The following is a 72,089-nucleotide window of genomic DNA, read 5'->3' as shown; positions in this document are numbered from 1 at the left end:
TGCATGAGCAGATGCCACTATGAAGCAATTAAACTTAGATTTTGAAGCAGATCTTTATTTTTCTTCATAGCTTGCTTTATGGGCTTGGGAAAGCAATGGTTTCTTTCTGCAGAAACACTTAGTCCTGTGTGCTGATAAAGTAAAAAAGCACTTCAGTTTACAAAGTTTTAAACGCCAAATACAAAAGCATTTCACCAAACCTACCTGTTCATTGTGAAGCCTGAACGAATGGTGAAAAATAATCTCATCTAGACTGCAAATCCATGGGAACTATAAATCATCTGAATTATTATCTGACAGTATTAAACGATAGTCAGGTTATCATTAGCTGATCTTGGTTGTTGTATTAACCCTTAAAGTGGATGAATACACTACAATTAGTTATTGATTTAGTTTAACTTCTATACAGCATTTTCACCTTTCATCATAATAAGTGAGCTATTCTTTTTTCCAAAACAATATACAAGTTGGTTTAAATCCTAAAATTATTGATGTCTTGACCTACACAACATATTCTATAGGACTGAATGTCTTATCCTAGAGTCCTTCAGTGAAAACCTGGATAAAAGAAGTAACTATTTAAAGGCTGATAAAATGGAGTCCCTAAAATTAGATAACAAGGCACATTGGAGAAATTAAGTTCTCTCTTAACTTGCAACCATTTGTAATAGTTTATTTATTCAAGGTATTTCTTCTATAGGCAAACTATCTAATCCTGGGAATACCGATCTTTGGAGAAGTCTAGAGTGCAGTACTTTCAAATGTAAGTGAAACAAATATTAGATACATAGTGAATAACTGTTATACTGAACCACATTCTTGAGGTCTTACTGAAGTCTTCAGACAATCACCTTTACAGTAATAAAACAAGTTATGGTAGGGAGCCATAAAGGTATTGTTTCAAGACTCCAAAATAAAGACCCATATCTTGGCACAGTGGGAATAAGATGAGAACTGGACTTAGTTCAGTATCTTAACACTATTGTAATGTACACTTTTTAATGACTGTAAATCTCTTTTTCAAAGTACCTAATGCTACCTAGAATTTTTCCTGTTGTGATGATTGTACTCCTCTGAATTAATTGCTGTTTCAACTACATTATATGTTTAAAAAAATCTTGATTTAAAAATTGTCAGTAATGAAGAATGCTCAGCAATCCTTGGTAAATCATCCCAGAGGTTGACTGCCCTCACTGTTAAATTTTTGCACATTCTTTCTAATCTGAATTTGTCTAGCTTCAACTTCCAAGCATTGTTATACCTTTGCCTGCTAGAATGAAGAATGCATTATCAATTTTTTGTTCCCCATGTATGTACCTACAGACTGATCAAGTCACCGCTTAACCGTCTCTTTGTTAAGGTAAAAAGATTGAGTTCCTTGAGTCTTCCACTGTTTTGCTATCCTTTAATCATTCTCATGGATCTTGTCTGAACCCTTTCAACAGTCCAAGAAGGCTGTTGATAAACTGGATACCAGAACTGGACACAGTATTCCAACAATGGTTGCAACAGTGCCAATATAGAGATAATATAATCTCCTTATTCCTACTCTCTATTCCCCTGTTAATACATCTAAGAATCACATTAGCTCTTTTGACCACAGCATCTCACTGGGAATTCATGCTCAGCTGATTATTAACCATGACCACCAACTCCTTTTCAGACTTGCTGCTTCCCAGTCCCTCATCCTATAAGTATAGCCTTCATTCTTCGTTCCTAGATGCATACATTTACATTTTTCCATATTGAAAGGCACATTGTTTGTTTGTGTTCTGCTTGCAAAGTGATCTGGATAGCTCTTTTGACTGAAAATATAGTCTTTTTTGAGTGGAATGGCTTCTCCACTTGCTTGCTTGTGTCTGTGTAAGTTACTTTTACAACTGTTACATCATTTTAACAGCATATTTCTATCTTTTTTTTTTTGCCTTCTCCTGTAAGAAAAGTAATAGAACATTCCTAATCAAAGTAGTAACAGTGCATAAAACACGTTGTTACTGACATAAAAGCTGTGGTCCTACTTGTATTATATCAATCTATTCTTGTCTCCAGGTACATTTTTACGTTTTCCAGTCATTTTACACTTCATTGCTGTAATTATGTCACCTTGTCCTAGCGAGATTAAACATTCCCCCATGAGTATAATCTCATTTTGCTGAAAGAGAAATGTGCATTCCATCTTTTCATTAATTATGTTGGAGCAGCTGGTGACTACTTATTTTTTATGTATTACTAGCCTATTGCATGAACTCTGCCTTTGTCATTTCTTCCTCTAATGTGAAAGGTCTAAGTGATTCATAAGCTAAATGGTGCTGGTAGTTTATCATAACAAAATCTAATTGCATGGTGCTATTATTTTAAATGATGTTTTCACAACAAATTAGCATTAACTTCCTCTATTGCCCTTATTATATATATTTCTAGAAACAGAAAATTCAAATTGCACATCTCTCTCCTAGGCAGACTGACACTGAAAATAAGCAGGCAATTTTTTTCTGATGCTTGACATGTTATAATAGAAATAATTCTCAGCTGTCAGTAGTTCTAATAAATAGATATCTAGATGAAGTGCTAAGGAATGGCCTTGATAGAGTGTTAGGCCAACAAGATTACGTGTTTTTTAATTCCATCAATATGCTGCTTATGGGTTTGATATCACAATACTGAGCATACAGGACTAACTTTTTGTAATATAACAACTGCCTTGATTTAATATAAATGGAATTTTAAAGATCAGGATAAGACTTTAAGATTATCATCCAGAACTCATGGAGGTAGGGTGAGGTCCCAGAGGACTAGAGAAGAGCAAACATAGTACTCATGTTTAAAAAGTGTGCAGGGGGGAAAGAGGACTTAGGGACTTATAGACTAACTAGTCTAACTTATTACCTGGAAAGATACTGTGACGTTCCCTACACTTGTGGCAGGGTACAGTGAAAAGCAGGATGTGTCCACACTCACTAGGGTGTGGTATTTACAGTTGGCAGTGAAAAGCAGTGGGGAGCAGAAGAGATCTCTTGATTTTTAGTAAGGCTTTTGACAGAGTCCCTGGTGACATTCTCATAAGCAAACTAGAGAAAGATTGTTTAGTTTAAATTACTGTAAGGTGGGTGTACAGCTCATTGAAAAACCATACTTAAAGAGTGGTTATCAATAGTTCGCTGCCAAACTTGGAGGACATATCAAGTAGGGTCCTGCAGGGGTCTGTCCTGGGTCTGGTAGTAGTAAATATTTTTCTCTAATGACTGGAATAATGGTGTGGAGAGTGTGCTTATAAAATGTGCAGATGCCACTAATCTGGAGGGAGAGGGATTGCAAGCCTTTTGAAGATAGAATTATAAATTAAAAGGACCTTGATAAATTGGAGAATTGGTCTGAAATCAATAAGATGAAATTTATTAAGGATAAGAGCAAAAGTACTACACTTTGTGAGGAAAAATCAAATGCACAGCTACCACATGTGGAATAACTGGACTTTCAAAATGAGATTGACCAAGATTCAAACCCACAACATTCAAGATTGTGGTTGAATGCCTTAACTACTGAGCCACTGCACCTTCTTTGAGATGAAAATGAGAGTGCCTCCAATCAAGGCTGTTCAAAAATTAATAAGACAACTACTGTTGGTTTGTTTTTTTTCCTTTTTTGCTTTTGAATGTTGACTCTTTAAAGCATGCTTTGATCTGTGTTTTTCCACACTTCGTATTGTTAATAGGACTTCTGAACTTCTTCCAAAAAGCAGAGTGGGCAAACTGACTTGGGTAAAAGAGCTGGCCTCATTTTTGCCAGAACTTTAACGCAAACACTCATTTCTAGGGTGCATATGTTACTTCTTGAACTTCATCCATCTTCTATAAACTTATCATCATGAAGCTTCATATAGTGTAATGACTGGCTACATTCTACAGGGATCTTATTTGAGAAAGGAAATACAATTTGGTGAAAAATAAAACATATAGTCCAGCCAAAGTCTTCTGGATTTCTTTATTAGCTTGTCCCCACTCAAATCATATCTATGGCTTTGCATCGCCTGGGTCCTACTGCCAATGGACATGATTTGTGTGTGTAAAAACACCATCAACATTGGTGAAAGTTGAAAAAGGATTAAGCCTTATGTTTGATTTTCAATGCACTATTGTAAAACAATTATTCTATCATTTACGTTTTCTATGGCATAGTAACATGACCATGGAATATAGTAATAATTAGCTAGACCTTTTCTGATAAGCTGCAATTGCTGTATCACACAGCTTCTGCATTAGAATATAGAAAATGAAACAAATCTATTACATATTTTTCAGAAAATCTCTTTACTGTAATGAAACACTCTAGTTCTAACAAATGGTCACTCAAACTTACTATGTTGCTAAGTAGAATTCTGTATAAAAGCATTGACAAGATAATGGGTCTTATATCTTAAATTTTCACTTCTGTTGTTGTGGACACTTAAAGTGCCCATGCATGTACCTTTCCAACATTTATTTACATTGCGATGAATAGATTAATTTAGAATTATAGAAGATTGGTAATGTCTTAACATCTCTTACAAATATTTATGGTATGTTAAAACTATATTTGCTTTTAGAAAGATGGAATATTTTCCTTTTATGTGATGAATATTCCATACAAATGAATGGGTAACATTTTTGTAATGATAAATTTGTCATCACAAACCTTCCACAAAACTTATCACGACAGGCTTCTCTAACTTTCAGAATATGGCAACAAGGTTTTTCAAATTGGTATTTTTTTAAAAAAAATCTTTGGAAATCTTCATGTGCCCTTTCTAGGAGGAAGGAAGGATGTGGTAGAATTGCTACAATTTTTCCTTTCTGTTTCCTTTCATAGGAAGACATCTTTCACTGGCAACAATTCATTTTATTTGAATGACTCATTCATGACATAATACCAGTGATGTTAAATATACCCTAAATGTTCTACAGCAATTTCATTAAAAGCCCCAATTTTTTCTGCTTAGCATCTTCATTATACATATTAATGTGTCCTGTGGAGTCAGTTTTTTCAACATCAGGTAAAACAATTTCAGTATTCTAAGTAATACTTTCATCTATTCTTTTGGATTTATATACAAAACAAACCCACAAAAATCACCACCCAGTAGCATAATAGTACTCATAAAATAAAGTAAATTAATTTAGCTGACCAGTAGTCAAAGCACAAAAATTATTCCCCCGGAAAAATCTTACCTGAAACTTCTGGACCATGCCTAGAATGTAGTTTCTTTGGGCCAAATGTTGATGTCTTCACTCCACTTCTACTGAGGCAAACAACCAACAATTCCCACTGCAATAAACAAAACTAGCTATGTTTTTAGGGGGGTTTCTATTTCATTTCTACATATTTTTAATATTTTTCTTTTTTTGTCTAAAACTTTTGTACACTAGTTTAGAAAATTCATGCTTTACAGGTTAAGTGTTGTGTGAATATGCAATCAGTGTTTAATTTTTCAAAAGACAACTCTCTAGATGTTTATAATTAAACCAATAATGACTCAGAGTTCTCACATACTACAAAGCCTTAAGCCACGGTGTACACATCTTTGCTACAATGAGTAAATCAGAACCTCATTTTCAATATAATACTGCCAAATATATAGCACATTCCTCAGAACTCCATAAATTGAAGCACATCTCCACAAAACAGTGTCCTCATTGAACAATTTATCATCCATTTAAAATTGACAAAAGACTAAAGAGTATCTAAATGTGCTGTACTATTACAGATGCAATAGACATAACAGTTATTATATATGGAGCCTTAACCTCTCATTCATATGGGGGAGGGAGGGAAGGTAGGGACTGGGCAGAGAAAAAAAGACTGATGAAGCTAGATCCAAACCTGGAAAAGAGTACAATGAACAGTGTGGGAGAAGAGAAACAAATCCATAAGCCAAAAAAATAAAACTCCTACAAGAAGCTTGTTACTGTGCAGGGGTGCACCAACCACAGTAAAAAGTCTCCTTCAAGGGGACGCTGCACCCCACCTCACTTTTAACAGGGAGTGGAGAAGGTATAAGTCTGTCAGGTGCCTGACAGATGTCTCTATGCACTGTACAGATCCACTGTGTCAAAACTGTATATAATAGGGAGTTGGAAGCTCACGGTAGCATGTAGTGAATCATAGAATCATAGAATATCAGGGTTGGAAGGGACCTCAGGAGGTCACCTAGTCCAACCCCTTGCTCAAAGCAGGAACAATCACCAACTAAATCATCCTAGCCAGGGCTTTATCAAGCCTGACCTTAAAAACCTCTAAGGAAGGAGATTCCACCACCTCCCTAGGTAACCCATTCAGCTGCTTCACCACCCTCCTAGTGAAAAAGGTTTTCCTAATATCCAACCTAAACCTCCCCCACTGCAACTTGAGACCATTACTCCTTGTTCTGTCATCTGCTACCACTGAGAACAGCCTAGCTCCATCCACTTTGGAACCCCCTTTCAGGTAGTTGAAAGCAGCTATCAAATCCCCCCTCATTCTTCTCTTCTGCAGATTAAACAATCCCAGTTCCCTCAGCCTCTCCTCATAAGTCATGTGCTTCAGCCCCCTAATCATTTTTGTTGCCCTCTGCAGGACTCTTTCCAATTTTTCCACATCATTCTTGTAGTGTGGGGCCCAAAACTGGACACAGTACTCCAGATGAGGCCTCACCAATGTCGAATAGAGGTGAATGATCATGTCCCTCGATCTGCTGGCCACTACTTATAAAGCCCAAAAATGCTGTTAGCCTTCTTGGCAACAAGGGCACACTTGACTCATATCCAGCTTTTCGTCCTCTGTAACCCCTAGGTCCTTTTCTGCAGAACTGCTGCCTAGCCATTCGGTCCCTAGTCTGTAGCAGTGCATGGGATTCTTCCGTCCTAAGTGCAGGACTCTGCACTTGTCCTTGTAAAACCTCATCAGATTTCTTTTGGCCCAATCCTCTAATTTGTCTAGGTCTCTCTGTATCCTATCCCTACCCTCCAGCGTATCTACCCAGTTTAGTGTCACCTGCAAACTTGCTGAGGGTGCAGTCCATGCTATCCTCCAGATCATAAATGAAGATATTGAACAAAACCGGCCCCAGGACCAACTCTTGGGGCACTTCGCTTGATACTGGCTGCCAACTAGACATTGATCAGTACTCATTGAGCCCGACGATCTAGCTTTCTAGCCACCGTATAGTCCATTCATCCAGCCCATACTTCTTTAACTTGCTGGCAAGAGTACTGTGGGAGACCGTATCAAAAGCTTTGCTAAAGTCAAGGAATAACATATCCACTGCTTTCCCCTCATCCACAGAGCCAGTTATCTTGTCATAGAAGGCAATTAGGTTAGTCAGGCATTACTTGCCCTTGGTGAATCCATGCTGACTGTTCCTGATTACTTTCTTCTCCTCTAAGTACTTCAGAATTGATTCCTTGAGGACCTGCTCCATGATTTTTCCAGGGACTGAGGTGAGCTGACTGGCCTGTAGTTCCCCAGATCCTCCGTCTTTCCTTTTTTAAGGATGAGCACTACATTAGCCTTTTTCCAGTCATCGGGGACCTCCCCCGATCGCCATGAGTTTTCAAAGTTAATGGCCAATGGCTCTGCAATCACATCCACCAACTCCTTTAGCACCCTCGGATGCAGCGCATCCGGCCCCATGGACTTGTGCTTGTCCAGCTTTTCTAAATAGTCCCGAACCACTTCTTTCTTCACAGAGGGCTGGTCACCTCCTCCCCATGCTGTGCTGCCCAGTGCAGCAGTCTGGGAGCTGACCCTTGTTCGTGAAGACAGAGGCAAAAAAAGCATTGAGTACATTAGCTTTTTCCACATCCTCGGTCACTAGGTTGTCTCCCTCATTCAGTAAGGGGCCCACGCTCTTCTTGTTGCTAACATACCTGAAGAAACCCTTCTTGTTACTTTTAACATCTCTTGCTAGCTGCAACTCCAAGTGTGATATGACCTTCCTGATTTCACTCCTGCATGCCTGAGCAATATTTTTATACTCCTCCTTGGTCTTTTGTCCAAGCTTCCACTTCTTGTAAGCTTCTTTTTTGTGTTTAAGATCAGCAAGGATTTCACTGTTAAGCCAAGCTGTTCGTCTGCCATATTTACTGTTCTTTCTACACATCGGGATGGTTTGTTCCTGCAACCTCAATAAGGATTCCTTAAAAGAAGCAGCATCCACTGCACCCCATGCCCTTTATTAGCTTTGCAGCTCAGCTACTCTGAAGTCTAGTAAGAACTGATATTTCAATCTTTTCAGCTGCATGACACCTTTTGAGGAGCAAAATTCCTCTGTGAATTGTGCTCCTTTCCCTAGCATTAGGCTTTGTGTGAAATGTGAGCAAAAATAACTCTACCTGCACAATTACATCCTTCTCTTAAAATCTCAGCTGCTTCTTGTCCATCTTTTGACTCTCTTTAAACATATGAACGGACATACTTGGTCAGACCAAAAGTCCATCTAGCCCAGTATCCTGTCTTCCAACAATGACCAATTCCAGGTGCTTCAGAGGGAATGAAGTAACACTTATTTACTTTCTCCAGTCCGGTCATGATTTTATAGACCTCTATCATATGCCCCCTTAGTCGTCTCTTTTCTAAGCTGAAAAGTCCCAGTCTTATTAATATCTCCTCATATGGGAGCTGTTCCATATCCCTAATAATTTTTGTTGCCCTTTACTGTACCTTTTCCAATACCTCCTCTTCATATCTGCCTTTTTCTCTCTTACCAGCATCTTGCCCATTTCTTCCTTCATTTCAACCATGAGCATTTTCTCCTGTCATCCTAGTTTCTCAATGTCTTGTCTGCCCATCTCTCTACTTCCTGATGCCTGACCTTCCTTATATCCCTTCTTTCTGCCTTATCTTTAACTCTCTGTGCCTTTTTCAACTCTTCCTTGAAATGTGTTAATATATCCTTGGAAGATGGTGGGAAGTAGAATAAAACTGTTCAGTTGAAGACCCTTTCTTCAGGGCTGGCTTTATTTTCAAACAAGAGTTCCAAAACAAAAGTAAATATTCTCAAGAACTGGGTAGCCAAGGCTTCCCCAAGTTCTGGCAGCTGGGAGAGGATAGGCAATGGCCATGTTGCCAATTCTTGTCAATTTATCACAAATCTCATGAGATGACTGTGTGTATGGGGGGTTGTTTAGTTTGTCTGATTTAGTTTTAAACCACAGTTCCTGGGCTCAAGTGATTAAAAAAATAAAAAATAAAAAATAAAGCCAAGATTAAGTGAAGAAAGTAAATTTTTATCCATCCTTGTTATGGTGAAAACATTAAACTCAAATGTTCCAATAGCAGAAGTCAAAAGATCAAAATGTTATTGTTTTTTTCAAAATCTCATGGTTTGGCAGTACTACAGAGGACACACTCTTCCCTTTTAGTATCTCTTTCTAGGTTTTGTGAAGAGACCAATACTAGAGCTTCAGTAACCCTGGGACTCTACTGTCTGCTGTCCCAGCCTACGAGGCAAGAAGCCCTATATCTGGCTTCCTGTTGGTTGCATGCTTGCTCCTAGTCATGTGCTCCTATAGATATTCCAGTTTTAAAGGATTCAAGGTCTATAAACAGGCACACTGGAGTGTTCACATGAACCCCAATGCCTAGTGCTGTGCTACACTCCTTCATCCTTGACACATCATCTCTTACTTCCACTTGCCTATCCAAGTCCTGCCCAATCTAAAACTCAAATCGTAGGTTAACAACCAAATAAAACAAACATAAGCACAAACCATTACAAAAGTTATTTTTCCTCTAAATCAAAGCAAAACTGCTTGGCAGTACCATCCACTGATACTGAGAGTTGCGTATTAGAACTGAGCTTCTTGAAATCGTGCAGTAACTGTTACACCATTTTGAGGAGAAGCAGAAAATACCTGTCATCAGCGGCGGCTCCAGGCACCACCACTCCAAGAGTGTGCCTGGGGCGGCAAGCCCCAGGGGGGTGCCTGGCCGGTCCCTGCGAGGGCGGCAGTCAGGCAGCATTTGGTGGCATGCCTGCAGGAGGTCCGCCAGTCCCGCGGATTCGGCGGCAATTTGGCGGCGGGTACGCCGAAGCTGTGGGACCGATGGACCTCCCGCAGGCATGCCACCGAAGGCCGCCTGCCTGCCGTGCTTGGGGCAGCAAAAAAGCTAGAGCCGCCCCTGCCTGTCATACTTTATTATTTCTGTATTTTCCACTTTATCCCACCATGTATGTGTACAGACCGCTAGAATGGTATGTGTATAACACAGATGCAATACCTGGACACACAATTTATTTGTTCCCTTATGCTCTCTGGAGATGATATACTGAGTGAAGAACAACAGTGTAGAAGATGCTTCAGTGTGTCTAAGCCACTGGCTGACACAATATAAAGCTGAGGTAAGAGACATTTCATTGATCAAGGAGAAGCAGCACCAGAACTCTTCCATGGAAGAAAAGACAAGAAATTGAGAGAGGGGAGTGAGGGAGAAGGGGAGAGAGAGAGAGAGAGAGGCAAACTAAAAAACCTGCTATAATAAAGAAAGATGAGAAAACCAACAACTTATATATTTGTCAAAAAATGCACAAAGAGCTGAAACAGAGGTCTCAGCTAATCGATAGCAAGAGATTATTAAATACTATGGTAGTAAATAACACATAAATATGCCAACTAATTGAACTACCATCAGCAGAGGATTCAAGTAAGTAATTAAAGTATAGTTCTCCTTGCACTAAATATTAAAGCCAAATAACTCTATTCAAAACCTTAGGCATTTTATAACAAGGGTAGGGGGAACCTTCAGGAAAACACAGAACAGTTTGGAAAGCTTGAAGTTGGGAATACATACCTGCCTAGTGAGTGAACAGTCTCTCCAGATAAGAAGTTAACATAATCAATTTTCAATGTACAAGAGAGAGAAATTAGGGTAGGAATAAATTCTAAAACATCTGCTAAGATATGGCCCATTTTCTCCAGTACTATTAAAGTTGAGATATAGCACAATAAATGTTTCACTTCTCTAAAACCTGTGGAAACAGCCATCATTTCTCTGTTTCCAGCACAATATTAAGAAAACGTTAACATTACTTAGAACCATTTATGATTTTTTTCCTAGATGTACTCCATTGTAAATGATGCAGACAATTGACTGTAAAGTTTCCTTTAACCTTTTTACTGGGTGGTTAGGTATTAAAGGTAGGACCCAGGTATTCTATATTCTTAAAATGGGGAATACTGCTTGATATCTTCCCTAAAGGTAATAGAAAGATGCATGAAAACTTTTTAATGATCACTGTATGGCTAATAAGGAGAAATTCACTCTTAGGTAAAAGTTAATAAATAAGGGAAAGAAAATGGCTTTAAAAAGGCATTATCTGGGTTACTCCAATATGTGTTTCCATGGAAATAGAAATAAAAAAAAATCTCTTGGCAGCTGGTAGACAGGCAGCAGCTGACAACTCTCACTACCAGATTTTAGCAATTGACTTTTAGAGGCTAGTTCCAAGAGCCAACTTGCAAAAACAAGCAAAAAGTCTTTAGGACAAGGTTGGCTGCTATCATATGTACTACTTCAAACTGGAGGAGGGAGTTTGTGATGAGGAAAAAAACTAGTTTTATTTAGAGAAATGTTTACACTTCTCCATTGGCTACTGTCACTTGGGCTTTTGCTTTCAATCTAGAAATGTACCCAATGTGTGCAGATATAATTGCATACCTTGCCATGTGTGGGGTATGTATTCATGTATATACTTAATGAAAGGCATTGGTATATATCTACTGTGTCTTACTTTGTATGCAAACACTCAACAGCTTACAGCAAAATATAAGACTACACCAAGTAAATTTGGGAGAGAAATAAACTCACACGATGGTTAAGATGGTTTTATTAAGCAAAACTTAATTTCATATAATCATAGAAGATTAGGGTTGGAAGAGACCTCAGGGGGTCATCTAGTCCAACCCCTTGCTCAAAGCAGGACCAACCTCAACTAAATCATCCCAGCCAGGGCTTTGTCGAGCCTGACCTTAAAAACCTCTCAGGATAGAGATTCCACCACCTCCCTAGGTAACCCATTCAGGTGCTTCACCACCTTCCTAGTGAAATAGTTTTTCCTAATATCCAACCTTGACCTCCCCCACTGCAACATGCGACCATAGCTCCTTGTTCTGTCATCTGCCACCACTGAGAACAGCCTAGCTCCATCCTCTTTGGAACCCCACTTCAGGTAGTTGAAGGCTGCTATCAAATCCCCCTCACTCTTCTCTTCTGCAGACTAAATAAGCCCAGTTCCTTCAGCCTCTCCTCGTAAGTTATGTACTCCAGCCCCCTAATCATTTTTTTTGCCCTCCGCTGGACTCTCTCCAATTTGTCCACATCTTTTCTGTAGTGGGGGGTCAAAACTGGATGCAATACTCCAGATTTGGCCTCACCAGTGCCGAATAAATTGTCTGCTGGCAATGCTCCTTCTAATGCAACCCAATATGCCATTAATCTTCTTGGCAACAAGGGCACACTGTTGACACATACCCAGCTTCTCATCCACTGTAATCCCCAGGTCCTTTTCTGCAGAACTGCTGCTTAGCCAGTCGGTCCCCAGCCTGTAGCAGTGCATGGGATTCTTCCTTCCTAAATGCAGGATTCTACACTTGTCCTTGTTGAACCTCATCAGATTTCTCTTGGCCCAATTCTCCAATTTGTCTACATCACCCTGGACCCTATCCCTACCGTCCTACATATCTACCTCTCCCGCCAGCTTAGTGTCATCCACGAACTTGCTGAGGGTGCAATCCATCCCATTTTCCAGATCATTAATGAAGATGTTGAATTTATTTCACGCAATGGCTACTTAAGGTCAATATGAGCTGGAACAGTGTGGGGGTACTCAGGTATGAAAGGGACATACACCATATAAATTGAGGGGTAGAATTCAGGATGCTGTCTGGGGACTCATCAGGTTTGGAAGAGAATCATAAAAAGACTGGAGAAAGTGCTGGGATACTCTGAGGAGCATTGCAGAAAGGGACGCAAAAGTAAAGCATTGTCAAAGACTAGCTTTCCACTTGCATCTGAAGAAGTGAGGTTCTTACCCATGAAAGCTTATGCTCCCAATACTTCTGTTAGTCTTAAAGGTGCCACAGGACCCTCTGTTGCTTTTTACAGATTCAGACTAACACGGCTACCCCTCTGATACTAGCTTTCCACAGTGCTTGTGAGTTTCCCAGTATTGGCCATAAACAGCCATAGATAGTCATCTTGTGGGTGCTAAAACTGCAAGCCTTTCTTAAAACGGCAGTTGTTGCCAATGATGATGCTGGCCTCTTTCCTGATGCCATTGCCAATGCAGCCAACGTGGGACTTGCAAGCTGCTGTGAATCTGTAGATCAGTTCATATGCTAAAACACTCTCTCTTTCTCGCCAGCACTCAGAGTCTGGATTTTGGGATTATTCTGCAGATTAATATGGAGCACAAAGTCACTCATCCATTGTCTGCAGAATTTGGCCTATGTGACACCTTGTTCAGGTCACCCAGAACTGTGAGTCACTGTGTTATAACTCTGCCTCAGCAAGAGTGAACTTCTCTAAGCTATGAGTCAGCTCCCTGACATGTCAGCTTGTCTGCCTTGTTAGCAAACTCCTTAGAAGTCTGCCAGTCCAAACCTTGTCTTGCAGGTAACAATCAATGAACCCTGAGTTCCCCAGAGATGCTTTTCTGCAGTGTTCAGTCCATCTCATGGGACTCTCACTGAAGTTATCAAATTTGCTGCCCCTAAAGAGACAGAACGCACACCAGCCTGTTAGTTTGTCTGAGGATTTTAACATTCAGATTAGTACACAGCCCTGAGATAGTTTTGTAATAAAACAAGAATAAGTTTACTAACAAGGAAAAGAGAGGTAAGTGATAATAAGTAAGAACAGAAAACACTGATATGGTTAAAGTAAAATAATCCTTGCTTTCAAGTAACTAAAACTTACATCTTTTTATGTAGGTTTCTCACTTATATTCAATTCTCAGAGACTCCAAGCCCTTCAGTTGAAGGATCCAACTTTCTCAGATTACAAGAGCTCTGTTCCCTTATTGCCATCCAATGATAGATAACAAAATGGCCTTTAGCCACTGCTTGCATCTTCACAGAGTTCACAGAGTCTGTTTCAAGAGGTAGAAAGCCTTCCTGGGGGTGCAGTCTTCATCCCCCATTAAGATTGTTAAGTGGTCATCATCCCCCATTTGCTTGCCTGATGACTTTGTTTACCTGACTTGCAAATATGCTTTTTACTGTCTTTGGCCTCACCCTGCTTAATTTATATTGGGGACAATTAAGCCTGGGAGACAATTCCTTAATCTAGGATTATATGCAGTGTAGTTATAGCTGTGTCAGTCCCTGGATATTAGTGAGACAAGGTGGATGAGGTAATACCTTTTATTGGACCAACTTCTGTTGGTGAGAGAGACAAGCTTTCTGTGTGTTTGTCTCTTTCACCAACAGAAGTTGGTCCAATAAAAGGTATTACCTCACCCATCTTGTTTGTCCAGGATGGCAGGCAGTGCCTAAATCCAGCCCAACACATTTTGGGAATATATTCCAGAACACACCTATAATTCTTTACATATCATCTGTATATACGTACATCATGCAATAATATTAATGACCAGCATATTACCAGTTTGCATATGACTCCTTACACAATATCTTTTATGTAGAGATTATGACAACAGTGAGTTGGGGGCAATGAGTGTGTCAGGCTTGATGAGAGTTATGGCATGATGTGCCCTCTGCCAGTTGGCATTTGAGGGATTCCCTGTGTCACAGCCTACTCTTGTTTGAGCTAGCACCCGGAACAGAAAGATTCTAAGTTTGTATAGGCAACTGTTGTTTAAATTCACCTTTTTTAATCAGTTGCTCATGACCAAGCGACAAAGAATGCAGTGAATGATTTTGAATAATAAAACATAGATCTGAGAAAATAGCAAACTGCCCATGGCGAATTCCCCAAGAAAAAGAATGGTGACATTCAATTAGCTAAATGATTCAATATGAGTTAATTTCCTGTCTTTACTTTCTCTCTGCTATACTCCTGCTTGAATGGGCAATCATCACTAGGGCTTTGCTAACACATAATTCCACACTCTGGTCCTTCAAGGCTATAGCCAGCTGTGTCAGTCTGCTTCCCTCCTTGAGTTAATAGAGATAAAGCCAGTAGATTAACCTTCCATGCATATACTTTTCTCAATACACCCACACAATCTGCAATGTTTCTCAGGGAAGAAATGTACATATTAAAAGTCTCCTTTCACTTCTTGCCTCAGAGGAAAGCCACTTAGCTTAAAATTAAAGTTTCAACAACTCACATGCTACCTGATTGCCCTGGGTTGCTCCATTAGCAGTATGAGAATTTCATAGTTGGCTATATGATATCATGCAACTTCTGTTGAAAAAGGTTAGAAATTGTTGTACTGGATAGAATGGTTTATTTTAAAAGAATGTTCAGGTTTAAGAGGCTTCTGTGAGATATCTTTTTATTTATTTATTACTATTTACTGATAAGTATAGTACCTTGTGCAAGCCTCAAAGCACTGTATATGTTTAAATAAATAATAAATAGTGCTTAGCTAATGCTTGAACTGGAAAAAAGGTGACATTGCACCCACAAAGTGGTGGCATGCTCACATATCCAGATTAATGCAATCTTAGGTTCACTTCCATATGGGAACCACCCCCTCATGACCTTGTTTTGGTGCCATGACTCTATCCCTTCTTATGTTGGCTGTGGTAGGATCTACCCACAGCACAGCAGTCTTTTCAGTTCCTGGGGAGCCCACCACCACCCGTGTATGGGCAGACTGGGCCTTTCACCTCTCCAAACCTGCCTTCAAGCAGCCTGCAGTCTGTCCTGGAGGAAGGAAGACTCAGCCCCAGACACTCCATCAGAGCTTTTGCTCTGTGTGTTGGGGGAGATCACAACTAGCCCCACCCTAACTGAGCCATGTTGCAGTGGCTGCAGCAAGGAGCCCTTCTCCATACAGGCATCTGTGAGGTGAGTTTGGCAGGGCCTCACGTTCACAGTGGCATGTTGCAGAGTTAACATTCTATTGAGATGAATGGGCCATTTCACACGTCTGAGAGCTATTTTTTCAGGCTGTCTGCAGATTCAGGGAGGCATTACTGCTTAGTTTACTCAGGACATATTGTCAAGCTTTTCTTCACATGCATAAGGGCTAGAAACACATTTATTTTTAAATGAAAGCTAAGATTCTGATATAATGGCATGCTCAGAAGCTGGGGCCCTACCACATACCTTTAATAGTGTGCTTGGGTTCATATCTTGTCTAGCACCTCCAGTACTGATGGCCAACAAAATAATTGCTTTTGTCCCTGCAATCATTAGCAATACTTTGTTAAATAAGGATGAATAATTAGGTGAGAGTATAATTGCTTTTTCTGGAAATGACCCTAGTATAATTGCTGTTTCTGGAATTCTGAAAAGTATCATAAAAAAATTCAACATACTGACAGGATGAAACACTATTATAAATGCTGTTGAGACCTGTAAGGATGCTGTTGGGAGATACTGTATCTCCAGATGAAATGTCTAGTAATGGGTATCGATTGTAATACTCTTGTTAAAGTGTAACTGATAGCTATGCTATGATTTTATCCTAGTGCTGTGAGAGGAAGTATAGATAGTGAAATGAATGGAAATGAAATACATTATTTTAATTGGTATAGATGATAGTCTGATATTCCTAATTACAGTTTGGTATGTCAGGGTGAAAAGAAAATGAGAAAGGGGAAAACAATTTGAATAGTTAGCCCACTGAAGCCACATAATTCATTTATTGTTTAATTAGACTAATTCAAGTACATGTTTTGTCTGCATCTAATGAGTTTTATGGAATTAAGGGTTCTAAGTCATAGTGATGCCCTCCCTCTGTATGTGGAATATTTTCTCATGTAATCTGAGCCTTTAACTTTTTTCATTGAACCATAATTACGGTACTTGTTTAAATGCACCTTAGTCTTATTTTGTCTTCATATCCAGTGAGAGTATGAGGTAAGCCCTGGTTATAGGATACCCAGACTCAAACCTTTTAGGTGAAAGCTTATGAAAACCCTCACCTGTGTGAGTGTGAAAGTAGTTTTCTAGGCATGAGGTCAGGGGTTGAATGCCAAAATTTAAACCAGATAGGTCATAGTATGGTGGTTAGGGTGATGGTCAGAAAAAGAGTGGTTTCAGAGTAGCATCCGTGTTAGTCTGTATCCGCAAAAAGAAAAACAGGGTTGGGCTGTCCACGGAAGCTTATGCTCTAATAAATTTGTTAGTCTCTAAGGTGCCACAAGTACTCCTGTTCTTCTTTTTGAGAAAAAGAGTGGGGGAGGGAAACACAGTCCCTTTGCTCAGAGGCAGGGAGGGTGCAGCTTACATTTTATTTGATTGGAATGTATTCTCCCAGGAAACCAAGTTTCCATTATAACCAAGTTTTTATATGTTGACATATTTTCTGTAAATAATATTAAAAAAAAAAACACACAAAAACCTTGCTCTCCTATACAAGACAAAATGTTTGTAATAAAGGAAAGCTTCTTGTACAGAATTATCAGATTCTACTCTCTGTTACATCTGCATAACCTTGTAGCCAATGAGGCAACACAGCTGTCACTGAGGGGAGTCTGGAGAAGAGAAGACTGAGTGGGGACATGATAACAGTCTTCAAGTACGTAAAAGGTTGTTATAAAGAGGAGGATGATAAATTGTTCTCTTTAATCATAGAGGATAGGACAAGAAGTAATGGGCTTAACTGCATCAAGGAGATTTAGATTAGACATTAGGAAAAACTTCCTAAGCATAATGGTAGTGAAGCACTAGAAGAAATTAGTTAGGCAGGTTGTGGAATCTCCATCATTGGAGGTTGTTAAGAACAGGTTAGACAAACACCTGTCAGAGATGGTCTAGATCAGAGGTTCCCAAAGTGGGCGATATCGCCCCCTGGGGGGCGCTGGAACGATCCAGGGGGACAGTAGTAGCCTCGGGTGCAATTGGGGGGCGTTGAATAAAAATAAGGGGGAGGTGGAAGCATAAAGAAAGAATATAAGAAAATTTTGAAAAACCGTTCGTACATGTTTCATCTGTTGTGTAACATAGAGTTAAAGTTGTAGTGATTACTTTATTTTCCAAATAAATTCACAAATTATAACCGATCAGGTGTCAAGTCTGCCAACAGCTCTTAACAAGCAAGTGTTGGCAGGCGAGCGTGTCGCGCATTGTTGGGAAGTCCAGCATGCATCGTCAGGAATATGTGCGTGTAATGACTTGTTTACAATACGATACTATAAATAGGCGACATGTATGAAATCTAATTTAGATTGTTTCTTAATTGTGTAAAAAGCAGTTAACAATAGTGCAATAAGTATTTAAAATTTTTTATTCATATTCAATACCTTCGATCTTTACGGATTACGGATCACATACAAAGCAAATTGTATTATTGTTGTTTCAATAAAACAGCAATTTACACGTGAGTATTTTTATACATTTTCTTACATATCTACCGTACGTTTCTGTGTCTCTAGTGCTTACTAATAATAAAATTGTAGTAGGCTTGTGTCGGTACAGTACTATTTGAAGTGTACAGTCAATATATTTGTCATATTTTTTATTACAATATTAACGAAAACGGGAATGAAATCGTAAAAAAACTGTTAACTATTAACATTTATTTATATCTATCGAATCATCTGTGTTAATTGGTAAATAAGGCATGTGTTAATAAGGAATAATTATTTAAATATGGGCAAACTAAATTAAAACTATTAACTGATTTTTAATTGCATATTGATTATTTTTTAATTAATTATTTCTTGATAAATTTAGTTTGATATTTGACAATTTAATATCAAATACATATATCTAATGCTGAGCAAAGAACAAAACCCAGTTTATTAGTTTCATTAGTATTTTAGTTTGGTTGTCTTTTGCCATCTTACGCAAAAATCACTGTATACCTGATGTCGTGGGCGATAGTCTAATAACACATCTTTCTTTACTATATTGTAGGATGTAGGTAGAAATATAGATACATAAAAGAACACAAATTTGTCACTGCATCTTTCTGTTTGTTCGCTTAAAGAAGGTAGATTTCCAGGGGGGCGCTGAGTAATTTTTTTTCTGAAAAGGGGGGCGCTGAGTAATTTTTTTTCTGAAAAGGGGGCAGTAGGCCAAATAAGTTTGGGAACCTCTGGTCTAGATAATACTTAGTCCTATTTCAATGCAGGGGATTAGATGACCTACTGAGGTCACTTCCAAACCTTCATTTCTATGATTTGACCCTATACATTTCTAGTATTTTTGGCAACTCTGCTCTTATCTTCCTGAAAATCTCAGTTTACTCAGCTTTCAGTTTACTCCAACTTAATTGGTCAGTCGTGTTTGGGGTTTTTTGTTGTCGTTGGGCATGTGTGTGCATGCAAGTGTGTGTGTGTGGTTTTTGTTTTGTTTTTTTAATTTGTAACAAGTTGGAGAATCAGAAAATTAAAATTTTGGAAAATGGTGGATAATATTGTAGGACTGTTGAGAGATTGTATGAAAGCAACAAAAATAATATAATTGCTGGCAGTCAAAAATAGACATTGAGGAGGGAAAAACAAATATGAAGGCTGAAGTCAATGGACCAGAGCCATTTAGTGAATAGAGCTACACCACTTTACATTAGCTTAGGACCTACTCCAATATCAATAGAATGACAACCCTTAGGGCATATCTACACTTACCTCCGGACCGATCGATCCAGCGGGGGTCGATTTACCACGTCTAGTGAAGACTCAATAAATTGACTGCCGAGCGCTCTTCTGATGACTCCGGTACTCCACTGGAGTGAGAAGCGTAGGTGGAGTTGACGGGGGAGCGTCAACAGTTGACCTACCACAGTGAAGACACTGCGATAAGTAGCTCTAAGTTCGTTGCCTTCAGCTACGCTATTTTCGTAGCTGAAGTTGCGTAACTTTAGGGTGACCAGACGTCCCGATTTTATCGGGACTATCCCGATATTTGCTTCTTTGTCCCACGTCCCAACCAATGTTTGGTTGGGACACTGGACAAACATGAAATTTTGCCCTCCCGGAGGGACTCTCGCCCCCCCCCGCCCCGGCTACATCCCCTCATTCCCCCATTGGCTCCCTCCCCAGATCCCCACCCTGGCCCCACCTCTTCCACAACCACACAGCATTCCTCCTCCCTCCCAGGTTTGCAGCTGCATGGCGGTGCATGCCGGGAGGGAGAGGGTGGTGGCACCTGGATCCTGGAGCTGGTGAGTCAGCTCCGGCACCCAGGAACTGGGCGGGCGGGTAAAGGGGGGCTGGCAAGGCAGGGAGGGAAATGGGAGGGCTTAGCTCTGAGCTCCCCGCCACGCCAGAGGGCTCCTGCCTGGCCCCCAGGCCTCTGCACACGGGGGCCCAGGGCCGGGAGAGCAGCGCGGAGGCTGCTCGAGCTCTGCAGCCCGTGGGGCAGCGCAGTGGGTCTGGGCGGGGGCAGCGCAGAGCGGGCAGGGGCCAGGTGGGCAGCGCGTGGGTGTGGCCCGAATCCCTGCTGCTGCTGGGGAGCCCCGAGCCTCTCCCTCCCGCTCGTGGCTGCAGTGCCTTCCTGGGAGACGCGCCCCCGTCCCGTCCCGGGCACATGCGGTGACTGTCCTGCTGCCGGCGGAGAGCCCCGCACCTCTCCCACTTGGCTGCACTCCAGCAGCTCCTTCCCGGCGGGAAGGAGACTAGGTGTGGGGGATGCACGCCGCATGCGGCTGGGGCGGCAGGAGCCCCGGCCCCTTTGAAACTCCTTCTTTTTTTTTTTGCTCCGCCCCCCACCCGGTCCCCCCGCGTCCTGATATTTTATATCTCTGATCTGGTACCCTACGTAACTTAGACCGACTTAGCTCACCACCAGCCCAGTGTAGACCACGCCTTAATTTGGTCACTCCAGTAATTATTGTTGTATTTAATCTAGTGGTTAAATTAAAAGAATCAACAGTTAATGTTCTTTAATTTAATCTATAATTTTCCCACATATATTAGGAATTTTGTTGGGGAAATTATATGGCCTGTGTTATATAGGATGTCAGACTAGAACATCACATTGTTCCCTTCTGGCCTTGGAATCTATGAATCTATTTTTACAAAATATGTAATTTTCCCAGGGTGTTCTACATTCCTAAAACCTAAGGGGAAAAATGAGATAAAGAAAAACGGTTGCACTCTAAAAAATGAGGCGCTGTATGTAAATGGCCTTTCTGTGCAGTGCAGTAGACTTAAGGGAAACTGTCCCACTAAAGATTAATGTCTCTAATTGATTTTAAAAAGTTTCAGAAATTTTTTCAATACATTTTTTTCAAGCCAAAATTTGGCTTTTTAGTGACTCAGAATTATTTTCAGTGTTGATAAATAGCTGAATAAAATTAAAGGTGGCCTAGCTTCTGTGTCCAAAACCAGCACTGTTGTACACTTCATGCAACCTCATTAAAGCCAGTGAGGTTATACGGAGTGTAAGTTGGAGCAGACTTTGGCCCTAAGATAACTACTGATATATATATATATATATATATAGGTAGGGTTACCATATTCAAACATTTAAAAAAGAGGACACTCCACTGGGCCCCGCCCCAACCCCGCCCCTTCCCTGCCCCCACCCCAACCCCACCCCTTCTCCGCCCCCATTCCAACCCCTTCCCCAAAGTCCCTGCCCCAACTCTGCCCCCTCCTCTGAGCACCCCGCATTCCCCCTCCTCCCTCCCGCTCTGATCTTGGTTGGGGGTTGCTAAGTGCTTCCCTGCTCCCCACTCGCCCCGCAGCTCCTGCAGCCTCTATGCCCCTGCCTGCCCTGCTCCGCCTCACCCTGCAGCCTCTGCACCCTCCGCCTGCCCTGCCCCTGCAGCCTCTGCGCCCCCCCGCCCCTGCAGCCTCTGTGCCCCCTGCTCCGCCTCACCCTGCAGCCTCTGCACCCCCCACCTGCCCTGCCCCTGCAGCCTCTGCGCCCCCCCCACCCCTGCAGCCTCTGTGCCCCCTGCTCCCCACTCGCCCTGCAGCCTCTGCGCCCCCTGCCTGCCCTGCCCCTGCAGCCTCTGCGCCCCCCTGCCCCTGCAGCCTCTGCACCCCCTGCCCCTGCAGCCTCTATGCCCCTGCCTGCCCTGCTCCTCCTCGCCCTGCAGCCTCTGCACCCCCCCGCCCCTGCAGCCTCTGTGCCCCCTGCTCCCCACTCGCCCTGCAGCCTCTGTGCCCCCTGCCTGCCCTGCCCCTGCAGCCTCTACACCCCCCCGCCGCCTGCCCTGCTCCCCCCGCTCACCAGGCAGAGGGAGAGCTACAGGCTCCACGTGGACTCAAACACTGCCGCGCTGCTCTGTGAAGGAGGAGGGAGCGGGGGAGGGGGAGGGACTCTGGCTGCTAGAGGCCCTAGTGGCTGCGAGCGGCTTTCAATCAGGCCAGGCATCCAATCAGCCGCACCGCACTCTGCATGAGGGGAAGGGGGAAATCCCGGACATTTCTACTTGATTAGAAATCTCCCCCCGGACGGCCATTTAAAGCTGAAAAAGCTGGAAATGTCGGGGAAACCCGGACGGATGGTAACCCTATATATAGGCCCAGATACATATATACTAAGATATATATATATATATATATATATATATATATATAGGCCCAGATACACAAGGGTACCTAGCTACCGATACCCCAGGCTTAGGTGCCTAAGTCTCAGTTTCAGGAATCACTGCTATCTACAAATGTCCCACTTAGCTGCCTCCTAACTCTGTAGGTTTCAGAGTAACAGCCGTGTTAGTCTGTATCCGCAAAAAGAAGAACAGGAGTACTTGTGGCACNGCTTATGCTCTAATAAATTTGTTAGTCTCTAAGGTGCCACAAGTACTCCTGTTCTTCTTCTTCCTAACTCTGTAGGCACCTAAACACAGTACCTAAATTTCCACTGTAAAATTCCCTAGGTGTCCAAGTTTCTGCCTCTGGGCATGTGCACTGCTGCCTCACCCTAGATTCCCAGATGCCTATCTCCTGCCTAGGCCCCAGTGTGATGCATGAACTAGGGGGATAGAGGAGTGCCTATCTCACATGCAGGGCCTGATCAAGTAGTCTTTAAAGGCCCCCCTACCAGCTCTGGTACCATTCAAAATCTGGCCACCAGAGGGAGCAGAACATAATTTATAGGCCGGTAGTTAGAGTATTTGCCTTGACTGTGGGATACTCGGGTTCAATTCCTCCCTCTGCCTAGTGAGAAAGGATTCACTGTGCTATGGGATATTCTGAAGTGGGGTGCTCCTTTAGTCTCTCTCTCCAACTGAGGTTATTCCTCTGTTTGTGAATAAATTAAAAGTCACCAAAGTAGGGAGCATGGACTCTGGATCTCCCATGTGAGTATCCTAAACAAAAAATAATTTTTTCACTCTTTCTGGCTCAGTTAATACATACATGTGTAATGAAACACTAAAACTGCACAGAGTTTTTCCTCCTTTCTTCCCCAACTCAAGCAAACCTTGAGAGGGCTAGCACAACAAGGTTGCATGGGGTATATACCAGAGGTGACTTTGAACACTAATTCTTTGGTCATCTTATATTTATTAAGCTACTTATCAAATGCAACTACTTACCAATTTATCAGCTACTTAGATATGCAAAGATTTTTGTCTGACAATAAAGGGCCAAATTTTGGCTTAGTAGAGTAGTTTCTGGTAAGAGTTAAAGGTTTTACAGTTTTTTAATGAATTAGTTAAAATAGAAAATGTTGTTAAATGTACTGCAAAATCTGAGATATAATGGCAGAATTGCAGGACTGGCAAAAGGTTTTTGTTTTGTTTTTTAAACAGAACTTTAATCTGGGCTCCTAGCATGTATAACAATGAAAGATTGATAGCATCATCATGAGGGAAAATAGCAGGGGAGTCTTATCAGTGTGAGCAATTTACATCCTTTACATGGACTTTTAAAATATAGCATTAACCTTGCTATTGTATGCTTCTCCTGGACACATCCAGGCTCTGTAATTTTGATTATTTTCATTTATTTTTAATAACATTGCCGAGCTTCTCATTAACTTCCTATTACAACTCATTCATTCATTGATATCCCTAAATATCATGGTTTTACTTAGTAACCACCACTGGACAAGTTCTCTCCTTCTCCCACTGCCTCACTGGGCTCACTCAGTTTCAGTCTCATCTTAAACCTTCTCATTACTTGTTTTAGTGCATTGATAGTCCCTTCTGGAACAAAATATTGCATCCAGGCCACTAGTTTTGACCTCATTTGACTTGTGTAAACTATTGCTAGCAAATTGCCTAGCAGTTTTTGGTATTAAAGTTGCAGCATGAATGACTAAAACTGAAACATAATAAGCAGCAGAATAATCCAGATAATTTTTGGCCATCCATGTGCCCTTTCATAAACTAGAAATGTGGAGGAACTCTTGGACTAGTGATTATAGCAAGGGTGATGGAGTCAAAACTCCTGGCATAAAACTAAAGCCATGGAGAGAAGAATCAGGCATAAGTCTTCAACCTTGTGGACCACATTTATAAGTTTTTCCTTATTGCTTTTCAACCTTTTAACACCCATGTTCAAATTCTCTTCCTGTATTGTGGTTCATGTCCATCCTCCCACTGTGTGCTCCCTTGATCATGCCCAGGTTCTCATCATTAGTACTGAAATGTATATTATGCATGTTGCAAGCTGTATGCCATCAGTGAAATCTCACTTTTAAAGAGGTGATTTCTTCGGTACATTTATTTTTATGTTGTTAGTTTATGAAATGACAACACAACTTCATTTTTATTTCTTTCTTTTCTCTTATTCTGTGACAGTTTTATATTGCTTAGGTACGCAAGTCCACAGAAGAGCTGATTGTTCTCACTTTTTTTTTTGTAAGTGACAAAAATATAGAGAAGATTAAAAATATTTTTCATCCCACTGTTGCCCGAATAGGTAGCAGCACAGCGTATGCCCGTATACTACAGACTACCGTGCTTATTATTGAAATACTATGGCAATAATTGAAGGAAAAAAGTATTTCTGTGCCATGAAATAAAGAAAATAAAACCCACATACTATCACAGTCCCATAATGGAAGCACGTTTACGGAAGAATCTTTTTTTTCCACTTGTACTCATGAGAAGTGGGATAATTCCCTCGGAGCCTTACACCAACTCACTAACAGCCAAACATACCAGAAAGTTTACTTATTTACAGTCTATTCCTGCTCCCATTAAAGGCAAAACTCCCACTGACTTCTATCCATCCTGGTATTTATGGCCGTCATCTCTGTAGCTTCTGAGCACCTCAGGAACATCGATGAAATTACTCTCAGAGCACCACTCTTATTAAGGGGCTATGCTGGGAATCAACCCAATACTTTTGAAGCCTTAGCCCAATGGTTTAGTCACAAGACTATCCTTCAATAGGACCAGCAGTAAGCTCTTATATAGATAACAATACCAACTAGGTTTTCTAAAACATGAAAGACTATCTCACCATATATGTACAGTACTTCCATTTATCTTTGACTAAAGCATTCTTTATATAGGCTAACACTAATTTAATAAAGCAGCCTGTACCATTTGCATGCATCAGTTTAATTTATATTTTTTACTATTAGCATTTGTTCTATGCATTATGAGTGTTTTATGGGCAGAGCAGCATGTGCCTATCCACAGCCAGAATGTGACTCATGCCCCAATTCAAATGGTGTTGCAGTGGGTATAAGTAGTCACAGATTTTGTCCCATCGTTTTTTTCCAACCTGACTTTTTTGCTTTAAGGACAACTTTCGAGCATACCGGTGTCACGTTATAAATAAGTAATGTAAAAGCATTTTGGCAAAACACCAAGATTGTAATACTTGCTTTTTTTGAAAGAAAAAAAATCATAATTATAATTGTAAAGGCAAAATCCTGATGTAACTGCCAGGGAGATGCTGAGTGATGTGGTACAAGAGCTCTTCTGTCAGGACAGGTTGGAATCGGTCAAGGTAGACTGCCATGAAGCTATGCAGGTACATTTTGCTTCTTTGAAAAGGAAATGCCCATGTTGCTGGTCGCAATGTTCACAACTAGTTTTACAGGGTTCTGCAGACATGCCCCTTCATGCAATGGTGCTGTTTTGAGTACTGTATAGAGATCATGCGCTGTTCGTGTCTGCCTCTGTCTGCCTTGCCTACTAACAGAGCTACAGAGCTAGCGGGACTAGCTGCAAGCATGCTCTCCTACCCTTTTCCTTCTCCCATTCCGAATTAAAAATATAATACTTTGGAGACTTTACATGCTATAAGCCATGTTAAAAATATTGTGAGTATGAAGTAGAAGGTAAAAGGCTTTCAGCTTGTACAGTGTGCAGGGGGAAAGTCATGACATCCACAATAAGTTCCTCAGCTAGTATCATGTGAGATTCTGAATCAGAAAAATGAATGTAGGACTCCTGCCTTGAACTTGCATGCTGAAAGTCTGTATTGTACATGGGTAAATAGCACGTCGCTGGAAGTCAGAAAAGAGGGGTAAGTGACATTCACACTTCTTAATTGGTGCCAGTAGCAAAAGAAGCAAAAGATTGGAGTGACTGAGATTATAATACCGTATATAAAATGGAAATTATTGCCTCATTGAAAATCCAGTACTTCAGGCTTGGCTAGGACCCTTAATACTTCATGCCAAATGTTTAAAGTAGCTTGTGTTAAAATGAGCATCTAAGCTTCTTCTATTGGATATATGGTCACTTCCTGTAACCCCTACATTCTGTTCCCTCCGTACTGAATGATCCTGTTTTCTTCCCTACACATTACTCCCTTCTTCTTTAGGTTTAACCAACCATTTTAGCTAAGCTACATATAGCAGAGTTCTTCTTCCTTTTTTTCCCTAGAAGAGGTACAATACCACTGATTTTTCCCTTAAATCTGAGTAAGGTCCTCCTACAATCCCCAAATGCCTACATGGGTAGACAAAAATTTCTGCTGGAAAGATCAGCAGTAAAATAATTAAGCTTAGAAATTGCTTAGGAGAAGAATGGAGCAAGACATACATCCTTAACAGCGACGGGTACTGTTTGTTTCTCTTCATACTCAGTAAAACAGTATGTCTGTGTATCTTAGGTCTCGTGTGCCCATATTCCCACAGTATGTGAGTGTCTCACAATTATTAATGTATTTATCTTCACACCACCTCTGTGAGATAGGACAATACTACTATCCCCATTGTATAGTGGGGAAGGGAAGCAGATGGAAAAAAAGAAAGGGCTTTTAGTATAAAAGGCCAAGCTTGAACTAACCTTGTGGTCTTCCTTTTGATTCAGCAAATGGATGGGACTATTGGTCCCAGAGAAACCCCCAGCCCTGTATGGAGGGATTGGAAGAACATTGGTCTAACAGGGCCCCATAAGTCTGATGGGTGATTTCTAGTGCTTTTATTAGTAAGTCTGCAGGAACTTTTATTGTTTTTATATGTTTTCTCTGTGATGCTTTTACTCCGCTGAGAAAGAGCTGTATGGTAACTTTCAACTGCTGGCAATACACTGTTCATTGCCCTTGGAGAGAAAGCAAAGCACAGGCTCTGGCTGTTAGGCAGACTGGCTTGCTAGAGATATCCCAGCATAAGACAGGGAGCTGTGCAGCCTTAGAACCCCTGGTCAGTGGGGAGTGGGACACTTATCCCTGTCCAAAGACAGGTGATGGCTGGAGACCTGAGACTGACTGGGCATTCCTGGAGTGGACCATGGAGGGGAGGGAAAAGGTGTAGTTACCCTGAAACTGACATGTCTGATACCTGCTCACACAAAGATACTGACTTGGGTCTGGATTCAGTAAAGCATCTTTATTCAGGACAGTGAATAAGTACTTGCAGAAGTTTCTCTGAAGGCTTGGACTAAAATCCTGTCCTGAATACAGATGGGCTTGAGCTCATACTTCTGTTATGTTCTAAATCAGGGTCATTATCTGGACATTAAAAAAATTCTCTTTGCTTTTTTTTAAACAACCTATGAAATTTTTTGCAACCTATGAAATTAGTGAAGTTACTGTGAGCTACAACTGGAGTAATGCAGTGGTGAATCAGGCCTTATGAAACTAAAGTACTTTTAATTTAAACTAATCTGAAAAGCAATCATGATGTCCTCGGGTTACCCGTCTAGGCTCTACAGGTGCTTCTGTACAAAGCAGATTTTGATTTAGAATTAGCTAAACCTATTTGTGAATGTATATTAGTTTTTACCAGCTTTAGTCTTTGATTCAATATGTATTATTGTAAATGTAAATGTTCAAATCTGACACATTAAATAAGGAAATTCTTTCCAAACACTTCTTTTTATTACTGTTTGGGGCTTCACCAACTGCTTGTGTGTCTGTGGGAAACCCACATGTGCATATATTGAGGAAATATTTGAAAGGATCACTTTAAAATAGACCTTTAATTTGCTTTAAAATGTGAGAATAACAAACTTGGGACCTCATAAGTTCCGGTGCTTTCCCAAACAATCCAAACCTCCTACCTGTAGGATTTGGGACCTCATCTATGTGTGGGTGCAGGTAGACAGATGATTGAAACAAAGGAAAAGACTACAGAGTCTAAATTTTCAAATCTGGGTGGCTAAAGTTAGGCTTCTATATCCATATTTAGGTATTTAAAGGCCCCAATTCTGCAAAAAGAACAGCACAAATGAACCCCCATTCCACATAAAACCCATTGACTTCAGTGGGGCTCCATCTGGTTCTCTTTGCAGGATTCAGGATCTAACATTTTCTCTGGTGTTGAGCACATACAAATCCCACTGTAGACAATGGGAGCTGCAGGTTCTCAACACCTTTGAAAATCAAGTTACTTTTTATTTCTAAGCCTATATAAGGTTTTAGAAGCTTGACTGCAGGTCAGGGGTACTGGAACAGTTTGTATAGTGGGGGTGCTGAGAGCGATTGAACCAAACTGTAAACCTGGTATATGATGGAAACCACTTCAAACCAGGTGGTGCTGCTGCACCCCCAGCACTCCTAGTCACAGCACCTATGCTGCAGGCACCAGGTTTCGAAAATGTCAGTCTAAAAATGAAGTCATATTACCTAATATATATGGAATACATGTTTTGTGTATTTATATCTAGTTTATTACCTTTTACTTTTAGAATGTTCTAGCCCAGGGGTCGGCAACCTTTCAGAAGCGGTGTGCCGAGTCTTCATTTATTCATTCTAATTTATGGTTTCGCGTGCTAGTCATACATGTTAAAGTTTTTAGAAGATCTCTTTCTATAAGTCTATAATGTATAAATAAACTATTAAGGTTTTTAAAATGTTTAAGAAGCTTCATTTAAAATTCAATTAAAGTGCAGAGTCCCCCGGACCAGTGGCCGGGACCCGGGCAGTGTGAGTGCCACTGAAAATCGGCTCGCGTGCCATCTTTGGCACGCGTGCCATAGGTTGCCTATCCCGTTCTAGCTTTTCTAAGCAAAAAATTAAATTGTGCATTTGTACTCTATAAAAAATGCTTTCTTTGATTATTTCTCCATTCTGTGATATGTAGTAGAGTTCTACAGATATCAGTTAAGCCCTCTTTGCAGCAAGTGTAACCCACACCCCTTCTGGGTGTGGTGTTGTGTCCCATCTAGTAGCACCAAGATACTTAAAGAGAGCAATAAAATGAGTTTGCTTAACAGCCAGTTGGCTTTTAGCTCATGCAGTAGAGCAGGGGAGGCCAACCTGAGCCTGAGAAGGAGCCAGAATTTACCAATGTACATTGCCAAAGAGCCCCACTAATACGTCAGCAGCCCCTCATCAGCTCCTGCCCCCACTCCCAGCGCCTCCCTCCCATCGGCAGCCCCGCGGATCTTCGCCTCTCTCTCCCTCCTCGTACCTCCCGATCATCAGCTGTTTTGTGGCGTGCAGGAGGCTCGGGGGGGGAGAGGGGTGAGGGCACGGCAAGCTCAGGAGAGGGGATGGGAGAGGGTGGAGTGGGGGCAGGGCCCGTGGCAGAGCCAGGGGTTGAGCAGTGAGCACCCCCTGGCACATTGGAAAGTTGGTGTCTGTAGCGCCAGCCCTGGAGTCAGTACCTGTACAAGGAGCCACATATTAACTTCTGAAAAGCCACATGTGGCTCCGGATCCACAGGTTGGCCACCCCTGTGGTAGAGGCTTATGCACTAAGTTCCAGAGTTCCCCAGTTTGATCCTGCCCGCTGACAACCAGGGTCAGTCGGTGTTATACAAGCACTGTGTTATAATTAATTTTTTTGCAATTCAGTGTACTTACATATATTTGCATGCTCCAGTGTGATTTGTTAAAAAGTTGGCTTAATTAGAATGGCATCCTGGTTTTGAAATATCACATTATGATGATGTCATATGCATGAGAGATGAATGTTGAATGCCTGATACTTTTGTAGTATTTGTTCTACTTGACATATATGTGTGTTAGAGAGGGGATTTGAAAACCTTTATAGTGAATTGCTGTTTTTCAATGGGAGAAAAAAATCTCACTCTCACAGAAGAACATATTCCTTGATTTGTATCCTAACCATGAGAAAAAAACATTGGAAATTCATGCTGCATTGAACAAAGATCATACACATGCATTTAAATCACTTAATCTAACTTTTTAATGGTGCAATTTCGAATTATGTTCTTTTTGCATTTGTAATTAGAGGGTGGAACAGATGTGGAAGACTTAGTTTAAAGTGATGTGTTCATTAAAATAATCTTTGTTGCCAAGTGATCGCTCACCTATAGAAGGATTTTTATTCCCTACTTCAGATTTTTGCTCCATTTAAATACATTGAAAGCTGTATAGAATTTAAGAAGAGCTTGCTTTGGGAGTGGGAGATTACCACAAAGGGATTTACTAAGGCTTCCACTTCAGATCCATCTCCTAATACTGAAATTTAATTCTGCCAGCCAATTAGAGCATATATGCTGTATGGTCACTGATTCACTACTATATGGTACAATCATTTTAATTTACCATACAATATGGTAAAATCCATATCCAGTGCTAATTAATGTCTCAGACTTTGCTTATGAGGTTATTTTTGACCAGGATATGGTTATTTAGATAGCAAACTCCTTGGGCTAGGATCTGCCAAACAAGAATCACCTTGAGTTATTATCTACAGCGGGCATACCAAACTGAATATGTGACTAGTCAGGTTGCTGAATAGCGGTCCCTTAGTGATACAAGTGAAAGTAACATTTAAAAATAAACAAGGTTTAACCATTTAGGCTCTAATTCAGGAAAGCCCTTAAGCACATGCATAATGTTAAATCTATCCTTAAATGCATTCCTGAATGAGGATATTTTCTTGAATCAGGGTGTTACAGACTAACTTATTTACCAAAGGACAGTATGTTTTGTAAGAGCTCTTACATGGATACGCTGATTGCAGTGTGATGCACTAACAAGTTTTTCCTTCTTTTTCACACAATCCTTCTTCTTTATTCAGGCTCCTCACTCCCTCCATTCTCTTCAATTGTTATGTGTCTTGTCTTGTGTAGTCTCTATCCATGCTCTATCCATGCTAAAGACTGCTAAGATCACATGGGCCTCAGAAAAATGTAGTAAAAAAAATAAGAGAGAAAATGATATTCTTCAAGCAGGTTATTTTAAGAATTCTGGAGCAAATAAACAAAAGACAGATGCTAATTAAGATACGGGGGGGAAAGATCATTTGTTGATGCTTCTAAGGAAAGTATCCTAGTCCAAGAGAAAATCTTCCTGTTGGGTCCAAGTGGAACTTAAAAGGGATTAGATGTGGTTCAAAGAAGCAAAAATTTGAATGAGGCTGCCACAGTACAATTTATACAAGCAGAATCTCCATGTATTTAGCTTCTGTACTTAGGTTACTAGAATAGAGAAAGAGACTCACCTAGCATTTTTTCCCATGCTACCTGTCTCATTCATGTTTTTTTCCTTTTCACTTAAATATTGTACCTGAACTGTTAAAGCCAGTAATGCTGACAATTTATTTCCTGGTCACTAGGCATCATATGGACAGTGGAAAGGTGACATCTTTCTTTGTTTTTTAAAAATGAAAATTTTGAAATGTTTTTCATGGACTGAAGTTCAGACAGTAACAGCTAGAAATGCCAGATCGGAGGCCCCGCTGCAATCGTCTCTTGTGGTACAACTGCTAATCTTTAGCCTACATGCGTGCATAGGCATACGTGTGCATATGTGTATAAGCTAACTCTCTCTTGCTGGGGTCTTTGTCATACCAAATAAATCTTGTGGACCAAGTAACAGAAGGCCACTAATCCTAACTTAAATGATTATGGCCAACACATACGGTATTGGATATGGAACCAGTCGGCTGGAAGCACTTCCTTGCTGCTAATTGCAAAGTCTGACTGTTGGCTAAAAGCCATTGTGGCTTTGTAAATGGTAAGAGAGAAAGCATCCTGACACTAACAAAAATTGGCTTTAAAGCTGCTACTTGGTATTTAGTGATATTCTGTTAAATGCTGCCTCAGCTGAGTGACATTATGTTTATAATAAAATCACTTGGGCTTAGGGAGCAAGAGAGAAACTTGCTTGGCTGAATATGATTCTTGAATGTGTGTGTGCATATGAAACCATACCTGCTCGTCTCTCTACGTGTTCACCAAATGGCCTTTTGTTCATCATTAAAATATCTTGTCTTCAAGCAATCCTCCCCACAATCTCCATCTGCTGAAGTTATACATGTATACATGCTGACTTACCTAGGGCTGGATAGTACTACCCTTATTCATACTTTTTAAGCAAAATGTACTGAACGAACTTGCTCATACAAGATTTTCATCCTACAGGTAGGAGGTTTGGATTACGTATTTGGGAAAGCACCTGAACTTTCATTGCCTAGTATTACTAAAGGTGTGAAATATCCTTCAGGACTAGAGTCTGTCAGTTTCACACACATGGAGTAATAGCTTACCTGGAGCCATTAAGGTCAAGAAGATTACTCAAGGTAAGGCATAAATCCACACAAATAAGGGTGGCAGAATCAAACCCTAAATACATAAATGAATCATACACAAGACAAGACACATAACAACAATTCAAGAGAATGGAGGGGGTGATGAGCCTGGATAAAGAAAGAAGAATTGTGTGAAAAAGAGGGAAAAACAGCCCAAAATTTAGTAAGTTAAGATGCAGTTGCATTCCTCACAACTCATGATCCTTACCAGTAGAAGAATGAGTGAAAAATTTCTGCAGCATTAATCATGCTTTTTCCCTAGGGAGCAGCTCATTCACGGATTGAACCCTCGTCTAATATTACTTGAATCATGGTGTTATTAATGCGCAGCCTCCTGAATGTGCTAGACCACTGGTTCTCAAACTTTTTTTTCCAGGGACAACTTGAAAATTGCTGAGGGTCTTGACGGACCACTTAATGATCTTTCCAAATGTTGTTTGTACTATTAGCTAACTATTGTAAAGCGCTTTGGATAAAAACGCTATATAAAAAAACATAATAATAATTAAGATTTTTTTGTTCTACAAATAAAAGCACAGAACTCATATTTTAATATCAGTAGTCTTAACTTTCTAATGCGATGGACGTGCCCTCTCTCCCCAGCTGTGGCAGCCCCTGAGCTGGGGCTGGGAAGGAGGGAGGTCTCTCCCCTATCACAGTAGCCACAGAACTGAGACTGGGAAGGAGGGCCATCTCTCCCCAGCAGCCTCAGCCCTGGAGCTGGGGAAAGTCGCCTCTTTCTCTGGCTGCTGCAGCCCTCACATCCCAAATTCCCCCTAGCCCCTCTTCTCACCCCACTGCCCTCTCCCACCTATCCCCTATTCCCCCCAAGGCCACCACTTCATCTTACATGTGCGTCTTCTCCAGGGTCCAGGCACCTAATTAGCGGAGCCACACCTGCCCTTCATTCTCTCATGTGCGACCTCCCAGGCGCGGACCTTAGAGGGAACTATCCGCAGACGAGTGGTCCACGGACCACAGTTTGAGAACCTCTGCGCTAGACTCTTTAAACTAGCCTATTAGCTCTTTAATACAATTAGATGAATTAAAACAGCATCCTTTGTTTAAATTAAGATAGGGTTTGTTCCTTCTTTATAACGCTTTTGTTTGCAGTGTGGTGATTACAAGGAGTAGCTGTTCCTTGCCTGTATAAAATAATGTATGAGCTTGACATTCTATAGCCTAACTTGTCTTCTAAAGGACAGGTTTTGCCACCACTACTCATGTTGAGTCATCTCTCACTCAATGAATAGTCCCACTGAATTAAATGAAACTGTTCTTCTGGAGTAAGATATTGATCAGTACTAGCTGATGTGGCACAAAAAGACCCTAAATGAACTGATACTGTACAAATGTTTGTAGTGCAGCAGAAATGGTAATTGTATTGAATCAAAAACTTAACTGAAATATCTGAGATATGACTTCCTGCAGAAATGGATAACCAGAAGGGCCCTAGTAAGACACTCATTTTACTTTTATTATTCTTATTCTTTTTGTATGATTATAGCACCTAGAAGCCCCAGTCAAGGACCAGGACCCCATTGTGCTAGGTGCTGGTACAAACCCAGAACAAAAAAGACAGTCCCCACACTCAAAATCTTGCAATCTAAGTCAAAGGGACAACAAATGGATACAGACAAACTGACAGGGGAGTACAAAGAAGAAATGATATAATATTGGTCAGCATGGTAGGCTGTGGTCTCCCGGTGTCTGAACTGCTGTGGCTTAACAGAGAGATTTAGGCACTTGTAAAGGGAATATAAACATAGATGACTTGCTATGTCGTCTCAGCTATTGCCTCAAAAAACAAACAGACAAAAACTCTCTTAAAGTAATGGTTCCTTTATGGTTTGAGTATAGGGATTTTTTTTTTAAGTGATGGAGCCCAAGGAAATGTTCCTTAAAGGGATTTGAGTGCTCTTTTTAGTTGGAATAAAGACTGATAGATTTTTCACAGCAGTTGCAGATAGTGTGTATGACAAGTAGCCTGGCTGGAGACTGGAAGAGATCTCCTTTGCTAAATTGCTGGAAATTGGTGCATCTGTGCATGGCTTGCTGCTATTTTTCTATTTGAAAGTATTGATGAGGCAAGGGGAAATCAAGATTTTTATTTTACTTTATTTTATTTTTAAAACAGAATGCTTAAAGTCAGGCCTTGAATCCACTGGTAGGCCTCCCTAAAGTCAATCAGAGCTGTTGGGTGTGCCTCCTTTTTGTAAATCAAGCCACTCAAAAGCATAAATGTAGATTTAGGAGCCTAACTTTAAACACACATTTTAACGGTCATGTCTTATGTGTATGTTGTAAATTAAAAACTAAGAATGAATATCCTTTATCTCCCAAGAAAACAATGAATGCACTCCAGAAGTTCAACGTTTTTTTACTGCTGATGAGCCTGGATTAGAATGTTCCTAAGAACGGAATATGTATCATATCATGGTTAGTTTATAAATCACAGGTGATAACAAAGAGCAAAATCTGGGAACCTGCTCCTGGCCTAAAGCAAAAGGCTGTGTACCAGGGCAGCCCCACAGGATTTGTGCTTGTGCTCCTCTCCACCATACCATGGACCACCAGCATAACCCCTCCACTGCTGGCACTGCAGCCTAAGAATTGCAGTAGCATCTGTGATGCACTCAGGCTCTAATCTATTAAAAATTCTGTACACAATATTCTAAAATTTTGCATATTTTATTTGTCAAAATAACAAAATAGAATAACACCAGTTTCAATTATTTCCGTAATTTATTTCAAAATACCTGTCAGCAAGTATGTCTGTAACAATACAGACCACAAAAAAATCCAGGAAAAGTTTTTCACATATAGATTCCTTACTAGGCATATTAATACAGAACTTTGAGTAATAATTCATTTAAACTACAATACAGAAGCAGTGCAAAGGCTTGGGAGAATCCGGGGTAATGGAGGAGCTGAAGGAGAGGGAAGTAATTGCTGGGAAGGAGCCTGGGAATGAACCTGAAGGGTTGTTGGGTGTGGGTCGGAGAAGTATGGAACAGGTTTTTTGGGGGGTGGATTGTTAGCGATTTGGGGAGCCTCCCCCATAAGCTGACTGACCCCAAGCCTTTCCCATTCAGTCCCAATCTTCCCCTGTCATCATGTGTCTCTGCACTCCCTCTCCATGCCCATGTGTCCCTGCACCCTCTACCCCCATCGCCATGTATCCCTACACCCTCCTCCATCCCCTTGTGGCACTGACCCTCACTCAACCATATCCTCATTTGGCCCTGCAGCCCCACTCCCATTTAGTCCCTGCAACAATCTGTCCCCCCACTGAACCCCAATCTGTGACCCCCAGCAATCTCATGTGTCCCATATTGTCCCCCCCATATCCCATGCCTCCTTACCTGGCCTCACGGGCAGAGCACTGTGAGGAAGGCAGCCTCTTCTCACCCCTCTCCGCAGCTGGCTGCTCCCAATCAGGACCAGCTGCACTCTGTTTTGGTGCTACAGCAGCTTCTGGTGGGGAAAAAGGCGTAACTGAAACACCTCTCTGGCAGAATGTATTTTCTGTGGAGAAAAAAAATCCGGGGGATGAGAATGAATTCTGCATGTGTGCAGTGGCTCAGAATCCTCTAGGAGTACATCTTGTAGAAGCCACTTTTACTGCTGCATTCATGGCCTTCTGTGGTCTTTATTTTGGCTGTGGAGTTATTCACACAGGATGATTTTAATCTACATAAAATGATTTTCTTCTCAGAAAACTTCAAAAGAAGGGGTGGTGAAGTATTCAAAGTTGAGATGTAAGATATGACATGGAAAATGAAAAAAATGATACAGCTGATACACACAGCAGGACTGAAATATAAGCTATTTGAACAGTAACTACATTTTGACTGTAAGGTTTCTTTTCCTTATTACAATGAATGTGTTCTACAAATAATAATCTACAGAACATTACTGAAGTAACCTTTTATAAAACAAACAACAACAAAACAAACCACCCCCTCATAATAACAATAAATGAGCTTTTAGTAAAATCCAAAACAATTACAATACATTTGAAGGAGTTCCATACACGGAAAAGGATTGCATGGATTAAGAAGGAATGGCTATCAATATTTATACTAAAAAACATTTTTTGGGGAACAGGGTGGGTGAGGTAATATCTTTTATTGGACCAGTGGCTGTTGGTGAGAGACAAGCTTTTCAAGTTACACAGAGCTCTTCTTCAGGTCTGGGAAACATAGTGTCACAGATAAATACAAGGTGGAGCAGATTGTTTAGCATAAGTAGTTAGCACATATTTCTGGGACCATTCAAGGTGAAATGACCTGTTCCTCTCTCTCTCCCCATTCCCCCCACCCCCATGACTGGAGGGGAGTTAAGGGAGAGAAAGGAGGGGAAGGGCAGCTTGGGGGAGGGAGGTGATTAGTAGGTTATAGATTGTTGTAATCAGCCATAGATACAGTCTCTCTATTCAGTCCATGATTTTTACTGTCTAGCAAAGTTATGAATTTAAGCTCCAAGGCTCATCTTTTGAAAGTGTTGTACAGATTTCCTTTGAGAATGAGGACTGGGAGATCAGATATAGAGTGATCATTTTGTGAAAAGTGTATCTTGGGGAGAAAACATTACAAGGTGTTTTTTAATAACTCGGTATGAAGGAATAAGACTTATGCTAAAGGGTAGCGAGTTCTACCCCTTAAAGCCCACAAAACTGTCTGCTGTCCTAACGTGATAATATGTTCTCTAAAGGTCTGACAACTATAAGGGGAAGGGTCGAGAACATGTTGTACATAATATCATATTGGCATGTACAGGTCAAAATAATTTTCTAGCCAAATTTATCCCTGATGCACAAGAATCCCCTTGACTCTAATGGAGTTACTAGAGAGATCCTACATGTCATGCATTGGAATTTGTAGGCAGTTTATAGCCAGGGACAATATAATCTCTGTTCTATTTCTTCTGTACCACTGAAGCCTGTGTAAACTTTGAAACATCAATGTTGGGGGAGTTTGCACAGCTTTTCTTGGGCTTTTGCCAAACACTGCAGAAACTAGGTGTAATTCTTATTGAATCTGGCCTTCAGTGTTATGTAAGGGTCAAAGTAATCTCTGGTGTAACACCATTATCTCCACTGGAGTTACACCAGAGATAAATGGAGATGATATTCTTCATGCTGCTCAGCATCTTACTTTCTCTCTGAGGTCATTCTTCAGCTGAAACTCTCCTCCTCACTGCATTTCAAAGCACTAAGGATACAGATAGGATATGTGGTCAGTTTGAATATGCTCTAAAATATATTAACTTTTTTATTATTTATTCTAGCAACTGGAGATGCCAACTGAAGTTCTGCTATGCATTTTACAAACACACAGTAAGAGACAGACCCTGACCCAGCGAGCTTACAAATCTAAATAAACAAGACAAAGTGTCAGGTTTCAGAGTGGTAGCCGTGTTAGTCTGTATCAGCATGATATATGCTATCATGTGCCAGCAATACCCGTCTGCCATGTACATTGGCCAAACTGAATAGTCTCTATGCAAAAGAATAAATGGACACAAATCTGACATCAGGAATTATAACATTCAAAAACCAGTGGGAGAACACTTCAGTCTCCCTGGACACTAAATAACAGACTTAAAAGTGGCACTTCTTCAATAAAAAAACTTCAAAAACAGACTCCAGTGGGAAACTGCAGAATTGGAATTAATTTGCAAACTGGACACCATCAAATTGGGCCTGAAAAAAGACTGGGAGTGGATGGGTCACTAGAAAAAACTAATTTCCCCACTGCTGATACTCACACCTTCTTGTCAACTGTTTGAAATGGGCCACCTTGTTTACACTGGTCTCATTAGCACTACAAAAGTGATTTCCACCCTTCTTGTCAACTGTTGAGAATAGCCCACTTCCACCTTAATTGAATTGGCTCATTAGCACTGACCCTGCACTTGGTAAGGCAACTCCTATCTTTTCATATGCTGTGTATTTATACCTCCCTATGGTATGTTCCACTCCATGCATCTGATGAAGTGGGTTTTAGCCCACGAAAGTTTATGCCCAAATAAATGTATGAGTCTCTAACGTGCCACAAGGACTCCTTGTTGTTAAGACGAAGTGTGGACAGGAAAGAGACACAAAGAGAGGGTACCTGCGCAAAGGCACTTTCAGTATGCAGTAATTGTGTCCACATAAGGAGTTAAAGCGGAATAGCTAGTGCTCTGTAAATTCAAATCTTAGCTTTCTGTGCACTAACTTCCCAATGTAGACAATCCCTCAATTCATGCAGGAGGACAGTTGCAAAGCCAGGAATAAAACCTAGGTTTCCTGGGTCCCATGCCTGTGGTCCATCCACTAGACTGTGCTACCTTAAAGTGTATTTTGTATAATACTTAGTATTCTAACCCAAGATGATTGGAGAAAATGTTTTTTCCCCACAGAAAATTGAGTTGTCAGTGAAAAATAAAAAAACCTCCTAACATTTCATAGTTCAGTTCTGAAATGCAACCATGGCACCGCATGGGAGTTATAGTTGTATAGTGCGTGATGCTTCTCTTCTCCGATATAGGCTTAACTTCCTGGTTAGACTACATCTCCTCCGGTACACTATTGTTTCCCCTCTTGGAGGTGTGGGGGTTTATAGTGCATCATAACATTGATATTGCCACAATGCATCATGGGAGATGTATTTAAGATAGCATGCCCAGCTCATACAGAAAAATAGGATTGTGAGACACCTGAATGACAACTCCCATGATACACCAGAGCTGTATTTAAATATTTTGTTTTTTGGCTGAAATTCAAAACATTTGTATTCAGCTTTTTGATGAAAAACTGAAGTTTTCCACAGAAAGCAGATATTTTTTATGAAAAAAAAAAATGCTTAAAAAAACCCCATTTTCCATAGGAAAATAGTTATGGTGGGAAATTTTCAACCAGTTGTAATTATAATGTAAATACCTTTAGTCAAATAATGAATCACACATGTACTATCACAACTCCCAAAATGTTTAGCCACTTCTTTCTCTTTACTACAAAAAGGCAGCTTAGTGTGATTTTATAATAAACATATATAAACTTTACTAAATCTGTAGTAAGTAAGCGAAGTCCTAGGAGGGCAGCTCTTACTCATAGAAGTAGTTCCACTGAAGTCCTGTGAGTAAAGATTGAAGATTTTGCCCCTACTATAGTTTACGTAGAAAGCATTTTGAAGGTGAGTTTGTGTGAATTACATTTAAATCATTTACAACTTGACTTTTCTGGGTGGATACCTATTTGATTCTTACCTGCATGGTGTAAGCTGTTTGTTGGGGCTACATCTAATCATTGATAGAAACATGCATCCTGTCACGCTGAGAGTGCTTCTGTTTTTAATTGTTGTCAACAACTAAAGAATCATCTTAAGGGAAAATGTTCCTTTGAATAGTGACAATGATGGGTGATCAATACATAATAATAAATCTATAATAACAATATATTTCTGTGTTTAAGGATTAAATAATGAGATCTTGGTTAAAAACAAATATAAATAATGTAAGAGACAGGGAAAGGCCAAACAGGAGTATCATGAATACTGAGAATGAATAGATGGGAAATAAAGGGGAACTATGGTTTAGCACAATAACAATTACTTACGTTCTGAATTGATCCAAGTGAGGTTTTCCCTGCCTAAGGCAACATTAGCAATTATTTGATTTAAACCTACAGTATTTGAACATGATTTAACTGACCATGGATATAATACACAATTGAATGTTCAATGGCTTTTCCTCTAACAGTCATGGTGCCACAACCATGCCACAACGGGGGGAGGGATAGCTCAGTGGTTTGAGCATTGGCCTGCTAAACCCAGGGTTGTGAGTTCAATCCTTGAGGGGGCTGCTTGGGGATCTGGGGCAAAATCAGTACTTGGTCCTGCTAGTGAAGGCAGGGGGCTGGACTCAATGACCTTTCAAGGTCCCCTCCAGTTCTAGGAGATGGGATATCTCCATTAATTTAAATTTAACATATGTATCCAATAGCAATTGTCTGAGGAGATGGTTTATTATGTAGCTGTAAGATATTGATGCTAGTCACTAAGCATAGGGTAAAAATCAGATAAAAGACTAAGCAAAACAACACACATACTAAAGCTGCCTAAGGTGAGAGAGCAGAATATAAAAAAGGTCTCTTCAGCAAGGAATATGCAATCCTGCTTCTACTAAGTTGTGTTATCAGACAATGAAAAATATCGGTCTCAAAAAGGAAATAGTTAATTAGCAGAAGAGACATGTCCCTAGTCCTAGGCTGAACTCTCACTATTTTGTGATGTTCTATGAGTGGAAAGCACCCCTACACCCACTAGAGCTCAGTCCTTGAGGATCTTTCCTGCATAGGGAGATCCTTGGGTGACATGAAACCACAGAAGTAGCACCTATGCCACCCTCCCATTGTCTCTCTGTTGGCCTAGCTGTTCTACCAGCACATTGGCTCCACTGGCCATTTGGAGTAGGTAAGAGCAGCCATTAGGCTGCTGTAGCATGGGTTAGAGCACACGTTTGGTGCACAGTGGCTTCAGGATTAGGGGAGCACAAAGGACATCTGTATGCCTTTCTCCTTCACCCTGCCAGGTGCTCCTTGGCTGCAGCTGAGGATCTGGCTCTGTAAGTTAATTTTTAAATGATTGTATTTACCATCACTACATCTGAAAGATAGTTATTTTAAATATTTTAATAGCCAGACCCTCATTGTAGGCCCTTTGCTACAGCAGTGCAAAGTGGAATTAAAGCTGCCTGGAAAATTGTATGCCCCAGTGATGCACAGGTGGTTTTACATCACCCAGTGGCCCTGCCTCCTTACCCCTTCAGTACTGGACACATATCAGGGTTGGGCTGGAAGTGGGAAGGGTCTTAGTCAGAGTTTGCTGCACTCTGGATATCCTTGTACCAGGGCTTGTGTCAATTTAACTATTTTGGTAAAAATCATACCCCCAATCAAAATAATTATTCTGGTAAAACTACTGTAGACCAGGCCTTAGTGTGATATGCAGAAAACACAGACATATGTAATTATGGTATGTTATAAATGCTTGAATTATTATTTTCATTTCAGCTTTGAAGAGACTAGAATACTGCTGAACTGACAAAAGGAGAACATGTCTTCCAATATAGGCATGTCCTTTAAATTTCATCCAGACTTTTTTAATACAAGCTCCCAGGCTTCAAGGAAGGAGGATGTGGGGGAAGACTTGTGACTGAGTTACAGTTACTTCACAGGGTTTCTCCTAAGGTGTGGCACAGTTACCTTCACCCCTTAAACAGAACTGAGTCTGAATGCTCCAGCCATCCCTGTGTTAATTTTTTAAAATTGCTCTTAGTCATTTATGAAATTCCGCTGGGACTCAGTGTAACCAACACTCACAATATTTAGTGGTTCTATTTAAAGCCCCAGCTCTCAAATCAAGTGACTATATGAGAGTCTGAGTTTTAATTTATTTTTAAAAGTAAGTTTCTAGTCTTCATTGTTTCAGAAAAAGAGTTTCTTGAAAACATGATCCTAGTGCACCCAAAGGGTCAAAGATCAAATAAAAAGAACCAATCACTTATTGTTTTTATAAAATATGATGATTTTGGGGGAAGTGGGATGACTCAGGATGTTTGAAGGCTTGAAGTTGACAGTGCTGACTCAGTATAATCCTACATCAAATGTGGATTTGTAAACCTCTTTTTCTCATTTCCACTTCATTCTGCTTTTCTTTTCCTGCTTTGTTTGTTTTCCTGTCTTTCTCTTTCTCTCTTGCTTTGCTGCTCCCCCTGTCCCAAGCACAAGTGACTGTTGGGGCTTATCTACACTACAGGTTATGTTAGTATAACTTAGGTCACTCAGGGGCATGAATAAGCCAATAAGAACATAACACACTAAAATTCTAAGATGGGCTAGTCTACACTACACTGGCCATACTTGGTCAGACCAAAGGTCCATCTAGCCCAGTATCCTGTCTTCCGACAGTGGCTAATGCCAGGTGCCCTAGAGGAAATGAACAGAACAGGCAATCATCAAGTGATCCATCCCCTGTTGCCCATTCCCAGCTACTGGCAAACGGAGGCTAGGGACACCATCCCTGTCCATCCTGGCTAATAATCATTAATGGACCTATCCTCGATGAACTTATCTAGTTCTTATCTAGTTCTTTTTGAAGCCTGAGTGACATAAGTTACACCAACCAAAGCACTGGTGCAGACAGTGCTGTGTTGGCAGGAGAACTTCGGCCACTGACATAGCTACTGCCTCTCAGGGAGATGGGTTTATTATGCTGACAGGAGAACTCTCTCATGTCAGCAGAAAACATCTTCACCAGATATGCTACAGGTGCAACACTATAGCGCTTCTAGTGTAGACTAGCCCATCTTAGAATTATCAGAGCAATTCAGAAAGCTCACTTGAAAATGAAGCTTCTTAAAGTGTCTTTTCACATATAAAAGGTGACATGAGTATATGTTTTCTATTCACTTTTTTAAATAGAATGTGCTTTCATAAGCTGAGAACTTAAGATTAAAAAAAATAAAATAATAAACAGCAGAATCCTCTCCTGTAAGTAATTCTAGATGGGGAATAATTTTTTTCAGACATTTGTGGTGTTTCTTTATCTCAGATCTTCCCCAACCTCTTTGTATTTCCTGTATTTCTATTTTCACTTCATTATCTTTAAATTTTTCTGTCACTTGTTTCTTTTTTGCCATTATATTTTTGTTCTGTCCATTACCTGTTTTATTTCTCTCTCTGTTCTCTGCTTCTCTATTCATCTAACATTCTTTTCTCTTCTTGATAGCTGTTTATTTCCTCTACCCAACCCCCTCTAGTTGCTTCTCTCTCCATTTTTCATTTGTTTTCTCTTTCCTGCTAGCAGGCAGATGGGCGACTGGCTGCTTGGCACTGGAAATGTTATGGGAAGACTTAGTTTCCATCCCACTATGAGAACAGCCTGTTCCTGTGATATTTCTTCACAAATAGAATGAAAACACTTTGCTCTGCTGGATAGAATGGAGCACCAAATGGTGGTTTTCTGTTCCATCTTCATGACACTCTGCAGGATGCTAGAAGATGTTTGAGGTATGCTTCTAATCAGAAGTGTTCACCCACATCTGTTGGCAGCACAGGAGTGAGTTCTTAGTTCTGTCACAAATCCACAATTCTCACTAAATATATCTACTGTATTCTGCACTGTTCATGTTTCATGGAGCCATGAAAAAAAACTGGTGGGAGAATGATAATTTTGGCAAGTGTCCCTCAAATATAGATGAACAGTTTTCAAAGCTTTAAAAGGTCTTTCTTGGGACCAAACCATATTTCATTTTATGCTGTAGAAGTGGAATAATATCTACACTATATTTGGTAGGTTGATGCAGTTTGTCTCAACTGTGCTGCTTTACTCAGAACAGATGAGCAAAAGAGCCTTGCTATGGATACACACAGATGTACTTAAAATATGCCATTAATTCTTTCCGCCCTAGTTTTGTTAGTAGGAATGATACTCGTGCCTCTTTCTGGTGTCATTCAGCCTATGGCTTCCCCCTCTTTTTTTTTCCTTTTCCTCTCTTCCAAAATATTTTTCCATTCTGAAATATTTTTACAGAAATATGTAAAAATTCTGATCACAAGGTACCAGTATTAGGCCTGTACCCAGAAGGAGGATGAATGCTTTGCCTGCATCAATTGGTTTATGAACGTCATTTCAGTGTTCTATTTCTGTATTCTGTGGAAATAAGGTTTCAGTTCTGTCATTAAATTATAAATAATTAACATATCCTTTCTAATAACACTCCCCAGCTCCCCATCCTGAAAGCAACACCCTACTGATTCCAGTTTCCATGGACATCTTAGGTCTTCTGCTAGAGTTACAGCATCAGGATCCTCTTTGCCTTCAAATGATTTTGTCTGATTTACCCAGAACATAAACATTTCAAATAGGTAGACGGTAAGCGAGTTAACTATAGGAGTCTGGTGGGCAGAAGTACGTTAAGATCAACCTTCAGGGGACTGGACTAGATGACCTTTTGAGGTCCCTTCCAGTCCTACACTTGTATGATTCATTTGCCAAGCTTGAATTTCCCTTTATCCTTCAATGACAGCTATCTTTTGTTTCAGGCAGGGTTTGAAAAGAGGAGGAACAGAGTTTCTTTTGTTAAAATATTAAAATAACTTGATTAGTTTAAGAGATCTGGTGAAAGAAAAGTGAAGAAGGGGATGTTATCTTTTTAAATCTTGACTATTCAGGTCCTCCTTTCAGTAGCAACTTTGTCATACAAGCAAATTTGAACAGTTTAGAATGATAGCATTTTGTGCTTGAGTGTGCAGCTAGATGATGCTTAGATGAATCAAAACATCAACTCCTTGCTTCCATCTACCGTAGAAAATTAACTTGGACAGACTTAGATGAATACGTGAGCCATAACACTAGGTGCTTGACATCTAACACCAAAGATCTTTCATTCTTATCTTTTGCAGACTATGTTTGAAATCTTCAAAGCTGCCTAAAAGACTTGGACTTGGACATCCAATTCCCATTAATATCAAACCCCTTAGGCATCTTTGGAAATCTGTGTTTAAATTTACATTTTCTACAGAAGAAAGGAGATTTTTGTGTGTGTCTGTCTTGGTTTTAAAAATTAAAACTATCGGGCCCAGTTCTGCAGTCCTTGTTCAGTCAAAGCTTCTTTTGAACTTCTGACCCTTCAGGATCTATATGCTTGTGAGTATGTTTTGATATAATATATATATTATACAGGGAAACATTCTTGCTTTTTTTTTTTGTTTCTAGTAAATAATAATGTTTGAAGACTCTCTCTCGCTCTCAGGGATGCCACCTTTACTTTGATAGCTACTTACAATGACAAGTTTTTGTCTGATGTTTATCTGTGAACATCAATGTACATTTTTAATGTAATCTGTAATAGATTTCTGTTGCTTTTCTTTTTATAATTTGTCAAATTTTATACCCTGATTTTTCTTTCTAGTTTATATCCACAAATAAAGAATGTCATATGATTAATATCTGAAAAAAAGTAGTTTTATTTTCTATTTCATATATGGATCAGGTATCTTGGATGTATGGGTGTGGAGTATTTTTAATCTTGGATTTGATGTTGGAACTTTTATATATCATCCTACTTAATTTTATATTAGAAATGGAAGATCTTAGAGCTTGGAATGTCAGATATATTTTGGCAGACTTTGTTCTACATAATATGCTGTCCGACATTTTTCCTATTTTAAATTTCCATTTTAAACCTTTTAACTGGCCAGTGCAGTGGAGAAGCAGAAGAGTGGCAATTTTCCATATGAATGATCCAGATTGAGGAATGATGACCTTGAGATTCTCATTTTCTTATCCAAAGGAGACTGTGTGCATTGTGGAGATGATGTTCTGTTTGTATGCAAGGATGCCAGCCACGTTCATTTTCAAAGCCTCATAGGCCTCAGAGAATGCTCTTGGTGAATAAACAAAACAAGTAAACAATGAAAAATTTAAAATATGTTCAGTTTATATTTGCCAGATTAAAATTAAAAAAATAAATTATCTTCAAGTCCCCAATTCTGCAAACACTTAGGCCCATTCCCAACTTCATGCATATGAGTAGTTCCATTTACTTCAGTGATATTGCTTACATAGGTAATATTAAATAATTGCATCAGAGTTTATAAAATCAGAGTCTGATTTTTTCTTAAAGTGAAATATAGTTACCTGAGATAGGGCTGGTGGGAGGCTGAATCCCACTATTAAATTGTAACGTATATTATTTAACGGGTTTAACCATGTCAGTGTTTAATTAACTTCAGTATTCAGTAATTTAAAATATTGAGGAGACTGGTAACAGGATAGTTTTCATATCTAAGTTGTTGCTCTGAATCAATTTCAAGATGGTAGTGAACAAAAATCAGTGTCACCTAAAGACCATTCACTGGCCTGTGTATATTTCCTAGTGGAGAGGGAGCTGCATTGCAAAAAAACCCTTGTCAGCTGTTGCTCTCAAGCTAAAACTTTAAAACTTCGTTTTAAACTGGAAGTGCTGGTGCTGTGCGTTTCTGGGGAGATGTATTTTAGCAGTAAGATTTAATCTCCATTCTGTCTACAGGAGATAGGATTTGTTGACCTTCAGGCCTATTTATTTTTTTCAGACTTTTTGTCCCAGATCCTCAAAGGTATTTCAGTGCCTAACTCCCACAATTAGGCACCAAAATACCTTGAGGATCTGGGCCTTTGTGATTGAGGGAGACCATTTTGTTTTTTTGGGGGTTTTTTTAGATTGGCTGGGATATTTTGTGTCTAATGAACCCATACATTTTGTACATGTTTTTCTGTTAGCAGGTAATGGACAGTAAAGCCACCTAAAGCTTGGTACAGGTACTTCTAATGAAGCTGAAATAAATTCATTAATTGAATAAATGTCCTGTGCTAGAACTTTTAGGACTAGCAGAAATAATTTTCAAAGGAGAACCTTTAACTGTGAAACTTGCTACCTATGGCATTCACCTAGGGACCAAATTTCAGAGCTTGGTATAATGTTGGTTCTTGCCTCTCAGAGAACACTACAAACCAAAAGAGCAATTTTTTGGCTCTGTGTGCATGTGACTCATTCTTTTGAATGTGGCATTCTGAAGTGGATATAGGGCATCAAGATATTGCAGCATTGGTTCTCAACCCTTCCAGACTACCGTACCCCTTTCAGGAGTCTTGCGTACCTAAGTTTCACCTCACTTAAAAACTACTTGCTTACAAAATCAGACATAAAAATACAAAAGTGGCACAGCAACTATTACTGAAAAATGGCTCACTTTCTCATTTTTTACTATATAATTATAAAATAAATCAGTTGGAATATAAATACTGTACTTACATTTCAGTGTTGAGCCTGTTTTTCACTTGTGAGCTTTGTCTGAAGCCTGAGAACCAGGCTGTGGGGCTGAAGCATATAACAGCTTTGTGTGGCCCCCTGTGGCATGGAACCCCAGACAGTTGACCAGTTTGTCACCCCCTAATGCCAGTCCTGCACTTATGACCCCTGTAAACCCATCCCATGACCCCCTTTGGTGTCTGCAACCTCCAGGTTGAGAAACACTGATCTAGAGGAGTTGAGTACCTCCTGAAAGACTTCTGAATACCCCTGTTTGAGAACCACTATACTATAGTATAATATACATAAGTACGAAGTATCCGTGATTTTGGGGAATTAATGTCTTCCAGGCACAGACTGCAAAATGACCGGTCATGCTTTGCCCACTAGTGGCATTAACGCGAGATACTCCACACAGTAGATTATTCAGATCTGCACAAATATGGCTCCAATCATGCTAAGACACATGTGGTTAACTACACAGTGAGAGTAGTCCCATGAAGCCAATGGGACTACTCAGAATACATAAAGCTTAGCACATGCGTAAGTCTTTGCAGGATCAAGGCCTAGGATTGTATCTTTCCGTATTGTATGTTTTATTCAGCAGTGCAATAGTTAACAGTGTTGCTATTGCTTGAGACTGACAATATTTCATAGTTCTCTAACTGTTGTTTGAAGCTGTCTGCAGGGATCACTACTCTTGTATACACTTGGTTTGCATTTTGAAGGTTATCTTCACAAGTCTAAGGGCTAGAAATTAACCTTTTTAAAAAAAATTAAAGCATCAAATATGAATTGCACCAATCATAGAGAAGTTTTGGCTCACTGAGCCACACAAACTGGCCCAATTTGACACTCTTTTAGCATTTCTTGAATGGATGTCCCATTTCTCTTTTGTGGGTGGCTATCATCTCTATCTGATTTTACTGAGTTAGCATGATAATGCATAGACATGATCAAAACACAAACAGAGGTCGTTCTCTGACTTTGCCTGGCAGCAGGTATTGTACTTTCTGCAGAGAGCAAGTACACATCATGTCTGATGAGCTTGGATAGTGTGGGTGGGAACCCCAGACTTAGATCCAGTGCGATCGGGGTGGCTCTATGTATTTTGCCGCCCCACACACTGCATTGAGGCAGCCTTCGGAGGCGTGCTTGTGGGAGGTCTGCTGGTAACGTGGATTCCGCGGCCTGCTTGCAGGAGGTCCGCCAGTCCCGCGCCTTTGGCGTACCTGCCACCAAATTGCCGCTGAAGCCGTGGGACCGGCAGACCTCCGGCAGGCACGCCGCCGAAGGCTGCCTCACTGCCACCCTCATGGCGACCGGCAGGCCGCCCCCCGTGGCTTGCCGCCCCAGGCATGCACTTGGTGCGCTGGTGCCGCCCCGGAGTGTGAGCCACACAACTGTCACTGAACCCTGAGGCACCTAAACTTGCTGGGCATCTAAATGTTAAGAGTAAGAGTTCCTGCCTCTGGGCATGTGTGCTGCTGTCTCACTAGGGTGACCAGATGTCCCGATTTTATAGGGACATTCCTGATTTTGGGGTCTTTTTTTTTTATATAGGCTCCTATTACCCCCCATCCCCTGTCCCAATTTTTCACACTTGTTGTATTGTCACCCTATGCCTCACTCTGGGAATCTGGGTGCCTATCACCTGACTATGCCACAGAGTGTGTCACAAACCAAGGGAATACAGGAGTTTGGCTGCATAAATCACGTATAGGTCCCGGGAGGGCTCCGCACCGCTCCGGTCGGCTGGGAGGGAAGGACACGGGCTGCCCTGCTGGGCTTGCTGCAGGGCGCTCCCATCCTCCGCGTCGCCACCCCCTACAGGGCGGCCGGAGCGGAACAACAACAACAAAAGCGTCCATGCTGCCCTAGGATTGGGCGGAATGCCGCCTCCTACAAGCTGCCGCCCCAAGCACCAGCTTGCTTGGCTGGTGCCTGGATCCGGCCCTGACTGGGAGCAAGGGGTCAAGTTTTCATCATGAAATTTTCTGTATCCCATCATGCATCCAGATGCCATAATTTTCATGCCTCTTTTAAAAAATCCCAAAAACTCACATGGAAATTGTCCCTGTCCACCATCTCTGACAAGCCTGGAGCCTGCACAGCTCTGCACTGTTGTCATGAGTGTTGTGAACACAGAATGATTGGTTCTCTGGTATTTGCATAGCAGCAGCTGAGCACCAGATAATTTTGTGGATGACAGATTACTATGGGACATTACCAACAATCTTGAATCGATTTTTGCTTTCACAGAGCAGCTGCAGACAGGGGAGCACTGCTCCTGGACCAGAGAAACAAGCATTGGCTGGTGGGATCTCATTGTAATGCAGACTTGGGATGATGAGCAGTGGCTGCAGAACTTTTGGATGCAAAAGGCCACATTCCTGGATCTGTGTGCTGAGCTTGCCCCAGCCCTCCAGCTCAGGGACACCAGAATAAGAGCTCCTGTGACAGTGGAGAAGTGAGTGGCAATCACACTGTGGAAGCTTGCAATGCGGGTGCAGCTTCGCTTCTGCTGCTTCTGCTAGGCAGCCTTTATATAGGACCCTGCCCGGCCCTGATTGGCTGCCTCTCCCTTTGCCCTGATTGGCCCTCCACAGGCTTTTGCTGATTGGCTGCTGGCTTGTGCAGCCTCTCTAGCCTGTTTCAGCCCTTTTTCTCAGGGGGTGGAGCAACCGCCCCACCACAGAGCCGTACACTGGCCTCCTCCACGGCACCAAGGAAAGATTCAACTCAGCAGGTGCAGAATGACAGCTGAATATGCTTTTGGTAGATTGAAGGGACACTGCTGTTGTTTACCCACAAGACTGGAATCTCTGAGAAAAACATCCCAATGATGATAGCTATGTGTTGTATCCTGCCTAACATCTGTGAGGCAAAGGGAGAAGGGGGAGTTATCCCCAGGGTGCAGATGAAGCATCTGTCTGCTGAGTTTGAACAGCCAGACGCAAGGGCAATTAGAAGAGCTCAGAACAATGCAGCTGAGGGAGGTTTTGAAAGATCAATTCCACAGTCAGGCACAGTAATGCAGAGTGGTGGGTTGTGCACTGCCTGGCCCTGACATTTTGGGGACTGTAAGGAATGGTGTGGGTGCTAGTTGTACATGTATGAATATAACACTGTCTGTTCCTGCACCTATTAATTTTATGGTTCTTGCTGCACATGTATAATTATTACACAGTGTTTGTCACTGATCCTACAAATTCTGTCACCCTGTACCACAATAAGTAGTAGATGTTTTCATTAGCACTAGGCATTCTGCAGCATATGTTGTGAAGTATTAAAGATTAATTATTTTTCAAAAATACATATTTTATTGTGTACTAAAACCAGTGGGGGGGGAAATTATGTGCAATTAAAAAACAAATACAATAAAAACAGCTGAAATAAATTAATGGAACAGAACTCAACAAGGGGAAAGAATGTTTATGTCAATTTCAGTCCATTTTGGCTATACATATGCCAAGCATCCCAGTATTTCACATCTCTCATCTGGTCACCCTAAGGTCAGTGTATGTGAAGCTGAGATTGTCCTTACTGTCCCCCGGTATGAAGTGGTAAAGGTAGGGATGCAGCCTCTGATGCCATGTTGAATGTTGGTGGTTGTAGGGAGGTGCTAAAATGGAGTTCTCCACTGACTGGAGAGGGAGGTGAGCTTGTGCTTCTTGAACCTGTAGGCCAACCACAGTCTTCAGCATCAGTATTTGCTGCCAGAGAATCTTGATTACCTCCTAGTGCATTTTCTTCTCCTTTTCCTGCTGGGCCTTTTCCTTTTCCACTCTTTAACTGTCCAGGTTGTCTGCTTTATTCACTTTTCAGGCCCTCTGTTCATGGTCTGATGCAATACTGGCTTGCAGGATCTCAGAGAACATGTCCTACAAGTCCTCTTCGCCTTATTGTGGTCAGGCATTGCATAGGTGTGTGTGTGTGGGGGGGGGGGGGGGGGGGGGGGGGAGAGGAGTGGGATCCTCAAAGCCGCAAAGGCAGCAGCTACAGATAAAACAGAGGTATGATTGTCAGTATAGTTGGGAAGTGAAAACGTACCCTATGATTGCTCCATAGCTCTGTCTGTACAGCCTCTTATCCCCACAGGCACACGAGATCCAATAACTCCTGTCTACTCCAGGCAGGAACATGTCTGGAGTGCGTAGCTGGCATGGTCAGCTGGGCATATGCACACAACAATGGAGAGCTTGTGAGGCTGGGCAATTAGGAAAAGGCATTTTAAAAATATACAGGTATTCTAAGGGGTGTGGCTTCCAGTCTGAGTGACCCCCCTGGATAGTGGAGTTCACAGTTTACCATAGCGTTAAGTGTTGGGCATTGTGGGATAGCTGCTGGAGGACTGTTGTGGTCGACATAGGTCATGCCATATATACACTCACACTGCGTTGACCTCAGTACATCGACTGTGGCTCAACACTCTTCTGGGAGGTGGTGTTACTGCACAGCCATAGTGGGTCACTTATATTGGCAGAAGACAAATTTGAGCAGGGGAGTTGAAACAATCTGTATTGTGAGGGTGGTGAGAGCCATCAAAATAAACGGCAAACCCTGTATATAATGAAATCCACTTCAAGCCAGGGGGTGCTACTGCACCCCCCACACTCCTAGTTCTAGCACCTATGAATCTGAGTGTAGACATGCACAAATAGGCTGATGCAAGGTGGCTTATGATGACCCAACTTTGTAGTATAGAAAAGGCCTTAGGCACTTCTCTCCCCATTCATTGTACAGGGAGCCTAGGCGCCTAACTTAGCTTTGTGGACTTCACTGTTGTTCCTGTGATTTTCTAGGCACCTAAAAGTTAGTCTCTTTATGAAACCCACCCTTTGAGTCTTGATATTGGCAAGATAGTTATCTCCAGTTGTTAAAACATGGGATCATGCTGCCATACAAGTGCTTCAGATTACAAAATGATGGCTATTTTAAAGTTTATCTATTGTAGACAAAATACAAACTGATTTACACTGATTACCCATGTAAACACCTTTACTTAGGGCTAACAGCCCTATAGGGAAGGAAGCAGAAAGCAGTGGATTTGGGCTGAGAAGGGGAAGAAATAAGGATTACCTGCTCTGTGGTGTGCTCCTTCCTTTTCTGAAAAACTGCAAAAGCCCTTGCATGGGTGGAGTGGGAAGCAAAATTGGGACAGGAGTTCTATCTGTTCTGACATTACCTTATGCTCTTCTACTATGATGTGACCCTTTTTTTTTTTTTTGAGGTAGGGTTTGGGGGTCATTTTGGCATTGTTCATTGCCCTGGGGTCTGGGAGAGCTTCACGCCATGTAGATGGTAGTTGTTTTTAGCCGATTTACTGAGTAGCTTCTCATTCCACCGTGGAGGATAATCAGATGGAAACTCATTTTTCTTTTCACCTGTACATGAATATCCTATACATGAGATTAGTTGGAGACAATTAGTTTGGTGTTGATCCTGCAAGCTGCTCTGTGTGGGTGGAATAATTTATTGGATCGGGGCCTTAATCCCAGGTTAACATTACTACTGTATGTCATCCCATTGACTTCACTGGGACTATTCATGACAGTGAAGTGGGGCACATGTATAAATGTCTTAAAGATCAGGGCCCTAGATGATAAGCAACTTGCACGAATGAGGCATTAAGCTTCCTGAAGCCAGGACTATTATTCTGTGGTGTCTGTGATGCTTAACTACTAATGGTAAAGATTATAGGGAACTACTGATTGGTACCTGATTAAAACTGTTGGAAGCAAAAACTACTTGATGCTTGCATGTTTTGGAATCCTTCTAATCCATACAAACTATGTCCAGAAACATTGTATAGTGTGTAATTATTATAGTGTTTTGGGGTTTTTTTTTAATCTAGGAAAATTTAATCAGCATTTGTGTGTGTGTGTGTGTACAAAAATGTCATTTAGTATTGCAATATAGTGGTGATGGTCAGAATACCAAAAAATCCCCCCAAAACTTACATTCTGTAAAAGTACTGTCTTCATATACCCTGATCTTCCAGACACTTATGCATGTACTTAACTTTGCTACTGTAAGTAGTTTCATTTAAATCAATGGGACCTTTCACAGTAGTAAAGTTAAGCAAGCATGTATTTACAGGACTGGTGTCTTAGCCTCTACTTAATCTGCCCAGTACAGGGTATGAACCTTTTCCTTCAGCATGGCTTCATAGGGCTGCCCCTTTAAATTTGGCAGGTCCAAGCAGCTACAGCTCTAATATGGCCATTTTGCAAATGACTGCTGCAATGCTCTCTTCTAGCTGGTGAGTGCTTATGATGTTCTCTCTCCCCCCCCCGACCCACTATTTAACCTGAGGAATTGAGACATTTCATGGTTTGGTTTTATTTCTCAAGTACAGTTTTAAGCAAATGGTGTCCAGCTTCAATTTGCTCAGTTGCTGTGCCATTGGCGTGAAAATATATTTAAGATTTGTAGACCAGTTAGGTATACTAGTCAGAAACAACCCACATCAGACTGTAAGTTCTGTTCCACTGCTTAGTGCTACTGTACTATCTGTCATTTAAACAGGGATTTGAGAAGCAGGGAGCATGAGATAAAAATTTCAAAGTCACCTAAGTGACTCAATTTTCAAAAGTGACTTAGGCACTCAGGAGCTTAAGGCCCTTTGATTTCCACTGAGACTTAGACGCCTAAGTGCCTATGCCATTTTTGAAAATGGCATTTAGGCTCCTAAATGCCAAAGTTACTTCTGAAAATTGGGTCGGAGATACCTAAATCACTTTGGTGGTTCTGAAAATTTTATCCAGCCATTGTCTGGTTTTAAACTGCTTTATTTTAAAATGCTTTTCTACTCAAAATTCCCTTAGATATAAAACCTTATAATCCACTTTTGAAAGACTGTCTAGAAGGCTGGCTCCCTTTTAGATGTTCTTCTTGTTTAAGACTTTACAAGTCACATGACCTAAAGTATGTCACTTTAAATTTATAGGTTAATTTAAGTTTAAGCTCAAACTAAATAAAAATGTCCCTATATACCAACAACATGTCATTTTCCATTTTTATCTGTTTTTCAAAGCAACTGCTGGAAATATAGGAAGCAGATAGATTATGTTAAATGTCTTGCCAAAATGACAAATTCTAATGTTATTGCAAGGAAAATTTTCCTGTTGGCATAAGACAAAACCACTATAAGAATACACATAAAACTTGTTTTTATCAATAATTTAGCATCTAAATTATTGATAATTCATAATTTACTAATGCAAGATAAACTGTCTTTAGGCTGACTTACTACCTGTTTTTTAACTGTGATCAAGTTGTGCCTTAGAAAATTATATAGTGTTCGCTATTCATTTGCAGTATTTGGCACAATAAATATAGGGAATACTGCAAATAATATTATGTAACTGAGGCAAAAATGTCAGGTTTTTTTCAAGAGTACCACTAGATGAAATGATGCTGAATACAATGGTCACAATTTTAAAAATTCATCTTTTATTACCTTACTGTGATATTAAGATACTACAAGTATTTCCTATTCTGCATACGTTGCACTACATCTGTATCACATATGATAATGTAGTAACGGATGGTAAATACAAAGTTGTTAATAGGGATATCTGTATGCCTAGATTTTTCTTGCATGGAGCAGAAGTCAAGGGGAGTGGGGTGGGGGCATCAGTGTATCATGAGAAAGCCAGATCTGGCTGCCATGGGGCAGTTTGCACCTGATGTAACTTATAGTAACTTCCAGGAAGCTTTAAGTTGTGCCATAGACTAGGGTCCTTAATTGTCTCTAAACCAGTGGAGGGTTCCTATGATAGAGCAGAACTCTCCTCAACACACCCACAATGCACAATGAAGCCAGGATGCAGAGGCAAAGGGTCTTTGGCCAGCTGGGAGTCGCCTTCTGGTAGTGGGATTCTCTGCAGGGTACTTGCAGCTTGGTTACAGCCTCTTTTGTGCCATTTAATTACAGGCTACAGAAGTAGGATTGGGAAGTCCTGAATTGTAGTATAAAATAAGGCAACTGCCCTAATGGGATTATAATGGAGATTAGAATCTTTACTCCCTTTATTCCAGGAACAAAGGTGAACGAAGGTAAATTTGCTTTCCCGGGGATGGGGACTTTGCCTCTGTAAATGGGAAAGGCTAAGTATTACACCTTCCAAACTCTGCTGGTCTGTCTAACGTAAACAAAACATCCCACACCACTGTCTATACAAATTTCCTCTTATAGTATTTATTCTAAAATAGTTTCATATATAGACACCATTGTATTGCTGCCAAAACATTTTCTCTTTTTATGCAAAGTATGCATATAGTTAACAGAGCAACCATTTGTAACCTTCAGGAGGATATACAGTTGGATCATTTTGTAGTAGCAGAGTTGACCCAGCACAGCAGTAGCTTGCTTTCTGTCAAGCTGTAATAAAATAAAAATGGATTTAGATTTCCCTTTAATTCCTGTAAAATTGTAAAATGGATCAGCAAATTTCTAATGATAATCAAGCCACAGACCTTACAGACTACAGAGTAAAAACCTGTCCTAAGGCTCTATGCTGTCAGATAAACTCTTTCAATTTGGTGTTTGCGGTCTCAGTTTATTGTCTCTTTAATGTGTTACAAATTTAACACAATAAAAAAGGTAGAGAAATGGGAGCTAAGCTGTATTTTCACATGCAGTCTACAAATATTTAAATTTCAAAGCACAGTTAAAATTTGTATGTAACAGAAATGTGTGTGCATTTTTTCCATGAAAGCTTAGGGGTAATTGTCTAAATTTGAAGGATTTTGCAAAGCTGAGTTTCTGTTTTCAGATTATAATGTAGTGCCCACATATTTGATAAACTACTACTTAAATAAATCTACCACCTATTTATCGTTGGGGCCCAGCTCTATGGTTCTTGCACACTCAAAATTCCTACTGAAGTCAATGGGAGTTGTGGATGTGCAAAGGATGCAGAAGTCAGCCTTTTAGCTGTTTCCTTGACCAGCAGTGCTGAAACAACTCTGACATACTTTCCATGCAATGCAGGACTTCAGGAAGTGACATTTTCATTATAGCAATTTTTTTTTAGGAGATGAAGCATCATTTCTGAAGCGATCCTGTTGAACAAGGAATTACCTAGGAAAATGGTGAGTGACTTGGAATCACCCCCTGGTAAATCTGGCATAAAAATCTGAGCGTGTAAACTTTTTTCTGTTGTGTGAGAATAATAGATACACACATAACAGTATTGGAGCAAGTCAAGTTAGAAAAAAAACCTACCGTTACTAAGCACACATGATCGGACTAGAAGCACCAGACCTGTATTCTTCTGGTTTTCATAGTTCTGACCAAAGTAATATTACATGTTGAAATGATTTCAAGAAGTGCCCTATTTATGAAGACATGAACAGGGAATAGAAATATATGTAGAAAAATTCCTTTCAGGATCCTTTCACACTTTATTGAAGAAGCTTATAAGCTTGGGTGCCTATGGTTAGGTTTCTTAAAGGCATGTACAGGTACTGCCTTAATTACTGAGATATCTAACTTCCAGCAGCCATATATGAAAATGTTGCAACATTAAATAGCTTCATTTGCATGATATGCATAAGCACCCCCTCCAACACAAGTGAATCTTCATTTTGACCAACTCACATCTCTTTTGCTTTCTGAGTAAGGAATCGTTTAAAGCGAAACCCCCACATTTGAAAGTCTGTATGTATGCCCTGGTCTACATTAGAAGAGTAGGTTGCTTTAACTATGTCGGTCAGGAGCATGAAAAATCCAAACCTTTGAGTGACATAGTTAAGCCAGTAGTGCTAGGTTGATAGAATTATTCTGTCAACCTAGCTACCATCTTGAATTAGTTGGGGGTTGGTCCTGCTTTGAGCAGGGGGTTGGACTAGATGACCTCCTGAGGTCCCTTCCAACCCTGATATTCTATGATTCTATGATCTTTTGAGTAGATTGATGGACAAAGCTGGATGGGAGGATCCTTCCTGTCGGTGTAGGTAGTGTTTACACTGAAGCAGTTGCAGAGCTATGCCTTTGAAGCATTTTAAATGTATACAAGCCCTAAATATGTTCAAATATCCTTGTTCACAAAAGAGTCAGCTTTTAAGTAGCAGCTCCGAGGTTCTCTTATTAAATGTCAATATTGTTTCTGAAGACAAAATGTGAAAAATGAACGTCCAGGGGAAGAGAGAAAGAAAAAGCAAAAGTTACAAAATCACAGCTTATGCCTCTGATGCTTTCCCATGACGCTTCAGTTAGTGGAAGATCAGAGGCACAGCAAATGGTCTAATTTGTAGCTCCTTGACATCAGCTTTACTCCCTTGGTTCTAGAAAATATTTGCTTAGGTCACTCTTACTTTCTTCTGGCTGGCCTATGGAAAGTAACATTTTTACCAGGATCAGGCTGCTCAGGAATCATTTTTAGCTTGACAAATTCCTAATAGCAAAATGCTGCAAGGGTAGATTTGTCATGGTGAGTTTAGCCAGCTTTTCACTAGGCAGAAGGGAAAAAGAAAAAAAAAAAAGAGGTAGGAGGATTAACATAGAGGTGGAAATGGACATGCTAAGAGGAGAATAACAGAATCTTGGAACTTATCTCTTGAACTGGTCATGATTCAACCATGGAGGAGGCTGTGGTTTCTGGTTCCCTCTGCTCATCTTTCAGAATTATGAAAATGGATTCTTGATGTTGCGATGATACGTTTCTAATTCCATATAAGAAATATCCTATATCAAAGCAGGGTTAGGTGTTCAGTCAAGTAATGATTCAAGTTGTCCTGGGAAATCATGGGAATCTTAAGTTCCCTTCAAATGAACCTTTCCAAAGAGTATATTTGTTGTATTATTAGTAGCCACAGTCTCTCTGGAGGGCAGTAAATGAGTGTGGAATTCAGTGAATCAATGGATATTAGGACGGTTTATCATTTGTTAATGTAAACTATGTGCTTAGTACTATACCACACAATCCCTGCCCCAAAGACTGACACATCAGGGAAGGCTAGAGGCAGGAATTATGAGAATTTTTTTTAAATTGCCTCACTTGTTGAGGACATTACAGAAGAAATTAGCTTTTAGGAAGGATTTGAATGAAGAAAGAGTAGTGGCATATGGCAGCATGGGTTATTTGTAGGCCTTGCAGAAGATAGGATGGTAATATTTGTGCTAAAGACACATGGGGTGAATCATTATTTTTCTATTGTTTTCCGATAAAGTTTTTAAGGTGTTTTTTTTTTTTTTTTTAAATTGTAGCACTCAGACTATATGTGAGACAGATGCTCAGCCTCTAGCCACCATTCCTCCTGTGACTCTTGTGCTACCAATTTGACTGAATAGGAGCACAGCAATGCTTTTTCTCCTTGAGACAACCTGACAAATGTTCGTTGTGTGAAGTGTGCATTTGGTTGCTCCAGTAAACAAAGTCTTCTTTTAATCCAGATGTCAGGAGAAGCAATGACTTCTTCACAGTGCATCTGCAATGCATCATATCTCATCTCTCTAAGGAACCAAAGGGCTACAGATACCATCTGATATTTCTTTTAGCTGATGCAGGGATGTTTGCAACCACCAGGCTAAAAGCTCCCTTGCCACAGAAAATCTGTACACGAGAAAACTTGCTCCACATGATTTGCTTCATGTAGTTCGCAACAAATTCTCCCATCAGAGGGGAAGGGTTTGCAGCCATATGGAGCTGAAGCAGGGATGGCGTCAGCCTCTGCCCTGTGAGGGGGCTGAATTGGGATAGACAGAAAATACCATCCTACCCTTACTTCTGCATAATGTTTGACCTTTCCACTGGGAGGGTTGGCTATGGGAGGCAAAGGCAAATTTTTGGGATGGCTATAGCTAGAACCCTGCAAATTTGTGCATATCCACTTTATATCCATGGATAGGTGCATCCGTGGACGATGTTTGCAGATTGTGGATTGGATGCCTATACAAAGTTTGTATCCCTGCAGGTCTCTAGCTATAGCCCCCCTCCCCACTATGCCCCTCTCCAGGGCCACCTGTAAATTGAAAGGGGAGCAGTGGGGGAGGACAAGCTGGGGGTGCATCCTTCAAATCCTGAAGAGCCCAAGGATTGTGGAGACTGGGTCATAACCCCTCAGGTCCTTTGAAGGCCTGCCCTTCTCTGTGCTGTTTATTGGCCTTTCTTGCCATCTTTATTCATGGGTCATTCAAGAGCCCCATTTCTACTCATTTTCTACCCTTACTGTGAATGTTACGTGCCACCAACTATGCTGGTCTGTTCCGAGGTGAAGATACCAAGTAGGAGTTACTTCTCTGCCACTCAGCACTAATTCCCATATAGGTTTGTGTCTGAAAAGCCACCACACTGACTGGGGAGCAGTCACTCCTAGAGCCATGATTCTTAATCCTGTTCCTTGCTTTGCTTACCACTCTTCTACATAGTGGAGGCAATTCTCTGCCCTACAGACAAAATAATTGTAGAATCTCCATTCTCACCGTAATATTTTAAGGTACTTTCCTTTCCACTCTGTGGAATCAATTCTGTGGAGTGTTATGCATACAAAAGCAATGACAAAACTAATGATATTAAGGAAAGTATTTGTTTAAGATAATCTATGGGGGGAGAAAATCTTGCAGCTGAAAGAGATTTTACAGCTAAAATTCTAATACATACTGATGCAGCTACAGTTCCCTCCCTTCTCCCCCATCCCAAAATTTTTATACCACATAGCAAAACTATATATTGCAAATATTCTGCAGTACATGTTATAATATTCTATAGCTAATATTTTTTCTCAGGTTAGATAGAATTATGTTTGGATTATGTAAAGGCACACATCACCTCTTAAACTACACCCAGTATGGCACTGGGAAGAGAACTTGGACACATGACCTACCACTCACACTACAGGAAAATCTAGAGAAGTATAAAGCACCATTATTAAATGTAATCTTTTGCACGATGAGGTCACAAAGGGCCAACGTGCTGGTGAGATTCTTGATGTATACTGGGAAGGGGTGCTTTCAAATTGGAGTCCTCAGTTCTCACACCAAGAGATCCTAGCACCAGCCAGCCCCATGCCAGCAACACTGGAGCATAGATAGCATGAGCCGAATTCTTAGCCAAGTGCTACAGCTCCTTTGTGCAACTGGTGATGCAAAGGGGCCATTATCAAGCTGAAAATGCCCAGCAGAAAATTCTCCCAATTTAGAGGAATTTTGTGCTACCAGTGGACCCTGTGTTTCTCCCTTCTTCCATGCCAGGCCTCAACTGGGCGTAGGGTCTGTTAAGGACTCTAAGCCAGTGGCAGTATTCAGAGCTGCTCCCAAACAACTTTAAATTATGTTGGGGCCTGGGCTGGCCTTGAGAATAAGGGAGCTGAAACTGAATCACAGATCCCTCCCCTTCCTGTTCAGAGTTTTGCTCAGTACAAGAGAGATTTTAGCCCCTTTATCTTTAGAAAGACGAGGTGAAGCTCTGTCAAGGTGTTTGGGCTTTTTTGAAGTAGTAAAAGGGAGATGTTCTTTTCTAAAATGTTGATTTACAATAACGAGAAGCTAGTCAATGNGAAGTAGAGCAATAGATCTGTCCCTCTATGCACTCCTCCAAGGGTGGAGAATAAAGGGCAGTATGCCAAGTCTGAAGCACCATACTTAACATCCACCCACCACCAGTGGGAAAGGGGTGTTTCTAAACTAAAAATTCCTTCCAAATGCTTTTCTCTGGGCAGCACAGCTACATGTTGCCATCATACCCAGGTCTGAGCCTAAAGGCTCAATCTAGCCCACAGTTCGGAAACAAATTACATATAAGACTATACAACACAATTTTAAATTATATAAAAACTGCCCGCAACATAAGTAATAGGGTAACTATCTTATTAAGGTTTCAGAGTAGCAGCCGTGTTAGTCTGTATCCACAAAAAGAAGAACAGGAGTACTTGTGGCACCTTAGAGACTAACAAATTTATTAAATTTGTTAGTCTCTAAGGTGCCACAAGTACTCCTGTTCTTCTTTTTGTGGATACAGACTAACACGGCTGCTACTCTGAAACCTTAATAAGATAGTTACCCTATTACTTATGTTGCGGGCAGTTTTTATATAATTTAAAATTGTGTTGTATAGTCTTATATGTAATTTGTTTCCGAACTGTGGGCTAGATTGAGCCTTTAGGCTCAGACCTGGGTATGATGGCAACATGTAGCTGTGCTGCCCAGAGAAAAGCATTTGGAAGGAATTTTTAGTTTAGAAACACCCCTTTCCCACTGGTGGTGGGTGGATGTTAAGTATGGTGCTTCAGACTTGGCATACTGCCCTTTATTCTCCACCCTTGGAGGAGTGCATAGAGGGACAGATCTATTGCTCTACTTCCTCTTCATCCACTTGCTTACAGGAGGAAGTCCCGGGTGAACAGTGCCTGTTCTTTCCGCCAGCCCCAACCCAAGATCCAGGTAGGCCTTACTTCCCTGTCTAGCCACGTCGGATGAAAGCATAAAATCTGTCCCTTTACCGGTGCATTAATATCCCAGAATACAATGCAATTAACCAAAGAGATAGGAGAATTTCAGCCACTTAACACTTTTATGTGCTTGTTTTCTGCTAACCAGAATTGGCTCTGACAGAACACAGTTGACTCATGTAGGGATTCTACAGTGCAGGGGGGTGTTTGGCAATCTAAAGCTAGTCTTATCTTAACCTCGTCTCAGGTTGGCAGACAAGATGGACATGTTCTGCCAGATGTAACTTTGGATTAGGGGAATCATCTACACGTCAGGTTGGATGCAAACATCATGCTAAATCCCTTCTACACACATGCATACTCTCTGGTGCATCTTTGCTTTATGGTGTGCAGAGCAACTAGCTGGTGACAACTGTCAAAACCAGTCCTGCAGTGTCATCCAGTCAGGTCTTTGTAAATACATACAAAGTCAGAAGAAATTATTCAGATATTATGTGGTATTTAAGGTGTTGGTTTTGACTCAGAGAGTGGTAAATAGCTAGGAACCTACTTACCTTCTGAGGTGGACTTTCTCCCCTCACCATCTGGCCATGGGGTGGTCAGCAGAGGTGCTCAAGCTAGAGCCTTCTTGGTATAAAAAGACAGGGCTGTCAATACGGCATATTCTGGGTGACCCCTGGAACTCTGAAACTTGATCCCTCCATTCCTCATCCAAAATAGCCCAAATCTATTGACCTTTAGTAGATACCATCTATTGGGTAGGGCTTTTGGTGAGAAATGAAGGTTGTGTGTGGTAGGGTGGGGTTTTGTTGTTTATTTTTAAATTAACCCGCCAGTAATTTGATTGTTATATATGTGCTCTGTTATACTGATGGTTATTTTTTATAGGCTAGCGATCTAGAGCTGTGCTGAGGTGCCTCCCTCCACCCCGTCGGCCTCCCTAACTTGTATAGAAATATAAAATGAATGTTCCCATCGGGTGAGAACCTATACACTATGTTGAATAGTGGACTGTGTTGTTACCGCAGATGTAAGCCCCATGAATAGGAGTTGATAATGGGAATACTAACCTAATACTAGTCACAATAGTCTAGAACTGCTAATATTGCTGGAAATCCACCAGTTCAGCTAGAGTTATCACTATAACACAAAAGTTATTCACACGATAGAAGCATGCTAATGCCACAGGAACTTTGTGTTGTGTATTTATGACTTTTTGCTTATTAAGCAATTATTTTCCAGCTAATGACTTCTTTGTTTCTCATTTTTCATGCTTAAGTACTTTTTTATTGTTTTCCTGCTGTGGAATCTTTTATACTGGCAGCTTTATTTTTTTCTCTTTAATTTTTAAGGCTGTAGGTTTTCTCTCTCCCCCACCCTTGCCTATCTATGGAAAGGAGTGTGCAATATAATTTTTAAGAGCCTTTCTTAGTGCTTTCCTTTGGTTTCCTGCTGCAGGGAAATATTTTATTTTTTTCTCTTTATGTCCTGTTGTAAAACTGTAAGCATGGTAAAGGTGCTTAATTTTTAATTCTAATGCTACTTACCACCCTAGGCAGTCAGGTGATGGGCAGGCTTTGACAGGGCAGATAGTCCTGAACCTGCGCTCCTCCCCAGGCTGTGGGCTTGTGCTGGTTCCTTCTCCTGACCCCTCTCTTGTGGTGCTCATGATCCTGCCACAGTTGGTTGGAGAATTAGCTAGGTGTCCTGAATGGGACCCAGGATGGGGAGTTTATTAACACCCCACCCCCTCAAAAAAAAGCTGTAGGGAAATATAAAATACACTTCCCTAGGGGTGATTGCAAGTGGCCCTGTCTTCTGACCAGTGCTAGTCCCACAGTGTTCCTGTGAGGAAGGAGAGAGCTTTGTGGATGCAATACATTGAACTTGGGGTCAGGCTACAAGCTCTGATTGAACCCTGAGCCATTAATCTGGCAGCTGGCAGATGGGATTGGTTAGTTGTTGGTTCAGGGGTCAAAGGATTTCCCTGGAGAGCTTTATAATGAGCCTCACAAGTGCAACAGGCCTATTCCTGCTCTGAGAATACCATCTTTTGTCCCTCTGTTCCCTCCTACTGATATATGGTGAATTTTTCTATGTCTGGATACCTGCTATTGTTGGTCTGTTATTGCGCACGGGGGAATCTTTGATACAGAGTCCTATGATATCTCACTATTTCAATGCTTATTTTGCAGTGCATTTTCCTTCAGGACTTGTGAGTTAGCTCACACTATCTGTGGGGAGAAAGAATTTCTTGCTAGGTTTTGATCCTGCTTGGGTGATTTGTTTGTCTTCAGTGGATTTTCATATTTCTCAGGGGCTATCAAACATTGTATATTCATGGTGCACTGTCTCTGTGTTTCTGTATTTACTTCTCTGTTTTATGGGGCTGATTGACCTCACTGATTAAAGTTTGATCCATACTAAAAGAAGGTTTGACACACAGGAATGATAGCAAGAAATTGAGACCACATGTCTTGGCTCCAGTAACATGACCTGGTTTAAGGTTCACAAGGCAAATACCCGTTATGTGGCCTAGTTTAAAATCAGTGACTCCAGCAATTAATGATCTACAACTTACAAGCCACCCATTGTAATGGTATCCAGTCACAGGGTGGTTACCAGAGCCAGTTCTGGCTTATCAGTAGTTGCTGAAGTTCTCAGTGTTTGTAGCTCTTGCAATGTGTATTGATCTCAGTCAGGTATGGCTCACTTTCTACAACTGATTACAGTAACTCCTTGCTTAATGTTGTAGTTATGTTCCTGAAAAACACGACTTTAAGCGAAACAATATTAAGCGAATCCAATTTCCCCATATATATATATAAAGTGGCAAAGCTCTGACCTTGTCTCCATGGGTCCTGCGCTTCCAGGTGGTTTATGCTAGTCTCAGAGGCTCACTGCAACCCTCCACATAGTCCTTCTCTCATTCTCTCTCTAGGGCCAGGGTTACAGTCTACTGAGCCCTTTTCATCATAAGCCAGCAAGGAGGTTGGTGAGAGAACTCCCACAGTCTCTGCTGTCCCTACGGGCTTGTTCAAGAACAGTTTAGCCTCCTGTCCTGACAGGGGCCTGTCTTCCCCTCCCAGGAGGTGTTTCTATAGTGGCAGGTTGGGGGAACCTGGGACCGCCCTCTACTCCGGGTTCCAGCCCAGGGACCCTAGTGGCAGCAGCTGTTGGCAGCCAACCTTTCACTGCCAGAGCTCCTACTCTTCCCTGGGCCACTTCCCCACAGTTCCGTCGCTTGTCTCTTTCAATGCCTTCTTCACCCTTACCTTAGGGCTCCCTTCCAATGGCTTGAAGGTGTCTTCATTACCCAGCCCTCCAGTTGCACTTTCTCTTCTCTAGCTCCCTTTTCCTCTCCCTAGCCTGACCGGAGTGAGCCCTTTTATAGTATCAGAGGGGCCTTAATTAGAGTCAGGTGTTCACGTTAGCTTAACCGCCTCACCTGACTCCTTGCAGGCTAATTGGAGTCATGTGTCTACCCTAGCCTGGAGCAGCCCCTGCTCTGGTCAGTCAGGGAACAGAAAACTGCTTATCCAGTGGCCAGTATATCTGCCTTCTAGTACTCTGACTCTGCTGAACCCAACTGGCCTGGGTCTATCACTATATATATAAATAAAAGTTTAAAACAAACAATTTAATACTTTACATAGCAATGATGATTGTGAAGCTTGACTGTGAAGCTTGGCTGAGGTGATGAAGTGAGAGGGTAGAAGAGGGTGGGATATTTCCCAGGGAATGCCTTATTGCATTGATGAACTAGCACACAGCTGAGCCCTCAAGGGTTAACACATTGTTGTTAATGTAGACTCACACTCTACAAGGCAGCACGAATGGAGGGAGGGGAGACAGCATGGCCGACAGAGACAGAGAGACACACCCTGTGTGAGAGAGAGAAAGAAAGATGCACATTTCCCCTTTAAGGACGTTGACCCCACTCTAAGTACATTGCCTTTTTAAGTAGATCAGCAAGTTGAGACAGCAGCTGCTGTGAGCAAGCTCCCTCTGTCCTGAGCCCTGTAGTGTCCGCCACCCCCCTCCCGTCTATGGAGATGGGGTAAGTGGGGGGCAGGAGTGGGGGGAGGGGGACACCCTGACATTAGCCCCCGTCTCCTCTCCCCCCACCCCCGCGCAGCAAGCAGGAGGCTCCAAGGCAGAGGGAAGGAGCAGCACAGGGTCCTGGGGGGAGGGATAACTGAACTGCAGGCAATTGATAGCCTGCTAGGCGGCTGCCACACAGGGAACTTAGGGGAGTGGGGAGCTGATAGGGGGGCTGCCGGTCCACCCTGGTTCCAAGCCCCCAGCACTAGCTCTAATGGGCTGCTCTTTCTGCAAGCAGTGAACAAAGCAGGCGGCTGCCAAACGACATTAGACGGGAACATTGCACAGCTTTAAACAAGCATGTTCCCTAATTGATCAACAATGTAACAACGAAACAACGTTAACCAGGACGACTTTAAGTGAGGAATTACTGTAGTTATAAACTGTGGCCACTTTGACCTCAAGCCCCATAGCTGTGTTTATTTGCAGTTTTGAACTCTGTATTAATCTGTCCCAATTTGCTGTAGATGCCACTTATAAAATTGCTTTGCTATACTTCAATTTTTGTTTGTTTTTAGATCAGCTTCTTCCCAGACCTAATTAAAAAAAAATAAACCCTAAACTTCAGCCCTCTTTTCAGAAGAAGGATTTGTTCTGATTTTTATCTTATCTTTGTGACTTTGACTGTGGCACCGCCGATAAGCTTTCACTGCTCTGGTGCTACGAAGCTTCTGACTCAGAAACCAGATACTTTCCTCAGAGTTTTTCCTTGAATCACACGTTCTGAGCTTTGGTTATACCACCTGAATAGCACTGATCCAACCATCACTTCTCTCCTACGTGCCCATTTCTGGAAGGTGCCTTATACTGATAATGAGAGTTAAATCCTGATTTCAGAATAGAGGTCTCTCCCAGGTAGATCCATACCATAGTGCCCCAGCTTTAATAAAATAATAAAAAAGAGTGTGAAATTCACCCAGGTTCAGAGGGCCACTGCAATATCACCTAAACCCCGAGGCCTACAGTGATGCATCAGACTTGTACTAGCCTTCTGCCCTCTTTTTTTCTTGCACTTGAATATTTCTATGCAATGTCTGTTTACAAGTGCAATTTATCTGTATGGATCAGATGACAAAATAGAAAAACAAATCATAAATTTTTTTCCATTTTGCTGGCTCACAAATGTTGATTAAAAAGAAATTTATAATCTTAGCTTTAAGGAAACAACAATATTAGACTGAATAAGATATAGTACAAAGAAATACATAAGAGCAGATTACTATACTATGTAAGTAATTAAAAATGTGGTGTACTGCAGAAACAACATTCTATTTGATCCAATAGGTAACATATGCATTTGTGAAAAATCATTTTATGAAAAAAAATATTTTTGGTGTATGAAAGAGAAGACTAATTTGTTAGGTTTAATAAAGTTAGTTTTGCACAACATGCCACATTCTGTAATTTCTTATCTATGTTAGATGTTTTTCTATCTGGCTGTCTATTTTAGGAATGTATCTAGACCCTATTTCTGTGGTATCTGGGTTCCTCCCTATTTTTAATGTATTTATTCTCAAACTAACCCAGTGAGGATGGCAAGTGCAATTATCCCCAATATAGAGATGGGCAACTGAGGTGCAGAGATTCTAAGGGATTAGCCCAAAGTCACTCAGGAAGTCCTGAGGTGGAGCAGGGAATTGAACCCATTTTTCTCAAGTCTTTGGGTAGTGCTGTAAGCACCGGAACACCCTTCTGCTGTCTTTTTAAGCACGACATCAGCTCTTCAATTACCATCTCAGCCCAAACTGTTGCTATCAGGTGCTTGCCTATTACACATATAGCTGCTACTGTTAATTGGATAGTGAGCTTATCCTAGAGGTAGGATACATTGCTTTAATGACCAGCCAGGGCAGATCAAAAACTTCCATTTGGGGATATTGAGCTCTACTCCCACCCTCAGTGGACAGTCCCCTCACATAAATTTGCCCACAGAAAGGATCTAGGGACTCCACCTTACCCAGGCACTGGGAAATAGCCTTGATGAAACATCATGTATGTAAAATATCAGCTCATGGCCCAAGAAATTGCTTTTCCTAGCCATAGAGAAGGCAGATAACAAGCTGGGCAGCCTCAAGGCCACACTCCCAGCTGCCAACTCCAGCATACAATAGTCAACTGGGAGGGAGGAAACCTCAGGGCAACCACGGGGTTGAAGAACAATCTCCCAGTGACTAATGATTTTGTTTTAAATCATAAGGGTCATTAAGAAAGTATCTAGTCTGACCTATTTAATAATATGCTAGGACACAACAAATTTCACAGATCAAAGTATCAGTCTCAGCTGTGTCTCTATTATACACCATTTTTTCATCTGTGCAGAACTTGTACAAGGATGCGTCGAAATGAGTCAGTCACCAAAGATTTGAAAAATGGAGATGAATGAAATCTGAGCAGTGGTCAAGTACCTCTATAAGAAAGATTTGACCCCACAGGAAATCAGTGAAGGCATGGTGACAACACTGGAAGATGATGCCTCTTCATATGCCAGAGTAAATAACTGGGCTGCTGAATTAAAGCAAGGGAGGTTGGCCCAACTGATTAAAAGAGCTTCAAATTAGGAATTCAGGGGAGACGGTTCGGAGATGCTCATGTAATCTCCATGCCTGATTCTAATATTGAGTGGGAGAAAAATCAAGTAAGAGAGGATACAGCGATGCAGAGAAGATAGAAGAATGGTCATCAAGAGGAAAGATAGTGCCAGTATTAATGACACTAACAGTCAGGCGATGGTGGCCATTGACTGACTGTACCTAACTGGGCAAGGAATGTGGGCAAAGCCAAGCAGAAACAATTAAGATATCTGTACACCAATGCAAGGAGCTTGGATAACAAAATGGAGGAACTAGAAATACTGGTGCAGGAAGTGAAACAAGATATTATAGGGATAACAGAGACATGGTGGAATAGTAGTCATGTCTGGAGTACAGGTATTGAGGGGTATGTGCTCTTCTGGAAAGACAGAAAAAAAAAGGTAAAGGTGGTGTAGTAGTATTGTATATTAATGATAAGGGTGACTGTAAAGAAATTAGAAGTGATGGAATGGATAAAACAGAATCTGTTTGGGTCAAAAGCACTTCAGGGAAGAAAACTACCAGAGGCTCCACTGGGATAGTGCCTGGGATATGCTACAGACACCCAGGATCTGATTTGGATATGGATAGAGACCTCTTTAATATTTTAATGAAATAAATATTACAGGGAATTGTGTGATCATGGGAGATTGGAGGACAAGTGCTACTAATATAGGCAGGGCCCAGATATTCCTAAATGTGATAGCTGACAGATTTCTTCACCAAATAGCCAGCAAACCAGTAAGAGGTGATGTCATTTTAGATTTAGTACCGATGAGTAGTAAGAACCTTATAGAAGAACTGGTTGTAGAGAAGAACCTTGGTTCGAGTGATCGTGAGCTATTTCAGTTTAAACTAAATGGAAGAATAAAAAAAATAAGGTCTGCAATTAGGGTCCTTGATTTCAAAAGGACAAACTTAAAAAAATTAAAGGGAATTAGGTGGACTGGACTGAAAGAGCTGAATATATACAAAGCTTGAAATTACTTTAAGTCAAAGTTGCATAAGTTGTCGGAAGCCTGCATCCAAAGTAAGGGGAAAAAATTCATATGGAAGGGTTGCAGACCAAAGATGTATGAACAAGCATCTCAAAAAGGTTATTAAGAGAAAACCTGTGAGGAATGGAAGATGGGATGAATCAGCAAGAAAAGCTACTTCTTGGTGGTCAGAAAGTGTAGTGAAAAAGTGAGAACTGTCAAAAGCCAAATAGAAGTAAAAGGTTCTGTAGACATATAAATAAAAAGAAAACAAGGAAATAGAAGTGGAACTGCGAAGCACTGAGGATGGGGTAGTGATTAAAGATAATCTAGGCCTGGCCCAACTCCTAAACAAATTCTTTGCCTCAGTTTTTAATAAGGGTAATGAGGAGTTTAGGGGGAGTGGCTGGGTGGCTAATGGAAATGAGGATATGGAAGTAGAAATTATCACATCTCTGAAATGCTTCTAGTTCCAGGGTCTCAATGTGTGGATAAGATGGTGGTGTAGGGAAGAGAGTTTTAAGTTTAGTAGGACTGGAAACCTTTGGGGAAAGGAGGATCCTATACCGGAAGGATGGGCTCCACCTAATCCAAAGCAGAATCAGATTGCTTGCATGTAATATTAAAAAGGTCATAGAGGAGTTTTTAAACTAAGGGCTGGGGGAAAGCCGACAGGTTCTGAGGAGCACAGGGACTGGACAAAGATATTCCTTGGGGGTGATCTATTAATGGGGATTCTATATAGCCTAATAAAGAGGAGAGCAAGAGAAGTTAACAAAAGGGAACTGTAAAAAAATGAGGAAGGTAGTTAAATGGAAATGAAAAGAAACAGTTACAAGAGTGAAATGCCTGCAAGCTGGATGGAAACTTTTAAAAACACCATAATAAAGCTCAAATTAAATGTACACTCCAAATTAAAAAAAAATAGTAAGATGACTAAAATACCATTATGGCTAAACACCACAGTAAAAGAAGTAGTTAGAGGCAAAAAAGGCATCCTTTAAAAACGGGAAGTCAAATCCCACTGAGAAAAATAGAAATTAGCATAACTCTGGCAAGTCAAGTGTAAAAGTATACTTAGGCAAGCCAAAAAAGAATTTGAACAGCAACTAGCAAAAGACTCTAAAACTAATAACAAAAAAAAAAAAAATGCAAATGCATCAGAAGCAGGATGCCTGCCAAAGAAATAGTGGGGCCACTGGACAATCAAGGTGCTAAAGGAGCACTCAAAGAAGACAAAGCAATTATTGAGAAGCTAAATTAATTCTTCACATCAATCTTCACTGCAGAGGATGTGAGGGATCTTCCCACACTTGAGCCATTTTTTTAGGTGACAAATCTGAGGAACTGTCCCAGATTGAGATGTCAATGTTTTGGAACAAATGGATAAATTAAACAATAATAAGTCATGAGAACCAGATGGTTTTCATGCAAAAGTTCTGAAGGAGCTTCAATATGAAATTGCAGAGCTTCTAATTCTGGTATGTAATCTATTGCTTAAATCAGCTTCTGTACCAGATGACTGGAGGATAGCTTGGTGTGGTGGCGTTTCTGGGATATCCTGACCTTGTCTCATCCTCAGTGCTGATTTTCTCCTGACATGCACAACCCTCAAGTAAACATCAGTAGAAAATCCTAAAAGGCAACATAGAGAAGAAAAAAAAAAGTAAAAAAGATGGAGCACCAACTAAAATCCATAATGCCAAGATTTCGCCTTTACAGCAGTTCTTTAAGTGAATAATAATTTGAGGGAGTGGCCTGCATTGGAAAGATGTGATGTGATTGCATGCGCAATGCTGCCAGTAATGTTTTTAGTGTTTCTTCAATGAAATTCATTTTGGTCATATGCAACCCAAGTAACGTGTGTTTGTAGGGCACTAAATTTAGGGAAGGGGACAGAAGAAATCACAGTTCAGCCTCTCTGCAGCCATTATTCTCACTCTCACTGAAGTATGGCTGTGCCTGCTGCCTCAGTTTAGTCCCTCAAATGGAGTGTGAAGGTCACTTAGTTTCTGTGGTTGTGGCCTTTGCCCATCCTGTTCCCTATGTCCCTCTAGGCACCATCACGTTCTGAGCCAATTTAGAGCCTTTTACAACAATACTAGGGATGAAGAGGTCTCCCCTGTGTAGCTGGCCATCCATTCCTGCCCTGGGTCCTACCTTGCTTAGCCTCAGCATAGGGCTTACATGGTATCCTTCCAAATGTCTTCTGAGCTTTAAATGAATTTAGAGTACCTTTATGAGGTACTAATGTCCATTTTTCTAGTTTGTGTGTTAGGTTTTTCTCCTTTTCTGTG

Source organism: Trachemys scripta, chromosome 1 (assembly GCF_013100865.1).
Source record: "Trachemys scripta elegans isolate TJP31775 chromosome 1, CAS_Tse_1.0, whole genome shotgun sequence".
NCBI classification, from domain to species: domain Eukaryota; kingdom Metazoa; phylum Chordata; order Testudines; family Emydidae; genus Trachemys; species Trachemys scripta.
The sequence above is the reverse complement of the archived record's forward strand: the minus strand, read 5'-3'. Positions refer to the sequence as shown.